Source organism: Rattus norvegicus, chromosome 17 (assembly GCF_036323735.1).
Source record: "Rattus norvegicus strain BN/NHsdMcwi chromosome 17, GRCr8, whole genome shotgun sequence".
Taxonomy (NCBI): Eukaryota; Metazoa; Chordata; class Mammalia; order Rodentia; family Muridae; genus Rattus; species Rattus norvegicus.
Genome location: NC_086035.1, coordinates 38,402,739 through 38,474,827, shown reverse-complemented (window position 1 = coordinate 38,474,827; position 72,089 = coordinate 38,402,739). Strand labels below are relative to the sequence as shown.

At 39.5% G+C, this 72,089-nt stretch overlaps 1 protein-coding gene across 1 annotated transcript; it reads left to right on the top strand.

Annotated features, from left to right (window-relative positions):
* Nucleotides 1-16,639: 16,639 nt before the first annotated feature.
* On the top strand, nucleotides 16,640-50,256 carry Rpl19-ps10 (ribosomal protein L19, pseudogene 10). Its single transcript, XM_063276834.1, has 2 exons — nucleotides 16,640-16,729; nucleotides 49,732-50,256. Exons 1-2 carry the CDS (start codon nucleotides 16,640-16,642, stop codon nucleotides 50,254-50,256), a joined length of 615 nt encoding a protein of 204 aa, XP_063132904.1.
* The last annotated feature ends 21,833 nt before the right edge of the window (nucleotides 50,257-72,089 follow it).

Here is a 72,089-nt window from a genome sequence, read left to right as displayed (position 1 = left end):
CGTGGGGGAGGGCCCAGGAGCGGCAGGACCCCTGCGCCTGAGACACCGCCGGAACCTGAAAGAAACAGACCGGATAAACAGTTCTCTGCACCCAAATCCCGTGGGAGGGAGAGCTAAACCTTCAGAGAGGCAGACAAGCCTGGGAAACCAGAAGAGACTGCTCCCTGCACACACATCTCGGACGCCAGAGGAAAAAGCCAAAGACCATCTGGAACCCTGGTGCACTGAAGCTCCCGGAAGGGGCGGCACAGGTCTTCCTGGTTGCTGCTGCTGCAGAGAGCCCCTGGGCAGCACCCCACGAGCGAACCTGAGCCTCGGGACCACAGGTAAGACCAAATTTTCTGCTGCAAGAAAGCTGCCTGGTGAACTCAAGACACAGGCCCACAGGAACAGCTGAAGACCTGTAGAGAGGAAAAACTACACGCCCGAAAGCAGAACACTCTGTCCCCATAACTGACTGAAAGAGAGGAAAACAGGTCTACAGCACTCCTGACACAAAGGCTTATAGGACAGTCTAGCCACTGTCAGAAATAGCAGAACAAAGTAACACTAGAGATAATCTGATGGCGAGAGGCAAGCACAGGAATCCAAGCAACAGAAACCAAGACTACATGCCATCATCGGAGCCCAATTCTCCCACCAAAGCAAACACGGAATATCCAAACACACCAGAAAAGCAAGATCTAGTTTCAAAATCATATTTGATCATGATGCTGGAGGACTTCAAGAAAGACATGAACACACTTAGGGAAGCACAGGAAAACATTAATAAACAAGTAAAAGCCTACAGAGAGGAATCGCAAAAATCCCTGAAAGAATTCCAGGAAAACACAAACAAACAGTTGAAGAAATTAAAAATGGAAATAGAAGCAATCAAGAAAGAACACATGGAAACAATCCTGGATATAGAAAACCAAAAGAAGAGACAAGGAGCTGTAGATACAAGCTTCACCAACCGAATACAAGAGATGGAAGAGAGAATCTCAGGAGCAGAAGATTCCATAGAAATCATTGACTCAACTGTCAAAGATAATGTAAAGCGGAAAAAGCTACTGGTCCAAAACATACAGGAAATCCAGGACTCAATGAGAAGATCAAACCTATGGATAATAGGTATAGAAGAGAGTGAAGACTCCCAGCTCAAAGGACCAGTAAATATCTTCAACAAAATCATAGAAGAAAACTTCCCTAACCTAAAAAAAGAGATACCCATAGACATACAAGAAGCCTACAGAACTCCAAATAGATTGGACCAGAAAAGAAACACCTCCCGTCACATAATTGTCAAAACACCAAACGCACAAAATAAAGAAAGAATATTAAAAGCAGTAAGGGAAAAAGGTCAAGTAACATATAAAGGGAGACCTATCAGAATCACACCAGACTTCTCGCCAGAAACTATGAAGGCCAGAAGATCCTGGACTGATGTTAAACAGACCCTAAGAGAACACAAATGCCAGCCCAGGTTACGGTATCCAGCAAAACTCTCAATTAACATTGATGGAGAAACCAAGATATTCCATGACAAAACCTAATTTACACAATATCTTTCCACAAATCCAGCACTACAAAGGATAATAAATGGTAAAGCCCAACATAAGGAGGCAAGCTATACCCTAGAAGAAGCAAGAAACTAATCGTCTTGGCAACAAAACAAAGAGAATGAAAGCACACAAACATAACCTCACATCCAAATATGAATATAAAGGGAAGCAATAATCACTATTCCTTAATATCTCTCAATATCAATGGCCTCAACTCCCCAATAAAAAGACATAGATTAACAAACTGGATACGCAACGAGGACCCTGCTTTCTGCTGCCTACAGGAAACACACCTCAGAGACAAAGACAGACACTACCTCAGAATGAAAGGCTGGAAAACAACTTTCCAAGCAAATGGTCAGAAGAAGCAAGCTGGAGTAGCCATTCTAATATCAAATAAAATCAATTTCCAACTAAAAGTCATCAAAAAAGATAAGGAAGGACACTTCATATTCATCAAAGGAAAAATCCACCAAGATGAACTCTCAATCCTAAATATCTATGCCCCAAATACAAGGGCACCTACATACGTAAAAAAAACCTTACTAAAGCTCAAAACACACATTGCACCTCACACAATAATAGTGGGAGATTTCAACACCCCACTCTCATCAATGGACAGATCATGGAAACAGAAATTAAACAGTGATGTCGACAGACTAAGAGAAGTCATGAGCCAAATGGACTTAACGGATATTTATAGAACATTCTATCCTAAAGCAAAAGAATATACCTTCTTCTCAGCTCCTCATGGTACTTTCTCCAAAATTGACCATATAATTGGTCAAAAAACGGGCCTCAACAGGTACAGAAAGATAGAAATAATCCCATGCGTGCTATCGGACCACCACGGCCTAAAACTGGTCTTCAATAACAATAAGGGAAGAATGCCCACATATACGTGGAAATTGAACAATGCTCTACTCAATGATAACCTGGTCAAGGAAGAAATAAAGAAAGAAATTAAAAACTTTTTAGAATTTAATGAAAATGAAGATACAACATACTCAAACTTATGGGACACAATGAAAGCTGTGCTAAGAGGAAAACTCATAGCGCTGAGTGCCTGCAGAAAGAAACAGGAAAGAGCATATGTCAGCAGCTTGACAGCACACCTAAAAGCTCTAGAACAAAAAGAAGCAAATACACCCAGGAGGAATAGAAGGCAGGAAATAATCAAACTCAGAGCTGAAATCAACCAAGTAGAAACAAAAAGGACCATAGAAAGAATCAACAGAACCAAAAGTTGGTTCTTTAAGAAAATCAACAAGATAGATAAACCCTTAGCCAGACTAACGAGAGGACACAGAGAGTGTGTCCAAATTAACAAAATCAGAAATGAAAAGGGAGACATAACTACAGATTCGGAGGATATTCAAAAAATCATCAGATCTTACTATAAAAACCTATATTCAACAAAATTTGAAAATCTTCAGGAAATGGACAATTTCCTAGACAGATACCAGGTATCGAAGTTAAATCAGGAACAGATAAACCAGTTAAACAACCCCATAATTCCTAAGGAAATAGAAGCAGTCATTAAAGGTCTCCCAACCAAAAAGAGCCCAGGTCCAGACGGGTTTAGTGCAGAATTCTATCAAACCTTCATAGAAGACCTCATACCAATATTATCCAAACTATTCCACAAAATTGAAACAGATGGAGCCCTACCGAATTCCTTCTACGAAGCCACAATTACTCTTATACCTAAACCACACAAAGACACAACAAAGAAAGAGAACTTCAGACCAATTTCCCTTATGAATATCGACGCAAAAATACTCAATAAAATTCTGGCAAACCGAATTCAAGAGCACATCAAAACAATCATCCACCATGATCAAGTAGGCTTCATCCCAGGCATGCAGGGATGGTTTAATATACGGAAAACCATCAACGTGATCCATTATATAAACAAACTGAAAGAACAGAACCACATGATCATTTCATTAGATGCTGAGAAAGCATTTGACAAAATTCAACACCCCTTCATGATAAAAGTCCTGGAAAGAATAGGAATTCAAGGCCCATACGTAAACATAGTAAAAGCCATATACAGCAAACCAGTTGCTAACATTAAACTAAATGGAGAGAAACTTGAAGCAATCCCACTAAAATCAGGGACTAGACAAGGCTGCCCACTCTCTCCCTACTTATTCAATATAGTTCTTGAAGTTCTAGCCAGAGCAATCAGACAACAAAAGGAGATCAAAGGGATACAGATCGGAAAAGAAGAGGTCAAAATATCACTATTTGCAGATGACATGATAGTATATTTAAGTGATCCCAAAAGTTCCACCAGAGAACTACTAAAGCTGATAAACAACTTCAGCAAAGTGGCTGGGTATAAAATTAACTCAAATAAATCAGTTGCCTTCCTCTATACAAAAGAGAAACAAGCCGAGAAAGAAATTAGGGAAACGACACCCTTCATAATAGACCCAAATAATATAAATACCTCGGTGTGACTTTAACCAAGCAAGTAAAAGATCTGTACAATAAGAACTTCAAGACACTGAGGAAAGAAATTGAAGAAGACCTCAGAAGATGGAAAGATCTCCCATGCTCATGGATTGGCAGGATTAATATAGTAAAAATGGCCATTTTACCAAAAGCAATCTACAGATTCAATGCAATCCCCATCAAAATACCAATCCAATTCTTCAAAGAGTTAGACAGAACAATTTGCAAATTCATCTGGAATAACAAAAAACCCAGGATAGCTAAAGCTATCCTCAACAATAAAAGGACTTCAGGGGGAATCACTATCCCTGAACTCAAGCAGTATTACAGAGCAATAGTGATAAAAACTGCATGGTATTGGTACAGAGACAGACAGATAGACCAATGGAATAGAATTGAAGACCCAGAAATGAACCCACACACCCTTGGTCACTTGATTTTTGACAAAGGAGCCAAAACCATCCAATGGAAAAAAGATAGCATTTTCAGCAAATGGTGCTGGTTCAACTGGAGGGCAACATGTAGAAGAATGCAGATCGATCCATGCTTATCACCCTGTGCAAAGCTTAAGTCCAAGTGGATCAAGGACCTCCACATCAAACCAGACACACTCAAACTAATAGAAGAAAAACTAGGGAAGCATCTGGAACACATGGGCACTGGAAAAAATTTCCTGAACAAAACACCAATGGCTTATGCTCTAAGATCAAGAATCGACAAATGGGATCCCATAAAACTGCAAAGCTTCTGTAAGGCAAAGGACACTGTGGTTAGGACAAAACGGCAACCAACAGATTGGGAAAAGATCTTTACCAATCCTACAACAGATAGAGGCCTTATATCCAAAATATACAAAGAACTCAAGAAGTTAGACCGCAGGGAAACAAATAACCCTATTAAAAAATGGGGTTCAGAGCTAAACAAAGAATTCACAGCTGAGGAATGCCGAATGGCCGAGAAACACCTAAAGAAATGTTCAACATCTTTAGTCATAAGGGAAATGCAAATCAAAACAACCCTGAGATTTCACCTCACACCAGTGAGAATGGCTAAGATCAAAAACTCAGGTGACAGCAGATGCTGGCGAGGATGTGGAGAAAGAGGAACACTCCTCCATTGTTGGTGGGATTGCAGACTGGTAAAACCATTCTGGAAATCAGTCTGGAGGTTCCTCAGAAAATTGGACATTGAACTGCCTGAGGATCCAGCTATACCTCTCTTGGGCATATACCCAAAAGATGCCTCAACATATAAAAGAGACACGTGCTCCACTATGTTCATCGCAGCCTTATTTATAATAGCCAGAAACTGGAAAGAACCCAGATGCCCCTCAACAGAGGAATGGATACAGAAAATGTGGTACATCTACACAATGGAATATTACTCAGCTATCAAAAACAACGAGTTTATGAAATTCGTAGGCAAATGGTTGGAACTGGAAAATATCATCCTGAGTGAGCTAACCCAATCACAGAAAGACATACATGGTATGCACTCATTGATAAGTGGCTATTAGCCCAAATGCTTTAATTACCCTAGATCCCTCGAACAAAGGAAACTCAAAACGGATGATCAAAATGTGAATGCTTCACTCCTTCTTTAAATGAGGAAAAAGAATACCCTTGGCAGGGAAGGGAGAGGCAAAGATTAAAACAGAGACTGAAGGAACACCCATTCAGAGCCTGCCCCACATGTGGCCCATACATATACAGCCACCCAATTAGACAAGATGGATGAAGCAAAGAAGTGCAGACCGACAGGAGCCGGATGTAGATCGCTCCTGAGAGACACAGCCAGAATACAGCAAATACAGAGGCGAATGCCAGCAGCAAACCACTGAACTGAGAATAGGTCCCCTATTGAAGGAATCAGAGAAAGAACTGGAAGAGCTTGAAGGGGCTCGAGACCCCAAAAGTACAACAATGCCAAGCAATCAGAGCTTCCAGAGACTAAGCCACTACCTAAAGACTATACATGGACTGACCCTGGACTCTGACCCCATAGGTAGCAATGAATATCCTAGTAAGAGCACCAGTGGAAGGGGAAGCCCTGGGTCCTGCTAAGACTGAACCCCCAGTGAACTAGTCTATGGGCGGAGGTCGGCAATGGGGGGAGGGTTGGGAGGGGAACACCCATGAGGAAGGGGAGGGGGGAGGGGGATGTTTGCCCGGAAACCGGGAAAGGGAATAACACTCGAAATGTATATAAGAAATACTCAAGTTAATAAAAAAAAAAAAAAAAAAGAACTTAGTACAATGTGATTTCCAGTAATCAATGTGGATGACTCTAGTTAAGACTTCTAGAATTGTGGGATTCTCAACTGACTATCTCCTTAATTAGGCCAAGAATTCCAATGGAGTAATTTGGACACCAAACCTGTCACATAACCTTTAACCAACAATTTTTCCTGCCTGCAAGATGTGCTGAAGTTAAGTTGGCACAGAAATTGAGCAAGTGATCAACCAATATCTGGTCCAGTCTGAGACCCATGCAAAAAGAGGAACATGCTTAATACTCCCTGGAGGGCCGGGACCCAGAGACTGGATTTAAAAAAAAATAAGAAAGAAAGAAAGTCAATGAAATCATGGAAAAATTCTGCTATATTCGTAGATTGGTGCCTGGCTCAATTTTCATCAGAGAGGCTTCATCCAGTAATGGGTGATCTTTATGATGTATTCTTTGATTAGGTTTGTGTTGAGGGTTTTATTGAGTATATTTTACATATGTGTTCATAAGGGAAATTGTCAATAATTCTCCTTTGTTCAGGTTTGAATATTGAAGTAATTGCAGTCTAATAAAGTGAATTGAGTAATGTGTCTTCTGTTTCTATTTTTACAATAATTTTAAGAGTATTAACATGAAATCTTTGAAATTATTCTAGAATTCTATAATAAACCATCAGGACCTGGACTTTCCTTTAATGGTCAGGAGTTTTTTAATGATTTCTTCTATTTCCTTAGGGGTTATAGGTTATAGTTGCTAGTATGTGAACTCCCTAATTTCCGTTTTCTATGTAGGGACTTGATGATGCTGTGAACTTAGTAAAACTTGCATCATGTTTTAATGGGGAATTGAGACCACCGATATTGAAAGATATCAATGATTGCTGATTTTCTGTCATTCTTTTGTTGTTGCTGGTGGTGGTGGTACTCTGTGTGTGTGTGTGTGTGTGTGTGTGTGTGTGTGTGTGTGTGTGTGTGTGTGCATTCCCTTTCCTTTGTTTGGTTTTGCAAGTTTGATATTATTTACTGCTTGTGTTTTCATCTTATAATTAACCTCCCTGAGTTGGCGTTTTCCTGCTAAAACTTCTATGAGCTATATTTGCAGATATTTATTGCCTAAATTAAAGTTTATCATGAAATATCTTTTATTTTTCAACTATGGTGACTGAAAATTTTGTGAATATCATAATCTTGGCTGGCATATGTGGTTTCTTAAAGTCTGCATTTCTTATCTAATCTATTTGATGTTCTCTATGCTTTTTGTACATAGAGGCTTCTCATTCTTTAAGTTAGGAGCATTTTTATCCTAGGATTTTTAAAAAACATTTTCTGGCCCTTGAGCTGATATTCTCCTTCCTATATTCTTACTATTCTTTGGCTTGTTCTTTTCATAGTGTCCCAGATTTCCTGGATGTGTTGTATCAGAATTTTTTGATTTAATACTTCCTTTGGCCAATGTAACCATGTCTTTTATCTTCTCTTCAGTGTCTGAGATTCTGTCTTCTATCTCTTGTATGTACTTGGTACAGCCTGCCTTTGTAGTTCCTATTAAAATTCCTAAATGTTTCATTTCCTGAGTTCTCTCACTTTATATTATCTTTATTGCCTCTATTTCCATTTTCAGGTCTTGAATGACTTTATTAATTTCTTTCAACTATTTTTCTTCTTATATCTTTAAGGGATTTATTAATTTCCTTCAATTGTTAGTTTATGTTTTTATGAATTTATGTAAGGGATTTATTCACTTTTTCTGTAAGAACCTCTGTCATCTTCAGATAGTTGGCTTTAAGGTCATGTTCTTGTGCAAATATTCCAGGCCTGATATGATAGTTAGCTGAGTGATTTTTTATTATGTTCTTGTATTTGCTCCTAAGCTTCTGTTTTTCGGATGATTACAGTTCTAGGTGCTGAATTCTGCGTTTGACATTGTTGGGTGGGTGCTTGTTCCTTGGTTTCTGTTTCCTCTCTGATTTTCAGAGAGTATGATTGCTGTGCGTTATCTGTTTTACTGCCTGCTCTGCGGTGTGTTCACAGGGAAAGCCATCTGGGGATGAAGGATAGGATGCAAGTGATGAGTAAAGAGAAGGATGTTAGGAGGGGATAGTATATGGGATCCAAGATGGGTGGAGAAGATTATTACTTATGTAAAGCTGTAGCTGCTCTCCTGTTGTAGTGCTAAGGACAAGCCTGAAGATAGGGCAGGCTAAGTGAAAAGAGAGAGTAGAGAAATCTGTGCACAGACCAGCTAGTATTCTACCTTTTTTTTTATTATTATTAACTTGAGTATTTCTTATATACATTTCGAGTGTTATTCCCTTTCCCGGTTTCCGGGCAAACATCCCCCTCCCCCCTCCCCTTCCTTATGGGTGTTCCCCTCCCAACCCTCCCCCCCATTGCCGCCCTCCCCCCAACAATCACGTTCACTGGGGGTTCAGTCTTAGCAGGACCCAGGGCTTCCCCTTCCACTGGTGCTCTTACTAGGATATTCATTGCTACCTATGGGGTCAGAGTCCAGGGTCACTCCATGTATAGTCTTTAGGTAGTGGCTTAGTCCCTGGAAGCTCTGGTGGCTTGGCATTGTTGTACTTTTGGGGTCTCGAGCCCCTTCAAGCTCTTCCAGTTCTTTCTCTGATTCCTTCAATAGGGGACCTATTCTCAGTTCAGTGGTTTGCTGCTGGCATTCGCCTCTGTATTTGCTGTATTCTGGCTGTGTCTCTCAGGAGCGATCTACATCCGGCTCCTGTCGGTCTGCACTTCTTTGCTTCATCCATCTTGTCTAATTGGGTGGCTGTATATGTATGGGCCACATGTGGGGCAGGCTCTGAATGGGTGTTCCTTCAGTCTCTGTTTTAATCTTTGCCTCTCCCTTCCCTGCCAAGGGTATTCTTTTTCCTCATTTAAAGAAGGAGTGAAGCATTCACATTTTGATCATCTGTCTTGAGTTTCGTTTGTTCTAGGGATCTAGGGTAATTCGAGCATTTGGGCTAATAGCCACTTATCAATGAGTGCATACCATGTATGTCTTTCTGTGATTGGGTTAGCTCACTCAGGATGATATTTTCCAGTTCCAACCATTTGCCTACGAATTTCATAAAGTCGTTGTTTTTGATAGCTGAGTAATATTCCATTGTGTAGATGTACCACATTTTCTGTATCCATTCCTCTGTTGAAGGGCATCTGGGTTCTTTCCATTTTCTGGCTATTATAAATAAGGCTGCGATGAACATAGTGGAGCACGTGTCTCTTTTATATGTTGAGGCATCTTTTGGGTATATGCCCAAGAGAGGTATAGCTGGATCCTCAGGCAGTTCAATGTCCAATTTTCTGAGGAACCTCCAGACTGATTTCCAGAATGGTTTTACCAGTCTGCAATCCCACCAACAATGGAGGAGTGTTCCTCTTTCTCCACATCCTCGCCAGCATCTGCTGTCACCTGAGTTTTTGATCTTAGCCAATCGCACTGGTGTGAGGTGAAATCTCAGGGTTGTTTTGATTTGCATTTCCCTTATGACTAAAGATGTTGAACATTTCTTTAGGTGTTTCTCGGCCATTCGGCATTCCTCAGCTGTGAATTCTTTGTTTAGCTCTGAACCCCATTTTTTAATAGGGTTATTTGTTTCCCTGCGGTCTAACTTCTTGAGTTCTTTGTATATTTTGGATATAAGGCCTCTATCTGTTGTAGGATTGGTAAAGATCTTTTCCCAATCTGTTGGTTGCCGTTTTGTCCTAACCACAGTGTCCTTTGCCTTACAGAAGCTTTGCAGTTTTATGAGATCCCATTTGTCGATTCTTGATCTTAGAGCATAAGCCATTGGTGTTTTGTTCAGGAAATTTTTTCCAGTGCCCATGTGTTCCAGATGCTTCCCTAGTTTTTCTTCTATTAGTTTGAGTGTGTCTGGTTTGATGTGGAGGTCCTTGATCCACTTGGACTTAAGCTTTGTACAGGGTGATAAGGATGGATCGATCTGCATTCTTCTACATGTTGCCCTCCAGTTGAACCAGCACCATTTGCTGAAAATGCTATCTTTTTTCCATTGGATGGTTTTGGCTCCTATGTCAAAAATCAAGTGACCAAGGGTGTGTGGGTTCATTTCTGGGTCTTCAATTCTATTCCATTGGTCTATCTGTCTGTCTCTGTACCAATACCATGCAGTTTTTATCACTATTGCTCTGTAATACTGCTTGAGTTCAGGGATAGTGATTCCCCCTGAAGTCCTTTTATTGTTGAGGATAGCTTTAGCTATCCTGGGTTTTTTGTTATTCCAGATGAATTTGCAAATTGTTCTGTGTAACTCTTTGAAGAATTGGATTGGTATTTTGATGGGGATTGCATTGAATCTGTAGATTGCTTTTGGTAAAATGGCCATTTTTACTATATTAATCCTGCCAATCCATGAGCATGGGAGATCTTTCCATCTTCTGAGGTCTTCTTCAATTTCTTTCCTCAGTGTCTTGAAGTTCTTATTGTACAGATCTTTTACTTGCTTGGTTAAAGTCACACCGAGGTATTTATATTATTTGGGTCTATTATGAAGGGTGTCGTTTCCCTAATTTCTTTCTCGGCTTGTTTCTCTTTTGTATAGAGGAAGGCAACTGATTTATTTGAGTTAATTTTATACCCAGCCACTTTGCTGAAGTTGTTTATCAGCTTTAGTAGTTCTCTGGTGGAACTTTTGGGATCACTTAAATATACTATCATGTCATCTGCAAATAGTGATATTTTGACCTCTTCTTTTCCGATCTGTATCCCTTTGATCTCCTTTTGTTGTCTGATTGCTCTGGCTAGAACTTCAAGAACTATATTGAATAAGTAGGGAGAGAGTGGGCAGCCTTGTCTAGTCCCTGATTTTAGTGGGATTGCTTCAAGTTTCTCTCCATTTAGTTTAATGTTAGCAACTGGTTTGCTGTATATGGCTTTTACTATGTTTACGTATGGGCCTTGAATTCCTATTCTTTCCAGGACTTTTATCATGAAGGGGTGTTGAATTTTGTCAAATGCTTTCTCAGCATCTAATGAAATGATCATGTGGTTCTGTTCTTTCAGTTTGTTTATATAATGGATCACGTTGATGGTTTTCCGTATATTAAACCATCCCTGCATGCCTGGGATGAAGCCTACTTGATCATGGTGGATGATTGTTTTGATGTGCTCTTGAATTCGGTTTGCCAGAATTTTATTGAGTATTTTTGCGTCGATATTCATAAGGGAAATTGGTCTGAAGTTCTCTTTCTTTGTTGTGTCTTTGTGTGGTTTAGGTATAAGAGTAATTGTGGCTTCGTAGAAGGAATTCGGTAGGGCTCCATCTGTTTCAATTTTGTGGAATAGTTTGGATAATATTGGTATGAGGTCTTCTATGAAGGTTTGATAAAATTCTGCACTAAACCCGTCTGGACCTGGGCTCTTTTTGGTTGGGAGACCTTTAATGACTGCTTCTATTTCCTTAGGAGTTATGGGGTTGTTTAACTGGTTTATCTGTTCCTGATTTAACTTCGATACCTGGTATCTGTCTAGGAAATTGTCCATTTCCTGAAGATTTTCAAATTTTGTTGAATATAGGTTTTTATAGTAAGATCTGATGATTTTTGAATTTCCTCTGAATCTGTAGTTATGTCTCCCTTTTCATTTCTGATTTTGTTAATTTGGATACACTCTCTGTGTCCTCTCGTTAGTCTGGATAAGGGTTTATCTATCTTGTTGATTTTCTCAAAGAACCAACTTTTGGTTCTGTTGATTCTTTCTATGGTCCTTTTTGTTTCTACTTGGTTGATTTCAGCTCTGAGTTTGATTATTTCCTGCCTTCTACTCCTCCTGGGTGTATTTGCTTCTTTTTGTTCTAGAGCTTTTAGGTGTGCTGTCAAGCTGCTGACATATGCTCTTTCCTGTTTCTTTCTGCAGGCACTCAGCGCTATGAGTTTTCCTCTTAGCACAGCTTTCATTGTGTCCCATAAGTTTGAGTATGTTGTATCTTCATTTTCATTAAATTCTAAAAAGTTTTTAATTTCTTTCTTTATTTCTTCCTTGACCAGGTTATCATTGAGTAGAGCATTGTTCAATTTCCACGTATATGTGGGCATTCTTCCCTTATTGTTATTGAAGACCAGTTTTAGGCCGTGGTGTTCCGATAGCACGCATGGGATTATTTCTATCTTTCTGTACCTGGTGAGGCCCGTTTTTTGACCAATTATATGGTCAATTTTGGAGAAAGTACCATGAGGAGCTGAGAAGAAGGTATATCCTTTTGCTTTAGGATAGAATGTTCTATAAATATCCGTTAAGTCCATTTGGCTCATGACTTCTCTTAGTCTGTCTACATCACTGTTTAATTTCTGTTTCCATGATCTGTCCATTGATGAGAGTGGGGTGTTGAAATCTCCCACTATTATTGTGTGAGGTGCAATGTGTGTTTTGAGCTTTAGTAAGGTTTCTTTTACGTATGTAGGTGCCCTTGTATTTGGGGCATAGATATTTAGGATTGAGAGTTCATCTTGGTGGATTTTTCCTTTGATGAATATCAAGTGTCCTTCCTTATCTTTTTTGATGACTTTTAGTTGGAAATTGATTTTATTTGATATTAGAATGGCTACTCCAGCTTGCTTCTTCTGACCATTTGCTTGGAAAGTTGTTTTCCAGCCTTTCATTCTGAGGTAGTGTCTGTCTTTGTCTCTGAGGTGTGTTTCCTGTAGGCAGCAGAATGCAGGGTCCTCGTTGCGTATCCAGTTTGTTAATCTATGTCTTTTTGTTGGCGAGTTGAGGCCATTGATATTGAGAGATATTAAGGAATAGTGATTATTGCTTCCCGTTATATTCATATTTGGATGTGAGGTTATGTTTGTGTGCTTTCATTCTCTTTGTTTTGTTGCCAAGACGATTAGTTTCTTGCTTCTTCTAGGGTATAGCTTGCCTCCTTATGTTGGGCTTTACCATTTATTATCCTTTGTAGTGCTGGATTTGTAGAAAGATATTGTGTAAATTTGGTTTTGTCATGGAATATCTTTGTTTCTCCATCAATGTTAATTGAGAGTTTTGCTGGATACAGTAATCTGGGCTGGCATTTGTGTTCTCTTAGGGTCTGTATAACATCAGTCCAGGACCTTCTGGCCTTCATAGTTTCTGGCGAGAAGTCTGGTGTGATTCTGATAGGTCTCCCTTTATATGTTACTTGACCTTTTTCCCTTACTGCTTTTAATATTCTTTCTTTATTTTGTGCGTTTGGTGTTTTGACAATTATGTGACGGGAGGTGTTTCTTTTCTGGTCCAATCTATTTGGAGTTCTGTAGGCTTCTTGTATGTCTATGGGTATCTCTTTTTTTAGGTTAGGGAAGTTTTCTTCTATGATTTTGTTGAAGATATTTACTGGTCCTTTGAGCTGGGAGTCTTCACTCTCTTCTATACCTATTATCCTTAGGTTTGATCTTCTCATTGAGTCCTGGATTTCCTGTATGTTTTGGACCAGTAGCTTTTTCTGCTTTACATTATCTTTGACAGTTGAGTCAATGATTTCTATGGAATCTTCTGCTCCTGAGATTCTCTCTTCCATCTCTTGTATTCTGTTGGTGAAGCTTGTATCTACAGCTCCTTGTCTCTTCTTTTGGTTTTCTATATCCAGGATTGTTTCCATGTGTTCTTTCTTGATTGCTTCTATTTCCATTTTTAATTCCTTCAACTGTTTGATTGTGTTTTCCTGGAATTATTTCAGGGATTTTTGCGATTCCTCTATGTAGGCATTTACTTGTTTATTAATGTTTTCCTGTGCTTCCCTAAGTGTGTTCAGGTCTTTCTTGAAGTCCTCCAGCATCATGATCAAATATGATTTTGAAACTAGATCTTGCTTTTCTGGTGTGTTTGGATATTCCATGTTTGTTTTGGTGGGAGAATTGGGCTCTGATGATGGCATGTAGTCTTGGTTTCTGTTGCTTGGGTTCCTGCGCTTGCCTCTCGCCATCAGATTATCTCTAGTGTTACTTTGTTCTGCTATTTCTGACAGTGGCTAGACTGTCCTATAAGCCTGTGTGTCAGGAGTGCTGTAGACCTGTTTTCCTCTCTTTCAGTCAGTTATGGGGACAGAGTGTTCTGCTTTCGGGCGTGTAGTTTTTCCTCTCTACAGGTCTTCAGCTGTTCCTGTGGGCCTGTGTCTTGAGTTCACCAGGCACCTTTCTTGCAGCAGAAAATTTGGTCTTACCTGTGGTCCCGAGGCTCAGGTTTGCTCGTGGGGTGCTGCCCAGGGGCTCTCTGCAGCAGCAGCAACCAGGAAGACCTGTGCCGCCCCTTCCGGGAGCTTCAGTGCACCAGGGTTCCAGATGGTCTTTGGCTTTTTCCTCTGGCATCCGAGATGTGTGTGCAGGGAGCAGTCTCTTCTGGTTTCCCAGGCTTGTCTGCCTCTCTGAAGGTTTAGCTCTCCCTCCCACGGGATTTGGGTGCAGAGAACTGTTTATCCTGTCTGTTTCCTTCAGGGTCCGGCGGTGTCTCTGACAGGGGTCCTGCCGCTCCTGGGCCCTCCCCCACGGGAGCCTAGAGGCCTTATACAGTTTCCTCTTGGGCCAGGGATGTGGGCAAGGGTGAGCAGTGTTGGTGGTGTCTTGCGCTCTGCAGCCTCAGGAGTGCCCACCTGACCAGGCGGTTGGGTCTCTCTCTCACCGGGTCTGGGAGCAGAGAGCTGCTGCGGGCCGGGATCTGCGGGTGTGGGACTTCCGGTAAACACAGAACGTGCCCGGTCCTAGAGAAATTCTGCTTCCGTGTGTCCCAAGCTCACCAGGCAGCTTTCTTGCAGCAGAAAATTTGGTCTTACCTGTGGTCCCGAGGCTCAAGGTCGCTCGTGGGGTGCTGCCCAGGGGTTCTCTGCAGCGGCAGAAACCAGGAAGACCTGTGCCGCCCCTTCAGGGAGCTTCAGTGCACCAGGGTTCCAGATGGTCTTTGGCTTTTTCCTCTGGCGTCCGAGATGTGTGTGCAGGGAGCAGTCTCTTCTGGTTTCCCAGGCTCGTCTGCCTCTCTGAAGGTTGAGCTCTCCCTCCCATGGGATTTGGGTGCAGAGAACTGTTTATCCGGTCTGTTTCCTTCAGGGTCCGGTGGTGTCTCTGGCAGGGGTCCTGCCGCTCCTGGGCCCTCCCCCACGGGAACCGAGAGGCCTTATACAGTTTCCTCTTGGGCCAGGGATATGGGCAGGGGTGAGCAGTGTTGGTGGTCTCTTCCGCTCTGCAGCCTCAGGAGTGCCCACCTGACCAGGCGGTTGGGTCTCTCTCTCACCGGGTCTGGGAGCAGAGAGCTGCTGCGGGCCGGGATGCGCGGGTGTGTATTCTACCTTTTAAGCAAGGGGTGTCCACCTAAACTGGGATGTGGCACACAGAGATGAATTCAAGGTAGAAAGGACATGGGGGTTGGTCTGTGAGATCCACAGGAGGTGTTGAGAAGGGGGGAAGGAGCCTGCATTAGAGCGTGAGGAATTGAGTCTACTTTAGAAATAGAGAGCTGGTGTTTAACTTTAATGATGTCAGTCAGTGATCACCTGTACATAGGATCTATACCTGAAGAGTGCAACAGAGCTCTGACTTATGATCGTCATCTTTATTTTTTATGGTACAGTTTAAGCCAAAGCTATTGCCAGGAGTATTTTTATATCTTGTAGGTATGCATAAAACCAAAATGATATACCGAATTCATAATTGTACTTCTAATTCCTAAATATTGCAGTATCTTCGGACGGCTCTAAGGAATCCCCAAGTTTTCTGAGTTTGGTCGGAGGAAGCTCACAGGAGAACCAGTTCAGGACTGTACCTGATTAAAGAAAAGGAAACAAGTCTACTCTTGTCACTGAAATCTTGTCATTCCTACTGTCCCTGGAGAGTACAAGGATGCCACAATTCTCTTCTTCATCATTTGTTACATCGACAGGAACATTCCTATACTTTTCCTGTTAAAGAAACTCTTTCTCAGACAAAAACCTCCTCAAATGGGTGAGAATCACTCTGTCCTCTTAAAGTGGTCACCCTGCTATAAAAACTGCCTATCAGGGGCTTCAGGGCTATCATGTCCCCCAGTGCAATTCCATACATGAATCTCTCCATGGACTCAACTTTCAAGTGAGCAAGCACAGTTTCTGAAGCTCAGTGCTCTTTGCAGAGTCTGTAAAATACCTTTATTTCTGTGACTTCTGATGATAAGAATGCCCCTGTTATATGTGCGGGGTTAGGATTGAACATAAAATTTTGCTCATGGCAAGAAGAAAGAGTAGATTTTACTAATTCATTCTAATTCCATACATTATTCTAACATGAAGAATACAAAAATACACAATGATCCCAGAACAGGTGATCTGAACAAGTATGATTCAACTCAGACTTCTTCCTTATTCTTTCAATATTGGTGAGTGAAATAAGGCTAATGTGACAGTGGTGTAAGACACATGTGTAAGGAACATGGCGATTGTAACTTCAGTTCAAAAGGATCTAATCTCTTTTCTGGCCTCCAACGACAGCTGCACACGTGTGATTCAAATATACATTCAGGTACACTTAAGCACACACATAAAAAGTAAGTCTTTTTGTAAAATCATTCCAACAAAAATAGAAAAAAATAGAATTCTTTGTAGAAATAAGTTTAATTTTCAATTAAATGAAATGAACAATATTATATTTTCAAAAAACAAGGCCGTGTAAAATTCAGAACAATTAATCAAATTCAATACCACTCTAATTTACAGAAAAGATAAAAATAAAAAAGAGTAAATGAAGATGTATGCCTAGTATTGATTACATGATTATCAGAAGCAAAACCTATTCTTGGGTTAACAGAAGTGCTCAGGTCCCCGGTGATTACAGCTCAGATGGGACTAGCTTTGGAGGTTTGACTTCTGATGGCCTGACCCAGAAAATGCCAGTGAATGCTGGATAAAGCAGGAACTAATGCAGTCATTACTCAGCAGACCTTAATAACCCAGGAGACCTTAAACTAAATTAATTATTTGTATAGTTGTCAAATTGTGAATTATTTTACAATGATATTATAGAGATTGCACAATTTACCTAATTGAAGAAAATTGTTTTGGAAGCATAATAGCTTCTTTTGCTTCTGAGTGATATTTTGCATAAAAATCTCTAGTCACTTGTAATTGATAATTTTTAAATTCAGCCACTGTTTCAGTCACTGTACATTGCTTTAGCACCTATTTGTGACAGATTATATTTCTGTTTATATTCCGGATGGATTTCAGAAGCACCACACTTCTGAAAGAGTTCAACTCATGTTATCAAAGGCTGGAGCCTGCTCTCTGCTCCCAGACCCTGTGGGAAAGAGACCTCACCGCCTGATCAGGTGGGCACTCCTGAGGCTGCAGAGCGGAAGAGACCACCAACACTGCCCAGCCCTGCCCAAATCCCTGGCCCAAGAGGAAATTGTATAAGGCCTCTGGGCTCCAGTGGGGGAGGGCCCAGGAGCGGCAGGACCCCTGCCTGAGACACCGCCGGAACCTGAAGGAAACAGACCAGATAAACAGTTCTCTGCACCCAAATCCCGTGGGAGGGAGAGCTAAACCTTCAGAGAGGCAGACAAGCCTGGGAAACCAGAAGAGACTGCTCTCTGTACATAAATCTCGGACGCCAGAGGAAAACACCAAAGGCCATCTGGAACCCTGGTACACATAAGCTCCCGGAAGGGGCAGCACAGGTCTTCCTGGTTGCTGCCGCTGCAGAGAGCCCGTGGGCAGCACCCCACGAGCGAACTTGAGCCTCGGGACCACAGGTAAGACCAACTTTTCTGCTGCAAGAAAGCTGCCTGGTGAACTCAAGACACAGGCCCACAGGAACAGCTGAAGACCTGTAGAGAGGAAAAACTACACGCCCGAAAGCAGAACACTCTGTCCCCATAACTGACTGAAAGAGAGGAAAACAGGTCTACAGCACTCCTGACACACAGGCTTATAAGACAGTCTAGCCACTGTCAGAAATAGCAGAACAAAGTAACACTAGAGATAATCTGATGGCGAGAGGCAAGCGCAGGAACCCAAGCAACAGAAACCAAGACTACATGGCATCATCAGAGCCCAATTCTCCCACCAAAACCAACATGGAATATCCAAACACACCGGAAAAGCAAGATCTAGTTTCAAAATCATATTTGATCATGATGCTGGAGGACTTCAATAAAGACGTGAAGAACTGCCTTAGGGAAACACAGGAAAACATTAATAAACAAGTAGAAGCCTTCAGAGAGGAATCGCAAAAATCCCTGAAAGAATCGCAGAAATCCCTGAAAGAATTCCAGGAAAACACAATCAAACAATTGAAGGAATTAAAAATGGAAATAGAAGCAATCAAGAAAGAACACATGGAAACAACCCTGGATATAGAAAACCAAAGAAGAGACAAGGAGCTGTAGATACAAGCCTCACCAACAGAATTCAAGAGATGGAAGAGAGAATCTCAGGAGCAGAAGATTCCATAGAAATCATTGACTCAACTGTCAAAGATAATGTAAAGCAGAAAAAGCTACTGGTCCAAAACATACAGGAAATCCAGGACTCAATGAGAAGATCAAACCTAAGGATAATAGGTATAGAAGAGAGTGAAGACTCCCAGCTCAAAGGACCAGTAAATATCTTCAACAAAATCATAGAAGAAAACTTCCCTAACCTAAAAAAAGAGATACCCATAGGCATACAAGATGCCTACAGAACTCCAAATAGATTGGACCAGAAAAGAAACAACTCCTGTCACATAATAGTCAAAACACCAAATGCACAAAATAAAGAAAGAATATTAAAAGCAGTAAGGGAAAAAGGTCAAGTAACATATAAAGGCAGACCTATCAGAATCACACAAGACTTCTCGCCAGAAACTATGAAGTCCAGAAGATCCTGGACTGATGTCATACAGACCCTAAGAGAACACAAATGCCAGCCCAGGTTACTGTATCCTGCAAAATTCTCAATTAACATAGATGGAGAAACCAAGATATTCCATGACAAAACCAAATTTACACAATATCTTTCTACAAATCCAGCACTACAAAGGATAATAAATGGTAAAGCCCAACGTAAGGAGGCAAGCTATACCCTAGAAGAAGCAAGAAACTAATCGTCTTGGCAACAAAACAAAGAGAAAGAAAGCACACAAACATAACCTCACATCCAAATATGAATAAAACGGGAAGCAATAATCACTATTCCTTAATATCTCTCAACATCAATGGCCTCAACTCCCCAATAAAAAGAAATAGATTAAAAAAGTGGATACGCAACGAGGACCCTGCATTCTGCTGCCTACAGGAAACACACCTCAGAGACAAAGACAGACACTACCTCAGAGTGAAAAGCTGGAAAACAACTTTCCAAGCAAATGGTCAGAAGAAGTAAGCTGGAGTAGCCATTCTAATATCAAATAAAATCAATTTTCAACTAAAAGTCATCAAAAAAGATAAGGAAGGACACTTCATATTCATCAAAGGAAAAATCCACCAAGATGAACTCTCAATCCTAAATATCTATGCCCCAAATACAAGGGCACCTACATATGTAAAAGAAACCTTACTAAAGCTCAAAACACACATTGGACCTCACACAATAATAGTGGGAGATTTCAGCACCCCACTCTCTTCAATGGACTGATCATGGAAACAGAAATTAAACAGAGATGTAGACAGACTAAGAGAAGTCATGAGCCAAATGGACCTAACAGATATTTATAGAACATTCTATCCTAAAGCAAAAGGATATACCTTCTTCTCAGCTCCTCATGGTACTTTCTCCAAAATTGACCATATAATTGGTCAAAAAACGGGCCTCAAGAGGTACAGAAAGATAGAAATAATCCCATGCGTGCTATTGGACCACCACGGCCTAAAACTGGTCTTCAATAACAATCAAGGAAGAATGTCCATATATACTTGGAAATTGAACAATGTTCTACTCAATGATAACCTGGTCAAGGAAGACATAAATAAAGAAATTAAAAACGTTTTAGAATTTAATGAAAATGAAGGTACAACATACCCAAACTTATGGGACACAATGAAAGCTGTGCTAAGAGGAAAACTCATAGCGCTGAGTGCCTGCAGAAAGAAACAGGAAAGAGCATATGTCAGCAGCTTGACAGCACACCTAAAAGCTCTAGAACAAAAAGAAGCAAATACACCCAGGAGGAGTAGAAGGCAGGAAATAATCAAACTCAGAGCTGAAATCAACCAAGTAGAAACAAAAAGGACCATAGAAAGAATCAACAGAACCAAAAGTTGGTTCTTTGAGAAAATCAACAAGATAGATAAACCCTTATCCAGACTAACGAGAGGACACAGAGAGTGCGTCCAAATTAACAAAATCAGAAATGAAAAGGGAGACATAACAACAGATTCAGAGGAAATTCAAAAAATCATCAGATCGTACTATAAAAACCTATATTCAACAAAACTTGAAAATCTTCAGGAAATGGACAATTTCCTAGACAGATACCAGGTACCGAAGTTAAATCAGGAATAGATAAACCAGTTAAACAACCCCATAACTCCTAAGGAAATAGAAGCAGTAATTAAAGGTCTCCCAACCAAAAAGAGCCCAGGTCCAGACGGGTTTAGTGCAGAATTCTATCAGACCTTCATAGAAGACCTCATACCAATATTATCCAAAGTATTCCACAAAATTGAAACAGATGGATCACTACCGAATACCTTCTATGAAGCCACAATTACTCTTATACCTAAACCACACAAAGACACAACAAAGAAAGAGAACTTCAGACCAATTTCCCTTATGAATATCGACGCAAAAATACTCAATAAAATTCTGGCAAACCGAATCCAAGAGCACTTCAAAACAATCATCCACCATGACCAAGTAGGCTTCATCCCAGGCATGCAGGGATGGTTTAATATACGGAAAACCATCAACGTGATCCATTATATAAACAAACTGAAAGAACAAAACCACATGATCATTTCATTAGACGCTGACAAAGCATTTGACAAAATTCAGCACCCCTTCATGATAAAAGTCCTGGAAAGAATAGGAATTCAAGGCCCATACCTGAACATAGTAAAAGCCATATACAGCAAACCAGTTGTTAACATTAAACTAAATGGAGAGAAACTTGAAGCAATCCCACTAAAATCAGGGACTAGACAAGGCTGCCCACTCTCTCCCTACTTATTCAATATAGTTCTTGAAATTCTAGCCAGAGCAATCAGACAACAAAAGGAGGTCAAGGGGATACAGATCAGAAAAGAAGAAGTCAAAATATCACTACTTGCAGATGATATGATAGTATATTTAAGTGATCCCAAAAGTTCCACCAGAGAACTACTAAAGCTGATAAACAACTTCAGCAAAGTGGCTGGGTATAAAATTAACTCAAATAAATCAGTTGCCTTCCTCTATACAAAAGAGAAACAAGCCGAGAAAGAAATTAGGGAAACGACACCCTTCATAATAGACCCAAATAATATAAAGTACCTCGGAGTGACTTTAACAAAGCAAGTAAAAGATCTGTACAATAAGAACTTCAAGACACTGAAGAAGGAAATTGAAGAAGACCTCAGAAGATGGAAAGATCTCCCATGCTCATGGATTGGCAGGATTAATATAGTAAAAATGGCCATTTTACCAAAAGCGATCTACAGATTCAATGCAATCCCCATCAAAATACCAATCCAATTCTTCAAAGAGTTAGACAGAACAATTTGCAAATTCATCTGGAATAACAAAAAACCCAGGATAGCTAAAGCTATCCTCAACAATAAAAGGACTTCAGGGGGAATCACTATCCCTGAACTCAAGCAGTATTACAGAGCAATAGTGATAAAAACTGCATGGTATTGGTACAGAGACAGATAGATAGACCGATGGAATAGAATTGAAGACCCAGAAATGAACCCACACACCTATGGTCACTTGATTTTTGACAAAGGAGCCAAAACCATCCAATGGAAAAAAGATAGCATTTTCAGCAAATGGTGCTGGTTCAACTGGAGGTCAACATGTAGAAGAATGCAGATCGATCCATGCTTATTACCCTGTACAAAGCTTAAGTCCAAGTGGATCAAGGACCTCCACATCAAACCAGACACACTCAAACTAATAGAAGAAAAACTAGGGAAGCATCTGGAACACATGGGCACTGGAAAAAATTTCCTGAACAAAACACCAATGGCTTACGCTCTAAGATCAAGAATCGACAAATGGGATCTCATAAAACTGCAAAGCTTCTGTAAGGCAAAGGACACTGTGGTTAGGACAAAACGGCAACCAACAGATTGGGAAAAGATCTTTACCAATCCTACAACAGATAGAGGCCTTATATCCAAAATATACAAAGAACTCAAGAAGTTAGACCGCAGGGAAACAAATAACCCTATTAAAAAATGGGGCTCAGAGCTAAACAAAGAATTCACAGCTGAGGAATGCCGAATGGCGGAGAAACACCTAAAGAAATGTTCAACATCTTTAGTCATAAGGGAAATGCAAATCAAAACAACCCTGAGATTTCACCTCACACCAGTGAGAATGGCTAAGATCAAAAACTCTGGGGACAACAGATGCTGGCGAGGATGTGGAGAAAGAGGAACACTCACTCCTCCATTGTTGGTGGGATTGCAAACTGGTACAACCATTCTGGAATCAGTCTGGAGGATCCTCAGAAAATTGGACATTGAACTGCCTCAGGATCCAGCTATACCTCTCTTGGGCATATACCCAAAAGATGCCCCAACATATAAAAAAGACACGTGCTCCACTATGTTCATTGCAGCCTTATTTATAATAGCCAGAAGCTGGAAAGAACCCAGATGCCCTTCAACATTGGAATGGATACAGAAAATGTGGTACATCTACACAATGGAATATTACTCAGCTATCAAAAACAACGACTTTATGAAATTCGTAGGCAAATGGTTGGAACTGGAAAATATCATACTGTGTGAGCTAACCCAAACACAGAAAGACATACATGGTATGCACTCACTGATAAGTGGCTATTAGCCCAAATGCTTGAATTACCATAGATGCCTAGAACAAATGAAACTCAAGACAGATGATCAAAATGTGAATGCTTCACTCCTTCTTTAAAAGGGGAACAAGAATACCCTTGGCAGGGAATAGAGAGGCAAAGATTAAAACAGACACAGAAGGAACACCATTCAGAGCCTGCCCCACATGTGGCCCATACATATACAGCCATCCAATTAGACAAGATGAATGCAGCAAAGAAGTGCAGGCCGACAGGAGCCGGATGTATATCGCTCCTGAGAGACACAGCCAGAATACAGCAAATACAGGGGCAAATGCCAGCAGCAAACCACTGAACTGAGAACGGGACCCTTGTTGAAGGAATCAGAGAAAGAACTCGAAGAGCTTGAAGGAGCTCGATACCCCTTATGAACAACAATGCCAATCACCAGAGCTTCCAGGGACTAAGCCACTACCTAAAGACTATACATGGACTGACCCTGGACTCTGACCTCATAGGTAGCAATGAATATTCTAGTAAGATCACCAGTGGAAGGGGAAGCCCTTGGTCCTGCTAAGACTGAACCCCCAGTGAACGTGATTGTTGGGGGGAGGGCAGTAATGGGGGGAGGGTGGGGAGGGGAACACCCATAAAGAAGGGGAGGGGGAGAGATTAGGGGGATGTTTGCCTGGAAACCGGGAAAGGGAATAACACTCGAAATGTAAATAAGAAACACTCAAGTTAATGAAAAAAAAAAAAAAAGAAGAGCACACAGACTGGAAGGAGATACTTGGGTGTGTGTGTGTGTGTGTGTGTGTGTGTGTGTGTGTGTGTGTGTGTGTGTCTCACAACTATTAAAATGCTTTCACAAATATTTTCAATCCTTAAAAAACATTGATTTTTTTCTTGGTTAAGTTCTACTGCTACACAGTAACATCTCTATTGTTTGCTAATGGAATTTAAATGTTTAAATTTTGAAGATGAGAGTTCCATGCACTCCCCTCTTTTCTTTTAATTGTGGCGAGGGATGAGTAATTTGAAATAAAGATAATTGATCAAATGAAAAAAAAAAGCTGGAGCCTGAGACGAACTTAAAGATGTAGAATCACATTTGATTGCTACAAGAATTAGGAACTGTGTAGAAATCTTAATATTTAAATTTGCAAATAAATGGATATGTGCTGTGAATGACTAATTCCATCTCTGGGTGTAATCTTTTATTGTGTCTTTAAATACCCAGCTCATTCTAGTGAATTCTAATTGTCCATTGTAGTATTTAATTTTCTTTGCTTTATTATTTAGTCACATAAATGCAGGGTCAGCATTTGTAATATTCATTTCTATTTTGTAAACCAGAGACAACCATATCTCATGCGAAGTTTATTGATGAAAAGAAAGAACATGTTTTTATACTGTGTGTTACATTTCTAATTTATTTAAATGAAAAGAGGCTGACCTATTCCCTTTAGGTAATCACAAATCATGGTAAAAGTATCTCCTCCTGGGCTCTTATGGTAAAACCCCCAGCCACCAGTTTTTTTTTACCTATTGAACTCTTAGAGTTACTTGGTGTTGTAACCCCAGTGTCCAAAACTGCTGCTTAAAGCTAGATTTTAGAGAAGAAGAATGTGTAGTGTGTCTGAGTGACTTGGAGTCTAAAAAGGCTTAGGGAGGGCAAACACGGAATCCAGAGGCAACACAATAGGCTGACCTTCTCATCAACCCCTCTCCCTCCCCCTTCCTTAACTAAGTCAAGTCAGGAAAAGCCAGAGCAGCACCAGAACAATGAGTGAAAAATGACCCTGCTAGCTGCAGATTTGTAATGCCTTATTACTTAGCCATCCCATCTTATGCATCAAAGAGCACAGAGTAAGGAGACTGTTGCAGAATTGAAGAAGAAAGAGAAGGAGGTGATTTATTGGCAGTTTGGGATCTGGTCACCAGCCTGGAAAACAAGAGCAGATGCATTTGTGTGATTACAAAATGAAATGCCTTTCAAATAACTTAATCTCCAGGAATATTCTAGTATATACATTTGCTTTTAATTCCTCAGGGATAGGCAGCAGAGCATGAGGTCCTTTGTTTACACACCGTGTAAGGATAGAAGACACGGGTCTGGGACTGCACATATGTAGGAGCCAAGAGGATTACGTATTATCCTACTATTGTTTTCTTCACTGCAACCACTTCAATCTACAGGAAAATGAAAACAGAAATGGGGCCCAGGAGATTATTTAAGCACAGGCTGATCACATTAAGGTCTGTATTTCTGATGTTGATAGAGCCCAGAAAGCAGGATTCTTTCTTTAGGATCCATCTCAAACCTTGTGTGGGTATGAAAAGATTTCTGTGGAGGAGAAATTTCCCAAAAGACAGTCATGACTTTTTCTCTCAGAAAACTAGAATTCAGCCAAGCAGACATAAAGTATAAAGTTTCCATTACACTTCAAGTGTTCAAAGCCAAGCATCTTTGGAAGTGTTTATGGTGAGTACTGGATAATAAAGGCTTTAAATGTAGCTGTTCAAACTAAATATGAATTTGGGGAAAGATAGGAAAACTGCTCATCCCTCCCTCAGACTGAGCTTCTCTGGGCCTGGGACAACAGAGATTTAATTTTCCATCTGGCATAAAAGAAACCTGGACCTGCCCCAACTGGATTAGTCAAAGTGCCTCAAACGTGTCATGTCTACAGGGCCCACTTTAGTGCTAGATGAAATAATCCTGGGCCAGTTGTCAAAAGGTTGAGTTTCATCAGGTAGCAGAGGCCATGAAGGTCAGATGTGAAAGCCAGAAGACTTATAGGGTTACAGTGAATCAGGTGAGGTCGGATTATTTTTTCCATTTCAAGAGCTGGGCAGTAAGAGTGAGACAGGATTATTAACAAGAGGGATGAGTATTGGAATTAGAGAAAGGTTTCAAAAGTCTTGCCCAAGAAAAGATAGCTATTAATATCCTCCCTAATGACAGATGAGGAGAGTCAGGCAGAGAGAAAAATGGTTAGGCTAAGAGCACAGGTGTAATGTGGAAAAAACTTGAGTTCCACCCTGTATTATGTTCTGGACCTTAGCATGTTATTCTAGACTTCTAATGGATTGCCCACTCTTTCCCAGATGCCTCAGGGATCAAGTGAGTATCATTATTTAATATATTATGGAAAAGTCCTCATATCTCCTGAACTTCCTGTTTATTTAAAATAAATGTGGACTTTACTATTTCTGTTTTATTCTTTGAGTGTGTTGAAAACTTGAATAAAAGCCAAAACAGATGAGTCAGAAAAATGCATAAAAATGACTACTCCTTCTCTGTACAAGAATATTCATTTAAAGTTAAATACCCACATTTAAAGTTAAACAACCAGGCAGCAGCTCTCTGCTCCCAGACCCCGTGAGAGAGAGACCCAACCGCCTGGTCAGGTGGGCACTCCTGAGGCTGCAGAGCACAAGACACCACCAACACTGCTCACCCTTGCCCACATCCCTGGCCCAAGAGGAAACTGTATAAGGCCTCTGGGCTCCCGTGGGGGAGGGCCCAGGAGCGGCAGGACACCTTCCTGAGACACCACCGGAACCTGAAAGAAACAGACCGGATAAACAGTTCTCTGCACCCAAATCCCGTGGGAGGGAGAGCTAAACCTTCAGAGAGGCAGACAAGCCTGGGAAACCAGAAGAGACTGCTCCCTGCACACACATCTCGGATGCCAGAGGAAAAAGCCAAAGACCATCTGGAACCCTGGTGCACTGAAGCTCCCGGAAGGGGCGGCACAGGTCTTCCTGGTGCTGCCGCTGCAGAGAGCCCCTGGGCAGCACCCCACGAGCGAACCTGAGCCTCGGGACCACAGGTAAGACCAAATTTTCTGCTGCAAGAAAGCTGCCTGGTGAGCTTGGGACACACGGAAGCAGAATTTCTCTAGGACCGGGCACGTTCTGTGTTTACCGGAAGTCCCACACCCGCGGATCCCGGCCCGCAGCAGCTCTCTGCTCCCAGACCCGGTGAGAGAGAGACCCAACCGCCTGGTCAGGTGGGCACTCTTGAGGCTGCAGAGCGGAAGAGACCACCAACACTGCTCACCCCTGCCCACATCCCTGGCCCAAGAGGAAACTGTATAAGGCCTCTGGGCTCCCGTGAGGGAGGGCCCAGGAGCGGCAGGACACCTGCCTGAGACACCACTGGAACCTGAAAGAAACAGACCAGATAAACAGTTCTCTGCACCCAAATCCCATGGGAGGGAGAGCTAAACCTTCAGAGAGGCAGACAAGCCTGGGAAACCAGAAGAGACTGCTCCCTGCACACACATCTCGGATGCCAGAGGAAAAAGCCAAAGACCATCTGGAACCCTGGTGCACTGAAGCTCCCAGAAGGGGCGGCACAGGTGTTCCTGGTGCTGCCGCTGAAGAGAGCCCCTGGGCAGCACCCCACGAGCGAATCTGAGCCTCGGGACCACAGGTAAGACCAAATTTTCTGCTGCAAGAAAGCTGCCTGGTGAACTCAAGACACAGGCCCAAAGGAACAGCTGAAGACCTGTAGAGAGGAAAAACTACACGCCCGAAAGCAGAACACTCTGTCCCCATAACTGACTGAAAGAGAGGAAAACAGGTCTACAGCACTCCTGACACACAGGCTTATAGGACAGTCTAGCCACTGTCAGAAATAGCAGAACAAAGTAACACTAGAGATAATCTGATGGCGAGAGGCAAGCGCAGGATCCCAAGCAACAGAAACCAAGACTACATGCCATCATCGGAGCCCAATTCTCCCACCAAAACAAACATGGAATATCCAAACACACCAGAAAAGCAAGATCTAGTTTCAAAATCATATTTGATCATGATGCTTGAGGACTTCAAGAAAGACATGAACACACTTAGGGAAACACAGGAAAACATTAATAAACAAGTAGAAGCCTACAGAGAGGAATCGCAAAAATCCCTGAAAGAATTCCAGGAAAACACAATCAAACAATTGAAGGAATTAAAAATTGAAATAGAAGCAATCAAGAAAGAACACATGGAAACAACCCTGGATATAGAAAACCAAAAGAAGAGACAAGGAGCTGTAGATACAAGCTTCACCAACAGAATACAAGAGATGGAAGAGAGAATCTCAGGAGCAGAAGATTCCATAGAAATCATTGACTCAACTGTCAAAGATAATGTAAAGCGGAAAAAGCTACTGGTCCAAAACATACAGGAAATCCAGGACTCAATGAGAAGATCAAACCTAAGGATAATAGGTATAGAAGAGAGTGAAGACTCCCAGCTCAAAGGACCAGTAAATATCTTCAACAAAATCATAGAAGAAAACTTCCCTAACCTAAAAAAAGAGATACCCATAGACATACAAGAAGCCTACAGAACTCCAAATAGATTGGACCAGAAAAGAAACACCTCCCGTCACATAATTGTCAAAACACCAAACGCACAAAATAAAGAAAGAATATTAAAAGCAGTAAGGGAAAAAGGTCAAGTAACATATAAAGGGAGACCTATCAGAATCACACCAGACTTCTCGCCAGAAACTATGAAGGCCAGAAGATCCTGGACTGATGTCATACAGACCCTAAGAGAACACAAAGGCCAGCCCAGGTTACTGTATCCAGCAAAACTCTCAATTAACATTGATGGAGAAACCAAGATATTCCATGACAAAACCAAATTTACACAATATCTTTCTACAAATCCAGCACTACAAAGGATAATAAATGGTAAAGTCCAACATAAGGAGGCAAGCTATACCCTAGAAGAAGCAAGAAACTAATCGTCTTGGCAACAAAACAAAGAGAATGAAAGCACACAAACATAACCTCACATCCAAATATGAATATAAAGGGAAACAATAATCACTATTCCTTAATATCTATCAATATCAATGGCCTCAACTCCCCAATAAAAAGACATAGATTAACAAACTGGATACGCAACGAGGACCCTGCATTTTGCTGCCTACAGGAAACACACCTCAGAGACAAAGACAGACACTACCTCAGAGTGAAAGGCTGGAAAACAACTTTCCAAGCAAATGGTCAGAAGAAGCAAGCTGGAGTAGCCATTCTAATATCAAATAAAATCAATTTCCAACTAAAAGTCATCAAAAAAGATAAGGAAGGACACTTCATATTCATCAAAGGAAAAATCAACCAAGATGAACTCTCAATCCTAAATATCTATGCCCCAAATACAAGGGCACCTACATACGTAAAAGAAACCTTACTAAAGCTCAAAACACACATTGCACCTCACACAATAATAGTGGGAGATTTCAACACCCCACTCTCATCAATGGACAGATCATGGAAACAGAAATTAAACAGTGATGTAGACAGACTAAGAGAAGTCATGAGCCAAATGGACTTAACGGATATTTATAGAACATTCTATCCTAAAGCAAAAGGATATACCTTCTTCTCAGCTCCTCATGGTACTTTCTCCAAAATTGACCATATAATTGGTCAAAAAACGGGCCTCAACAGGTACAGAAAGATAGAAATAATCCCATGCGTGCTATCGGACCACCACGGCCTAAAACTGGTCTTCAAAAACAATAAGGGAAGAATGCCCACATATACGTGGAAATTGAACAATGCTCTACTCAATGATAACCTGGTCAAGGAAGAAATAAAGAAAGAAATTAAAAACTTTTTAGAATTTAATGAAAATGAAGATACAACATACTCAAACTTATGGGACACAATGAAAGCTGTGCTAAGAGGAAAACTCATAGCGCTGAGTGCCTGCAGAAAGAAACAGGAAAGAGCATATGTCAGCAGCTTGACAGCACACCTAAAAGCTCTAGAACAAAAAGAAGCAAATACACCCAGGAGGAGTAGAAGGCAGGAAATAATCAAACTCAGAGCTGAAATCAACCAAGTAGAAACAAAAAGGACCATAGAAAGAATCAACAGAACCAAAAGTTGGTTCTTTGAGAAAATCAACAAGATAGATAAACCCTTAGCCAGACTAACGAGAGGACACAGAGAGTGCATCCAAATTAACAAAATCAGAAATGAAAAGGGAGACATAACTACAGATTCAGAGGAAATTCAATAAATCATCAGATCTTTCTATAAAAACCTATATTCAACAAAACTTGAAAATCTTCAGGAAATGGACAATTTCCTAGACAGATACCAGGTACCGAAGTTAAATCAGGAATAGATAAACCAGTTAAACAACCCCATAACTCCTAAGGAAATAGAAGCAGTCATTAAAGGTCTCCCAACCAAAAAGAGCCCAGGTCCAGACGGGTTTAGTGCAGAATTCTATCAAACCTTCATAGAAGACCTCATACCAATATTATCCAAACTATTCCACAAAATTGAAACAGATGGAGCCCTACCGAATTCCTTCTACGAAGCCACAATTACTCTTATACCTAAACCACACAAAGACACAACAAAGAAAGAGAACTTCAGACCAATTTCCCTTATGAATATCGACGCAAAAATACTCAATAAAATTCTGGCAAACCGAATTCAAGAGCACATCAAAACAATCATCCACCATGATCAAGTAGGCTTCATCCCAGGCATGCAGGGATGGTTTAATATACGGAAAACTATCAACGTGATCCATTATAAAAACAAACTGAAAGAACAAAACCACATGATCATTTCATTAGACGCTGAGAAAGCATTTGACAAAATTCAACACCCCTTCATGATAAAAGTCCTGGAAAGAATAGGAATTCAAGCCCCATACCTAAACATAGTAAAAGCCATATACAGCAAACCAGTTGCTAACATTAAACTAAATGGAGAGAAACTTGAAGCAATCCCACTAAAATCAGGGACTAGACAAGGCTGCCCACTCTCTCCCTACTCATTCAATATAGTTCTTCAAGTTCTAGCCAGAGCAATCAGACAACAAAAGGAGATCAAAGGGATACAGATCGGAAAAGAAGAGGTCAAAATATCACTATTTGCAGATGACATGATAGTATATTTAAGTGATCCCAAAAGTTCCACCAGAGAACTACTAAAGCTGATAAACAACTTCAGCAAAGTGGCTGGGTATAAAATTAACTCAAATAAATCAGTTGCCTTCCTCTATACAAAAGAGAAACAAGCCAAGAAAGAAATTAGGGAAACGACACACTTCATAATAGACCCAAATAATATAAAGTACCTCGGTGTGACTTTAACCAAGCAAGTAAAAGATCTGTACAATAAGAACTTCAAGACACTGAGGAAAGAAATTGAAGAAGACCTCAGAAGATGGAAAGATCTCCCATGCTCATGGATTGGCAGGATTAATATAGTAAAAATGGCCATTTTACCAAAAGCAATCTACAGATTCAATGCAATCCCCATCAAAATACCAATCCAATTCTTCAAAGAGTTAGACAGAACAATTTGCAAATTCATCTGGAATAACAAAAAACCCAGGATAGCTAAAGCTATCCTCAACAATAAAAGGACTTCAGGGGGAATCACTATCCCTGAACTCAAGCAGTATTACAGAGCAATAGTGATAAAAACAGCATGGTATTGGTACAGAGACAGACAGATAGACCAATGGAATAGAATTGAAGACCCAGAAATGAACCCACACACCTATGGTCACTTGATTTTTGACAAAGGAGCCAAAACCATCCACTGGAAAAAAGATAGCATTTTCAGCAAATGGTGCTGGTTCAACTGGAGGGCAACATGTAGAAGAATGCAGATCGGTCCATGCTTATTACCCTGTACAAAGCTTAAGTCCAAGTGGATCAAGGACCTCCACATCAAACCAGACACACTCAAACTAATAGAAGAAAAACTAGGGAAGCATCTGGAACACATGGGCACTGGAAAAAATTTCCTGAACAAAACACCAATGGCTTATGCTCTAAGATCAGGAATCGACAAATGGGATCTCATAAAACTGCAAAGCTTCTGTAAGGCAAAGGACACTGTGGTTAGGACAAAACGGCAACCAACAGATTGGGAAAAGATCTTTACCAATCCTACAACAGATAGAGGCCTTATTTCCAAAATATACAAAGAACTCAAGAAGTTAGACCGCAGGGAAACAAATAACCCTATTAAAAAATGGGGTTCAGAGCTAAACAAAGAATTCACAGCTGAGGAATACCGAATGGCTGAGAAACACCTAAAGAAATGTTCAACATCTTTAGTCATAAGGGAAATGCAAATCAAAACAACCCTGAGATTCCACCTCACACCAGTGATATTGGCTAAGATCAAAAACTCAGGTGACAGCAGATGCTGGCGAGGATGTGGAGAAAGAGGAACACTCCTCCATTGTTGGTGGGATTGCAGACTGGTACAACCATTCTGGGAATCAGTCTGGAGGTTCCTCAGAAAATTGGACATTGAACTGCCTGAGGATCCAGCTATACCTCTCTTGGGCATATACCCAAAAGATGCCTCAACATATAAAAGAGACACGTGCTCCACTATGTTCATCGCAGCCTTATTTATAATAGCCAGAAAATGGAAAGAACCCAGATGCCCTCAACAGAGGAATGGATACAGAAAATGTGGTACATCTACACAATGGAATATTACTCAGCTATCAAAAACAACGAGTTTATGAAATTCGTAGGCAAATGGTTGGAACTGGAAAATATCATCCTGCGTGAGCTAACCCAATCACAGAAAGACATACATGGTATGCACTCATTGATAAATGGCTGTTAGCCCAAATGCTTGAATTACCCTAGATCCCTAGAACAAACGAAACTCAAGACAGATGATCAAAATGTGAATGCTTCACTCCTTCTTTAAATGAGGAAAAAGAATACCCTTGGCAGGGAAGGGAGAGGCAAAGATTAAAACAGAGACTGAAGGAACACCCATTCAGAGCCTGCCCCACATTTGGCCCATACATATACAGCCACCCAATTAGACAAGATGGATGAAGCAAAGAAGTGCAGACCGACAGGAGCCGGATGTAGATCGCTCCTGAGAGACACAGCCAGAATACAGCAAATACAGAGGAGAATGCCAGCAGCAAACCACTGAACTGAGAATAGGTCCCCTATTGAAGGAATCAGAGAAAGAACTGGAAGAGCTTGAAGGGGCTCGAGACCCCAAAAGTACAACAATGCCAAGCAACCAGAGCTTCCAGGGACTAAGCCACTACCTAAAGACTATACATGGACTGACCCTGGACTCTGACCCCATAGGTAGCAATGAATATCCTAGTAAGAGCACCAGTGGAAGGGGAAGCCCTGGGTCCTGCTAAGACTGAACCCCCAGTGAACTAGTCTATGGGGGGAGGGCGGTAATGGGGGGAGGGTTTGGAGGGGAACACCCATAAGGAAGGGGAGGGGGGAGGGGGATGTTTGCCCGGAAACCGGGAAAGGGAATAACACTCGAAATGTATATAAGAAATACTCAAGTTAATAAAAAAAAAAGAGGTAAAGAAGATAAATTTGTTTGCTGATCATTTTTCGGTTTAATAATTTATAATTCACATTATGCTACTATTTATTTCTAACAGTCATGTCTTTAACCTATTAATTTCTTAAGATTCTCAAGAAAATTATAGTGGTTCTAACCAGATTAAATTTATATGTATATTCCTTACCTTAAAACTGTCTTTTTGAGTAATTAAATATATAAAATTTGGAAATAAAAAAAAAAGTTAAACAACCAGAAATTAGGTAGTTAGGAAACACTTTCTTGATATCTATAAAATTATCATAAAAATAAGAATGCATGTTTCTTGTGTTGTGTCTGTCAGCCATACTCTTTCTTCCATAACACATCCATTGAAGTCCAGTTATTATTTGTTAGATGTACAAATAATTAAATGAGTGTATAAGTGGGTGTGGTGTGGGGAAGGGGAATCTACTGTTGGCAGCTCCCTGATGAAAAATGATTCCCTGAGCTAATGTAACTACTACTTTTGTTTAATTAAGAATGAGGGTATTTCATTGGTTTTTTTTTTTTTGTTAAATTTTATTTTATTCTCCATCTTTATTAAATTGGGTATTTCTTATTTACATTTCAAATGTTATTCCATTTCCCGGTTTCCAGGGCAACATCTCACTAACCCCTCTCCCTCCCCTTCTAGGTAGGTGTTCTCCTCCCCAACCTCCCCCCATTACTGAGCTCCCCCCAACAATCCCATTCACTGGGGATGCACCCTTGTTAGGTCCAAGGGCTTCCCTTTCCATTGGTGCCCCTACTAGACTATTCATTGCTACCTATGCAGTTGGAGCCCAGGGTCAGTCCTTGTATAGTCTTTGGGTACTGGCTTAGCCCCTGGAAGCTCTGGTTGGTTGGCATTGTTCTTCATATGGGGTCTCAAGCCCCTTCAGCTCTTTCAGTCCTTTCTCTGATTCCTTCAACTGGGGTCCCGTTCTCAGTACAATGGTATGTTGCTGGCATTCGCCTATGTATTTGCCATATTCTGGCCGTGTCTCTCAGGAGAAATCTACATCCAGTTCCTGTCAGCCTGAACATTTTTGCTTCATCCATCTTATCTAGTTTGGTAGCTGTATATGTATGAGCCACATGTGGGACATGCTCTGAATGAGTGTTCCTTCAGCCTCTGTTCTAAACTTTGCTTCCCTATCCCCTCCTAAGGGTATTCTTGTTCCCCTTTTAAAGAAGAAGTGAAGCATCCGCATTTTGATCAACCTTCTTGAGTTTCATGTGTTCTAGGCATCTAGGGTAATTCAAGCATTTGGGCTAATAGCCACTTATCAATGAGTGCATAACATGTGTGTTTTTCTCTGATTGGGTCACAGATATTGGGTCACTCAGGATATTTTCCAGTTCCATTCATTTGTTTATGAATTTCATAAAGTCATTGTTTTTGATAGCTGAATAGTATTACATTGTGTAGATGTACCACATTTTCTGTATCCATTCCTCCATTGAAGGGCATCTGGGTTATTTCCAGCTTCTGGCTATTATAAATAAGGCTGGTATGAACATAGTGGAGCATGTGTCTTTGTTATATGTTGGGGCATCTTTTTGGTATATGCCCAAGAGAGGTATAGCTGTGTCCTCAGGTAGTTCAATGTCCAATTTTCTGAGGAGCCTCCAGAATGATTTCCAGAATGGTTGTACCAGTCTACAATCCCACCAACAATGGAGGAGTGTTCCTCTTTCTCCACATCCTCGCCAGCATCTGCTGTCACTGGAGTTTTTGATCTTAGCCATTCTCACTGGTGTCAGGTGAAATTTCAGGGTTGTTTTGATTTGCATTTACCTTATGACTAAAGATGTTGAACATTTCTTTAGGTGTTTCTCAGCCATTCGGCATTCCTCAGCTGAGAATTCTTTGTTTAGCTCTGAACCCCATTTTTAATAGGGTTATTTGTCTCCCTGCTGTCCAGCTTTGTGAGTTCTTTGTGTATTTTGGATATAAGCCCTCTATCAGTTGTAGGATTTGTAAAGATCTTTTCCCAAGAAGTTTGTTGCCGTTTTGTCCTAACAACAGTTTCCTTTGCCTTACAGAAGCTTTGTAACTTCATGAGATCCCATTTGTCGATTCTTGATCTTAGAGCATAAGCCATTGGTATTTTGTTCAGGAAATTTTCTCCAGTGACCATGTGTTCGAGATTCTTCCCCACTTTTTCTTCTATTAGTTTGAGTGTATCTGGTTTGATGTGGAGGTTCTTGATCCACTTGGACTTAAGATTTGTACAGGGTGATAAGAATGGATCGATCTGCAATCTTCTACATGCTGACCTCCAGTTGAACCAGCAGCATTTGCTGAAAATGCTATCTTTTTTCCACTGGATGGTTTTGGCTCCTTTGTCAAAAATCAAATGACCATAGGTGTGTGGGTTCATTTCTGGGTCTTCGATTCTATTCCACTGGTATATCTGCCTGTCTCTGTACAAATACCATATAGTTTTTTATCACTATTGCTCTGTAATACTGTTTGAGGTCAGGGATAATGAGGGTATTTCTTTCTTTTTTTTTTAAATGAGGGTATTTCTTAAAGGAAAGGTTTTTTTTTTTTGGCTTTTCAACTAGGACTTTTAACCTATTAAATATTTGCTTCATTAATTCAAGACAATTTAATTAATATGTTAATTTTTAATTTATAAATTCTTACATAATCATTTCCTTTTAATTTAGCACATCTAACATGTGTGGAAAATGTATAGAGAACATAAAATGGATACTATATGGAGCTATAGTACTTAATAATAAGAAATGCTTAAATGATAGTTATTTTTAAAGAAATAATAAATATCTAAATATAGAGGTAAGCAACATAAATAATGACAAATAATATAAACAATTAAAAACATAAAACATATGATAACCATATGTTCATTACATGCAGATAACTGACCTGGTAGATTTCCTTCTGGTTGTTTTCATAGGAAATGAAAAGCACGCATTATATTTATGAGTATGTGACTAAGGCCTTTTTATTCTAAATTGTAAAACAATGTTGACAAGGGGAAGACAATTTTAAGAATGGACCTTTGGCAGGTTTCTAATCTAATGGGTAGCAAAAGGGATGATGAAACACCAGCAGGCATTTTCCTGTCATTTTACAGCTCTTCCATAAGCCTTGGGCCTTTAATCATACTCCTTATGTAGGCTTGGGAAATTGGGAATCCCCATGCTTCTGGGCATAGCTTATGATGAAAAGTCTTCATGCCTCCAAAGCAGCCAGTGTTTAGACTTCTAGGCCTATGGCATCAGATGCTTTTGGTCCTAAAGATCTCACAGACCTCTGAAAGTCTCACATGGACAATGGTCTACAGTTACTCTTTCTTGGTCTTTATAGACTTCTATCTTTTCTGAGCCTCAGTTCTCTATCCATTGTTCCTGCCCTTTGCCAATCTCCAATTGTCCCACTGCATCTTCTACAGATGTCAGATGGCTGCTCTGTCATGACAACAGCTTGGCCTGCTGTCTGTGGAGCTGTCATTAGCACTAATGCTCTCTTGCTTCAAGCACTGTCACCACTTGGCTATCACTTGTACTTCATTCTCTTGTTACCAGCTCAGCTTAAGCTGTGAAAGTCAGCAGGAAAAAGGCACCTGAGAGAAATACTTCACTGTGCTCTACACTGCAATACTAATGGAAGCAGGACAAGAGGACACTTCCCTTTTGTTAATGAAGAAAGCCTGAATAACCTATTATATATAGGGAGAAAGGGGTATTTACACCAATCTCAGGAATGCATGCACTCAGTTGACGGTTCATATTTGTAGCAATCATGGAAAATTTTGCGTGCCAAAGAAGGTTTGTATTTCTACAATCCACAGCAAACCTCAGGGAATTGAAGGTTTGTTTGCAACAGTCTCAACAATGTCCCTTTAGCACTAATCAAAACAGTCCCTAGGCTTCTGGAGGAAGTGCTCCTTCTGTCCTTTATGGAAATGGTTGCAGAGTCATTTAGAGTTCATTGAGTCTTGTGATAGTCAGAAGTTTGCTATGAACTGTCTGAGTAGTCTCATTTATGACAACACTTTTGGAGTCAGAATAATCAGTTGTGATTTTTGTGAGTTTTCTCAAAGCATCTCTGTAGGGTGTTCCAAATGATCTGTGTATAGGAGAGTCTGCTCTTCTGTTTGCTCAAAAGAGTCAAAGAAGAAAAAAGAAGTCTAGTCAGGTAATCCAATTCCCCTTTATCCACCTTCTTTGCCCATTAACTGGAGAATAAACATGAAAGGCATGCTTCCAGAATGACTACCTCCCATCACATGCCACCTAACATGATAATACAGACAGGAAGCCAAAAGCTGTCATATGAGTGCTGACGTGTAAGTTGGGGAGGGCTCAGTTTTCTTTATGGGGACTGGCAACTGGGAGATTGCTCATGTTCCATTGAGTATGTAGGGAACAAAAATTGGACTTGTGATTTGTTTGGGAGGAAATGTCACAAGGGTAAGGAAGGCAGACTTGTTGAAGACTGAAAAGTGAATATGACTGGGGTTCATTAAGTGAAATTCCAAAATAATTAATAAAAGTATTAGGTTGGAAAAAATGAGCAGCTTGAAGAGCAGTATGTTTAACAGTAGTAGTCTTTATTAAATGTACAGATGTTTAAGTATGCTTAACATCTGCCCTGTTCCCTAGGGTGTTCCCTAGAGAAAGATGACTTTCCTTTATTTAGTTCCCATACACACATGTGAAATTTTGTGTTGGCCCTTTTTATTCATACAATAAAAAAATTCAGCATTGCTTCAAGTGTGTGTTTTATCATGTGAATATTTTCTGTGAAACAAACACTTTGAAATTTTATAAACATAGAAAGTGAGTTATTGACTAACCAAATATTTTTCCCTCTTTGCACAGCGATAGTGAGGCTGGGAAACTAGTTCCTTTGTACGATCACGTGCTATAATCTGCATAGCTTGCACTATGTGACAAAGATGTTCTAAAACAGACTGTAGAGCAGCCATGTTCTTCTCCATACTCTATCTCCTATCCTGTCCCTCTTCTTTCCTTTCCTAGAAAGGTGACAGACATTTCCTGGCAAGGCAATTGCTCTTCCTTCTGGAATTTTTGGCAAAGAGAAGGGCATGTACCTGTGAATAACCATGAGTAAGAATCTAAATTAGAACTGAAGTTGTCTTAATAACCTCATGGCTTTCCTCAAAATAAACTACTTAAAGATACCATAAATACACACACAAACCAGCTCTGCTTCTTGCCTCACTCATCCATTTGCTTTGAATGTCACTTTCTTCCACAGACATACATGTTCTGTGTTAAAGTCACCAGAATCACCTTTCCATGTTTAAGAGTGTGCCACTGAGATCTATGTATGGACACATCCCATCCTCTGTAATATTGTTTCAAAACAGACTGTACTTAACAGGCTTTGAGAGCCAACAGTGGTGAGAGACCATTCTCCTCCATTCCTAGCAAAGATTTTAATTATTTTTTTAAAAAATCTCTGAAAGAAAACGAACTTCCCTGTAGGCTTTTTGTGGTTTTCAGGTGGTCCTGCTTGGAATGACTCTTACTGGAATGAACTCAAAGATTCAAATCTAGAATGGTATGTCCTTTTCTCAGGCAGAATTCTTCCTGTTATACAGTCATTCTGTGACGGCTAGAATCCTTGAGATCCTTATCCTTCGTCGCAGATGTCACATCTCTTTCCTGAGTCACAGGATATGACTCAGATCCCACTCTTCTGCCCAGAAGCTGAATTCCAGGTGTTCCAGGCATTTGGTCTGCTGGCTGCAGACTTTGAAGAGAATTCTATTATCAGTATCTCTAAGCCTAGTAATATTTAACTAACTACCTTACAAAAGCACATGCACTTTAGATACTAGGAATATGAAAAACTATCTGTTCTGATAACAAGACTCATATGAATTTATATGCAATGAAATTGAAACTAGCATAGATTCATGTACCTCTCATTAAAAAAACTTTCAAAAAACTCTAGCATTTTCATTTATAGAACAGAGTAATATAGTGACACAAATTTCTTCATATGTAAAGAAAAATATTGTGAACAATTGACTACTGTTTTATACTTGTGGAAACAAATGGAGGCTTTCCTCAAAATTTCAGTGCCCCACTGTAGTATACTTCATTTCATGGACTACAATGTCTCCTGAAAATTTCCTCATAGTCAAACATCTGTTCCACAATTTTCATTCTTATTTCCACTAAAAAAATCAAGTTTTGAGTTCGAAAGAAACACTAAGATTACATGGGAATTTTTACCCTTTTAATCATTTCTTTAATTGCTATAATGCTATATGACAAATCACCCTAAAGTTTGTGGTTTTAAAGAGTAAGAGTGGGTTTGACCATGTCTCTAGATCAATGATTTTGATGGGCTCAGGTGGGCTTGGCTATACAGTTCTGGTTTTAGCTGGGCTCACTTACCTTCCAGAGATTTACACAACAGTCCCTAAGGAAGACAGCATCAGCCAGGACAACTGAGGCCTTTTGACTCCTTGGCATTTGGCTTTCCTCAGCAGGCTAGGTTGTCTTTGCTATCTTGGGTTTTTCCGTGAAGCAAGAGACAATCAGAAACAACTGAGGTTGTGTTTGATTGATTGACAGATTGTTGTCTAGTTTGCAGGCTGTGTTTGTGCTCAACTGCTAACATATATTTGTTAGAGCAATTTTGAGGGAAGCTCAGATTGTTAGAGACAGGAGGCAAACTGTGAAGTCTTGGGGGCTGGTTGGCTTCAAGGAAGAGAGGAGAGTGCCACAGTTCGTAATATGCTTATTTTAACAGAGCATCAGATTTCCATGTGACAATATAAGCAGCAATAATCCAGATGAACAAGGCAATTCCCGTTTTGAGGTGTAATTGAGTTTAGTTCTCTAAAGTACTACAAAAAATAAAACAATTATTTTTTTCTTGACTCGTTACAAAATTCCTGGCTGGGCTACTATCACACAAGGCAGATAAAAATTGGTTAAGCATGCAAATGCATTAATATAAATTATACATAACTTAGGAATACTTGTAAGGAAATTAAAAGCCAATGAAAAAGGAGAACGTGTATATGCTTCATGCTAGGGATGATATCCTTGAGGACAATTTGGTCAAGTGTTCTAAGCTATGGAACTATGATTCTGCCCTGTGGGGAGGGAGGTAGTCAAATAGAGAGACTTAGAGATTAGTGCCCCTTTCATTGGCTAAACATTGAAAGAGAGAGCCTGAGATTATAGATCTTAAACCGGGAGGTGATACACAGCTTTTGGGAGGCACAAGTGGCAAGGGTATTATCAAATGAGTGAGTCGAGTCCAACCCATAAAACAAGTTCCAGGTCAGAAACAAAAAGAGGTGAGGGATTCCTAAGAACACTCAACTGGAGGAAGGGAAAGACTGAACAGACCCAGCCAAAGGAAGAAGGTCTTGCCTCCCAGGAAGAGACTTCATAGTCCCGAAAGCTTATCTCCTTGTTAATTTAATATGCCTATCCCCTGGCTTTGTTTCATTATTTTCTATAAAAGGGTAACAGCTGTGGGGGTAGGGGGTCAGGGAGAGAGGTTGGGACATTTTTTCCCATGTAGCTAAATTGTAAATAAATCCACCTTCTTTCATTAAATCTGAACCTTAATTTTCTTTAAATAGGAAAACAAGGCAGCAGATTTCTGGATCTAACTGCCTGTTTTGACTGGATAAAGGAATATGAGCCAATGGTAGTAAACCAGGGGGAAAAGACCTCAAGCTGATGTTAATTTCTTATATGCACAAGTCTTCTGTCTTTGAGCACAAAGTGGACATCACAGAATGAGGAGCTTATGAACCCTGATGAGCAAGCAGGGACAAAAGTGCTCTGTAAGTCTGGCTGTTTTCTCTAATGCCAAGCTGCTGTCTTTAAGGCAATCATGACCCAAATCCATCAATACCATGGAAAAGAACTATATCAAAAGCACATTAATAGAGTGGGTTCATGTGAAAAAATTAAGAGGCTTTCCTTAATAGCCTGAAGCAGGATGACATCTTCATCTGTAGGCCCCCCTTTCCAGTTCTCTCCTTCCTCTCCAGTGTGTATTTAGGTGTGCTTGTGTGTGTGCATGTGTGTGTGCGCATGGACGCATGTGTGTGTGCACACACATGTGTGTATGTGTGTGCTATGTTTATTGGATATTGAGCAGGAGCCCCTTGTCTTTGAAGTAAATACTCAACTGCTGAGATATATGCCCAACAATTTCGGTAACTTGTTTTGACTCACTCTGTTCCTGGATGCTTGTATATTTGTTTGCTTGTCTTGTTGTTGTTTTTGTCATTGTCATTGTTGTTTTTTCTCACTAACTTACTTGGGCTGGCCTTGAACTTACTCTGTTGTTCAGATTAATCTTAAATCTGTGTTCTACCTGCCTCAGTCTCCTGTGTAGCTGTAACTGTATGCCCAGCTTTCTGTCCAGGTTCCTATTAGCTAAGGGTAAAAATTTATACTTGGAAAGATGAAGTTAGAAAAGAATTCAAAGGAGTCAGTCAGATGGTGCTATCAGCTTACTTTAGCCAAAAAGTAAAACCCAGTGAGACTTGATAACCAGGGCAAGTAAAACTATTTCCAAAGGCCACTTGGACCAGTATGTTGCAATTAAAATTAAAATTAAGAATTTGAAACCAAATGTTCCTTTTATTTTAGAAAATACTTCTGGAGTAGAGTTAGGTCTCAGAAATTAGTGATTGTCATAAAACTTTAAGCTTGAGTCCCAAGTATGCATGTGAAGTAGGCACAATGCTTTGTGTCTGAAATCCCAGCACTTCTTTGGTAAGACGAAAAGGGTAGACAGTGGAACCACTGAAGACTCACAGGCGCTCAGTGGGGCTTACATAGTAGAGAAAGTGACAAAGTGGACATGTGTCACACAAGGCAGAAGATGAGGGCCTTGCACCCAAAGTTGTTTTCTTACTTCCACACATGTGCTGTAGGCTATAATCACATATATGAACGTGCATACACACTCACACACACAACACACACATGAGCACAGGCATGTGTGCATGTGTATACATATACACACATACTCATATGTGCAAACACACACACACACACACACACTTACACTTATACCTTTTTGTATCTGTTCAACTCAAAGTTACTATTTAAGGCCACCTCATAGAGTTACTAACTTCTTACACACGTCTCTATCACTCAGTCCTTCCAGCAAAAGTTCTCACTGGTCTCTTCCTTTGTGAGGTGTACTTACCACTTCCTCTGTATTGTCAGATGCTTGAGAAGAGAGTCCAACTTCAATTTTCTTCTGTGTTTACACCCTGTTGAGTTTCTGGCTCTCAATAAATATATAAGAAATGAAAGGAAATTTGTAGGCAAACACTTTAGTGGAAAGATACGTGTTAGCATCATAGATAAAAAGAAAACATCAATGGGAGGACAGCCTGTGAAGACTCCATGCCTCAGAGAAGGGAAACATCAGGGCAGGGAGTGGGGAGTGGGAGGGTGGGTAGGGGAGCACTCTCATAGAAGCAGGGGGACAGGAGATGGAATAGGGGATTTCCAGAAGGGAAACTGGGAAAGGGGATAACATTTGAAATGTAAACAAATAAAATATCCCAAAATTACAAGACATTTCAAACTCAAAAACTTCTTCATTGAGAAGTTTTAGAAAACTCTATCTTTAAACAAAACAGAAAATATAAACTATATGTTTTTATGTGCTCGTGCTGGGTATTCAATGCTCGAGTGTTTCAGGACACAGATACAAACACATTTCATGTTTTTATTAGTAAGCACCAGAGAAAATCAATGTCAGAGACTTATCAAACAAATGCAGGTCCTCCCCCAGGATAAGCTGCTTTCCCCAGAATTTTCATTAGAAAGAAGAATGAAAGGGAAGATATATGTTACATATCCAATCCATGTCAGCTGACCCAAAATCAAAGCTTCACTAGGATTGCTGCAAGTGCTTAATATTTTCTGGAGCCAATTTAGACTTGCATACATTCCCTCCTAACTGCCTACATGCTGGTGTTATGGTACCTTATGGAATGCACAAAATGAACCCACTGTCATCTTGCTTGCTAATGAATTTTTTCTGTTTTAGTTATAATTCCAGAACATAAAAGGGTCTTCGTTCACTTCTGTTAATTGGATGTATATGTAATAGGGGACTTATCTTCTTAAATTCATAATAGAATTGAAAATTGCTTGAGGAAAGAAACTGTGATGATTTCTTGTCAAGACTATGCACAGAAGGACCTATACTATAGCCCCAGATGAAGGGTTTAATTATGGGGCTGTGTGACACACACTAACTATATTCAGCCCAGTGGGGCAGGGCTGTCAATACCTAATGTATAATTCTCCAAGTATCAAATATGCTAAATGCTTTAATTGTCAAGGAAGCCCACTCCTCTGGGAATGGAAAACCTTTCTCATGGTAGGATCAGAAATATCATAGTGCCATCAGGAATACCATCAACAGAGAAATCAGGGTTTGGTTGAGATGTGCAGGATATGTGGCATTTATCTCAATTTACTTGGAATGCAATGTTATTGCAATTAATATGAAAAAGCTGAAAATGGGCCCAAAGAGGAAATTAATGTGACCTGAAAGAAGGCAATGAGAAGAAGACTGAAGGATGATTGGCAGACTGAGGGGGTGAAGTAAGGACATCATATATACAACTTAGTTACCAGATGAGCATGAATGATTCAGAATTAGTGGGAACATATGACTTCATGATTATATCCAGTTTTTGGATGTGTAAACAACATAAAAAACAAGGGCATATGTGTGTGTCAGGGGGAATCAGTACTAATTTTTCAGTGCATTAGATTTTTCATGTTTAGGATTTTGCTAGTAGAGAAATAGTAGAAAGAAAGAAATTCTCTGAAAGCTAAGGAAATTATTGTGCAATGAAGATAGTGGATTGGCCTCTAGGGACTGAAGGTGTGTTAAGTACTGAAAATGTTGCCAGAGTAGTGCGTCGGATTGGAGAGAGCGTAGCTAAGTCTAAATCCATCGAAGTACCAACCTCTAGTGGGTAGATGAAGGAAGAAGGGTTATGAGATAATGGAGAAAGTGTGGCTAAGATTAAAAAAATGTGACCAGGAAAGAATTATGTCATGGAAGTTTGCACAGGATAGATTTTTATAGGAAGTGCTTCTCACCAATGATGCCGTGGAATTTCAGAGCGTGTGTATAGAATTCAGAGTGTCAGACATTTTTGTGCATTTGCCCTTGAATTGTTTTTTGTAAAGTGATTTTAACTGCCTTAGGTCCTTGATTTTCTCCCATAGAAAAGTTTAGTCCACTGGCCATTTCCTTTTATGATACTTCAAATTAAACATTTTCAACATAAGGACATTTTCTTGTTTTTCTATATTTAATAGCATTTAACACATAACAAAATTTTAGAAACCATGTAACATTTAACCATGACAATTCCTGTAGAAGTAAATTTAGAGAGCTTCAGGTATCAGAAACCTTGTATTTTCATTAGATGACAAGGTACTTTTAAGTTATATAAAATTATAGTACTTGCCAAGTACTTGAGATATGACTATGGGTGTGTATACATGCACACATATATGCATACTCATGTGCTTATGTACATGAAGAACAGAAAAGTTTTCCAGATTAATTTATCTGTTCATTCTACATTAATGGTAGTCTATCCTCTCTAGCAGGAAAAAGTACATCTGGCAGGTCTGGACAAGCTGAAATTGTCTAGCTTCTACTTCGCTAACAGCTTACTCCAAATAATCTATATTTTTGCCACTCCAAGTCTTGTGGGTCCGAGTTCTGCCCTGCAGCTTGAGTAACAAAAGTGTAGCTGGGGAGGCAAAAAGCAGAGAACACTAGAATGCTTTTACCTTGCAGTCAGGTGCTGGGCTTTAGGGAAGTGCTGATAACAACAGTTTAGGTGGTGGGGAAAACCTCAGCCAAGGCTGAACCAGGGGTTCCCAAGCTTGGAGGCATCTAGTCTCTAATGGGTTACCACACAGGGGAGTCCAGAATGAAGGAAGTGGGGGGGAGTGGGTTGACAGGGGTTGGGCAGGGGATGAGGTTGAGACTAGGCTGGAGGAATGGGAGCTCTAGTTTAGCTCATCAGCAAATGTCCTTAGCTTGGCTGTGGTTGTCATGGAGCACAGAGGGCATGCTGCAGGAGACTTAGGCTGTGGCTCAGTAGTTGAAGCTTGGCATGCTGTTCCATGCTCCCCATGGCAGTTCTTGATGAAAGAGAAAGTCCATACCGTTTATTGAATGTTTCATGTCGAAAATGGATGCATACCACCTTGTCAGAGTGGATTAGAAATTAAATACCCTTTTCAGGGAGGAATGCCTGGGAAGGGAAGCTTATTGACTAAACCCACAGGGCCTCTAGATACCTCATTAACATGGAGAACCCTGTTTTGTGCTATGTGACCACAGGTCATGTTTTCTATGTGGGAAGTGAGACAGGTCTTCTGGTCAGGAATCTGGCAGGGAGCAGAAGGCTGCCTACAGGCTCAGGTTGGTGCTAGGGACTCTGGACCAGCTCAATCTTACCAAGTTTCCCACAAAGTCTGCCTCCATCCTTTATTGGTTTTAGATGTATTTCCTGTCTCTAATGGGCTACTTTGGCAGAGTAGAAGAGATTCCAAACTATGTGTTTACATATTTTTTAAAATCACCTTCAATCATAAGTAGTCATTATGTTTTTCATTCACATTTCCATTATTTAGTCTCTGTGAATAAGATGGAGAAATCTTTGAGTTTTACTAGGTAGGGTAAAAATTTGTTTCTTTGTTTACCTGTCCCATCAAACTTCTGACTGGTTTGAAACTACTAAGGGTACCGAAGACTTAGGCTAGATTACTATTCATAGAAAAATTAAAACACAGTGGTATTTTATATCTGGCCTCAATGGGAGGGAAGACCTTGGTCCAGTGAAGGCCTGAGGCCTGAGTGTAGGGGAATGCTAGGGCAGTGAGGCAAGAGTGGGTGAGTGGGTAGGGGAGCTCCTCTAGAAGCAGGGAGTAGGAGGATTGGGATAGGAGTTTTTTTGAAGGGAAACCTGGAAGGGGGATGACATTTGAAATGTAAATAAATAAAATAATCGATTAAAAAAGATTCCTTACTGGTAAGACAACAGTAACTTCCTAAACAAACACAAATGGCTTTGTGGTTTGATTTCATTTTCTTTTTAATTTATGTGGACCCAACTTGAATATTAGTATTGAGAGGTGTGGCCTTAAAGGATCAATTAGTCTCCTCAGGTTCATTCATCAAGAAGGAAATCTTATGCAGTCCTTGGAGAACATGCTCAGGTGCCCTCCTGCTTTCCACTGTGTAGAGATCCTTCCCAGATCAATTATGAGACCTTTGGTCTTGACCTTCACAGGACAAGTATAAATTTCTATACATTGTAAACTATTCAATCTTAGATATTCTGTGAAGGTATCATGATGTTTGAAAATTACATATCATATAGGAAACAAGAAACATAAAAGTATACTGATGAGCTTATAAGTAGTAATAAAATGTCACTCAAAGTTTACCTCCCAAATAGCACCTCGTATAGATCACAGATGCCATGCAATAGCCTATACATTAAAGATGATAATATTAGTACTTGAAATCTATAAGATGTGGACTCTTCAGTTTTGCAGGGATTTCCTAGAAGGGAGTTGTGAGACCCAGGGTCTTTATTTTTTGTGTCAGGGTCATTAGGTGAATGATTATATACCACTCACTCCACACTCTTCGCCATTGCTATTTATCATCTGCACCAATGATCTAGAATAAATGGATGAATGAAACATCCAAATCCATTAATCAAAACAACCCGGTTCTCTTTACAGACTTACCTTGATACCATAAACACAGCTCAAATAAGAAAATAGGACTAAGGGAAGACAAGACCAAGACTATACCCACCACTGGAAGTTGGCAAGTTAAGGTGCCAAAGAGAGAAAGCAGGAAAAAAACAGTTATATGACAGCCAATATTTGAGAACATAATGAAGCATTTGGGATAAGACGTCAAGTAGGTCTCTATAGAGATGTAGATAGATGTCACTGAGTTTAAGAATATGAAAATTCTTAAATAATTACCTTTAAATTTTTATAAAATATTTAGTTAGGACTGGACAGATGGTTCAGTGGAGGCTCATGCCTGAGTGGCCTGAGCTATACTCCAGTTCCCAGTTGGGAGAAGAAGAGAGCCATCTTCTATAGATTGTCAAATGGACTTCACAAGCTTTCCATGAAATGCTCTGTAAGAAACTAATTTTCTTAAAAAGCAGTCAGTTCTCAGAATCAGCAAGCTAGCAGTACATGTATTTTATACAAAAAAACAATTTCTTAGAAATAGCTCTAAATTTTGTTTTTATGCAATAGGTGAAAGTTGTAAAGAGCCATAAAATGGCGTAAAACAGGCATTCATGAAAATTACATTAAGTGGACAACTGTTGGGTTTGGAGTTTCACTTGAGGTGAGATGCCAGCTAGCGGGTCATTTTGGGGGCAGGTGGTTGTAACTTTCACATCTTACTTGTAACTTGAGAATGTGTATGAAACACTCAGAAATGGACAGATGAAAGCTTATTTAATTTTCATTAGAGGTTGGTCTATTTTTTGATGGATCTTCTCTAGATTACCTTTCATGTTACAGTACCTTATTCTTGATGTCATTAAATATATAAAGACTAAGATACAATAATCATCATATTACATTTTCCTGAAACGTCTCCATTAACTGGACTAGAGGTATCACTTGACCATATTTGGCATGGGAGCCACAGAGAACAAGCATTGGAAGAGCAAAGACAACCCTTGGTTATTTCACAAGTGTAATGGCTTTTCTCCTCAAATTAAAATTGCTATAAGTGGAGTTGGAATGACATTTAAATGGCATCTTCCATTTTGCAGACTTAGTCATACAGACAAATTACTGAAATTTTCTAAGTCCCACCTCCAAGGAAGAAGAATGGTAGCTACTTTTCCTTATAGGTGTTGCACCAAGGAAGGGAAAGAAGGCAACAATGTGATTTCAATATTCTCCATTATAGCATAAAAAAGAAGAGGGAATTCTGAAAACTCAGAAGCATGGATGGATCAGGAAATATGTTGACTTGCATTGTGTAAATGTCAGTCCTGGTTTGCTGGTTTATTTGGTCTGTGACATTTTGTTAGTTACTTAACCATCCAAAGAGCCATTGATTTGTTCAAAAAGGGAAGGAAATAACACCTCTTTCATTATCCTGTGAAGATTTCAAATGAAACACTGTATTAAAGTATCCACTTTTACTGGAGCCGTGGATTTCAGTGCTGGCTCATCACGTTGCTCAGCTTTAGAGCTGCATAACGTTTTTCCAGTTGAGCAGCGTAACTCCCCATATGCCCTTTTATATGTACTTCATTGTTCTTTATAGTTCTAGTTATAACAGTGGATAGGTTATAACACCATTAGAGTACATTCTTTCCAGAATCATGGTTCCCAGGACAAACAATTTCAATGAATATTTGCTGGATTGAATTGGTCCCAGCTTGGCAGACTGATGAAGAATTTTTTGAAGCACAAATCAAATTTCTTCACAATACTTAATGATGTCCTCACATCAAACGTGTGGGATGACACATATTTCAATTGATGTAAAGCTATCTTTTAGGTTGATATGAAAGTACCGTTAAATATTTGAATAATGTTTGCTTTATATGCACCTATACAATAACGTCAGAAATAAAAGACTAGATACAACTACTTCCTAAGGATTGCCTTTCTGGTTCTATAGATGTTTCTCTATTTCACTATGTGCAATGGGTGCTAGTAGAATGATATTCATGCTATACAAATGATTTATGTTACATAGTCAAAGCATAGCTATAATTAAGCAATGTAAGATGAGGTTTTAAGTAATCTATAATTTAGCAATATTAGATGAGTTTTTGTATACTGTAAATTTCTTTGAAGGTCCTAGAAGAAGTTTGTAAAAAATAAGCTAATATTTGGCCAGCTGAAAGAATACATGCATTGTTAAAAGAGATTTAAAGTGATATATGTGTTAATTGATCTTTAACAAAGAATATGACTAAAATATACTACATTCAGAGGATCATCTGTTCTCCTCTAATGGGGCTATCTGAAAGAATATTCCTTAACAACATAAATATTTCTTAAATATTTTCACATATACAATATGTAGTAGGTAATTTTCTGTGGGGTGTTGTTTCAGAAGTTTAGAGAGGCCTTTCTCTGCTGTGTCCACAGCTTTTACAGGGGAGGTTTGCCTCTAGTTTCCTCTGCTGTGGTAAGATCTGGTTGGACCCCAAAGAGACCAATGAAATCGCCAATGCCAACTCCTATCTGCAGATCAGGAGGCTGATCAAAGATGGGCTGATCATTCGGAAGTCTGTGACTGTTCATTCCGGGGCTAGCTGCCCGAAAAACACCTTGGCCCAATGGAAGGGCAGGCATATGGGCATAGGGAAGAAGTGTAACGCCAGCTCTCGGATGCCCGAGAAGGTGACTTGGATGAGAAGACTGAGAAACCTGCGCCAGCTTCTCAGGAGATACCGGGAATCTAAGAAGATTGACCACCATTTGTATCACAGCCTGTCTCTGAAGGTCAAAGGGAATGCATTAAAAAACAAGCAGATTCTCATAGAGAATATCCACAAACTGAAGGCAGACAAGGGTCTCAGAAGCTCCTGGCTGAGGCTCGCAGGTCTAAGACCAGGGAAGCACAAAAATGCTGGGAGGGGCGGTCCAGGCCAAGAAGGAAGAGATCATTAAGACTGTCTAAGGAGGAAGAGAACCAGAAATAAAGCTTCCTTCATGTCTGTACACAGTGGCCTGGCAGTGGCCCCGCATGGATTAGTCATTAAAATAAAGCAAGCCTAACTTTAGAGAGGCCAAGATACCACAACACATCATTGCTAGTAGTCATAAAAAAAATAAAAAAAGATGCTAACACTCTATGCTTTTTACAAATATAAACTCTTTTAATCAAAACATGATTATGTTATGAAATAGCTTTTGTATTGGTTAGTCAACGTACCAAAAGGAAGAATGAACCCCAAAGTAGAAAATGTCTCCTCTCTATGACAGGCCTGTAGGCACTTTTCTAGGACATTTCCTTGATTGATGTGGGAGGGCACAGAACACTGTAAGCATCCTGAATAGATGCTTACAGTATCTGTGTAGATGCCCTGAGAAGTAAAATAAATAAATATAGCTGAATGTGAGTCTGGAGAGAAAGTCAGTAAGTCCCATTCATCCATGGTCTCTGCTTCAGTTCCAATTTTCAGGTTCCTGCTTTGAGCTCTTGCTCTGGTTTCTGCTAAAAATGGACTATGTTCAGGACAGGTAAGCTTACTAAACCCTTTCCATTCCAAAATATTAGTCATGGAGCTTTATAGCAGAAATAGAAAACAAACTCGGAGAGCTGTAAATTTGGTTCTGCTTTAAATTTAAATAACCTTGAGCAAAGGCATGTGAAGTAACTTGTTTTGGGCTACACAGATTGTTAGTAGCCAAGCCAGGTTTACTGGTCCTACATAGAATGTCTTGTTCATTGGATTTTACTTTGCTCTCAATATAGAAATGCGACCGACTATGCTGAGAAAGGAGAGCCACTAAGATTAAATCTATACTTCATCTAAAATGAGCTACATGAAAACTTCATTGTGTCTTAAATTTTTCTTTAGAAATATAGTATGCTTACTATGCTGTAAAGAATATTACATAAATCTATCCAAATTTACTCTGGAATCTGATAGTTTTTAGATACTATATAAATCCTAGCCCATAATAGTCATTTAATGAATATTATTTGTGAGCAAATTTAATTACTTTTAACTTTCTGTATATTTCTTGATAGAATTCATGTCAGCCATTTGGATACGTGATATTTTTAGCTACAATCACTCTGGAGGATACGTATAATTTACCTTAACAGATTCATTATGCTAAAAACAGAGTCTTGAGAAAAGAAAACAAACAAGCAAACAAAAAAGAGACAATCTTACTTGAATGGACTGTGTGATACGTAGGAAGTCGTTTTGAAGGCACAGGGCACTGATGTGGAGGGAAAGTGTAGGCTGGGAAGGACAGAGTTATTTAAGAATGGGCAGCTTCAGATCATTGTGAATGAAACAGAAAGCAATATGAGAGAAATGAGAAAGGAGGAATTGCCAATTCTTATCACCTTACTGCCTCCAAAAGCTTTTTCTTCAATGTCAAAAGCTGACTTCTTCAAAGTCAGCTGACTTCTACAATGGGTCCATACTACCTTTGAGCTGAGAGAAGACAAGATCATGCCAGTACAGACTACAGAGTCTCTTTTTCTCCTAACATCATTCACGGTGATGGTATATTGAAAATATTTTAGTGTTTTCCCCAATTTTCCATATCAGCATATCAAAAGCAAGTTGAACATGGTTTTTCAAACTCATATTTCTGTCTGAGTTCTGTGGGGCTCAGCCACTATTGTTAAGAAAGTGTTTCACCAATGCAGGGGAAGTAATCATGGATAACTGAGCGTAAGATGAAGATACTCATCATTGCCCAATGGGATTAAAAACTGAGGATATATTTTGAGAAATGAGTACAGATTTGATGATGGGATAATTAATGCAAGTCTTGAAAGAACTTCAGTATTGAAAAAGATGTAGGAATATTTGGGAGTTCTGGCAAAAAAAATTAAAATGATTACACTGGCAGTTGAGGGAAATTTTATTAGAAACTTCATGCAGCCTATGTCCAAAACTTAGTCATTAAACATGGACTAAGAGAAAGGCAAGACAAGACTGCAGGAACAAAAGCAGAGTGTAGAGATAGAGAAGAAAGAAACCAGACCCAGGCAACTTTAGTAGAACTTAAAGTTATTAGATATCATGTAGCAATACATAAAAGATGGACTTAAGCCAACAGTAGGTTTAAATCTGGTTGAGTGCCAATACTTGGTTTGGAATTAGAAATTTGGGTGGGAGGTTTTTAAAGAAAGAAACATTATGATTTAAAAAAAATAGTTTGAAACCCAAGGAAACCAAGACACCCATCTAGATATCCGGATATGGGGATTTCACATCTATAACACACATTAGCCCTAACTTGATTATATTTGAGGAAAATGCACTGATATTGAACATTTACAGACTTTCTGTTCAGAATTCTCTTAGCGACATTATATTCCAGGTATTCATACAGGGTTATGTGGCAGGATGTGAACTGTTTCCCACAGGCTTGGTGTTTGAACATTTATTCCCCAGCTGGTGGTTTTGCTATAGGAGGTTTTGGAACCATTGGTTAAGGAAGTAGCTCTCTGAGCAAAGAGCTATCTGGTTTATTACCTGGGTTCAACTTCCTGTCACAGTCTTTGCTACCTGTGCCCCATGAGTGTGAAAAAGTGTGTTCACATGCTTGTCTTCACAGCAACTGTGGTCAACTCTCTTCATTACCTTCTTCACAATTGTGGACTCCAATGATGAGTTCAAACAAACTCCCCCCTCCGCTAAAGTATGTCATGGTAAGAACTCAGTCCTAGGAAAAAACAATGTAAGACTTATTTTTCTAGTTTTCCTTCCATTCTCATCATAGGTCCCCGGAGTAGTCACACAGTCTGTGGCTTTCTGCAGCTGACAGGTCCCTGACACATTGCCTTCCTAATAAGAAGACCAAGAGGAAGTATGGATCAACCCATGGATCCTTGAAAAAAATAGCAGAAAGACTGCCAGGCCAATCTGCTCCTGCAAACATAAAGACATTTAAGAATATTTACCCCATAAGATGGCAGAATGAAGAATGATTAGAATCAAGCTTCTAATAATAAAAATATAGCACGTCTAATTGATGTCACTTATGCCTCCTTTAATGAGCAATTTAGGGAACTACAAGTTTTGTAGAAAGTTGGTGATTTCAGGCAGGAAGGTAGCTTATTTCTTAAAAGATTTGCTGTGTAAACACATAAACAGTGAGAACACACCTAAAACCTGACTATGCTGATGTGCATTTAAAGTCTTAGGAGGCAGAAGGAGAGGAGTCCCTGGGTTTTTCTGAACAGCCAGACTTAGAATAACCATGGACCCTTTGGTATCACAGAGAGAGAGAGAGAGAGAGAGAGAGAGAGAGAGAGAGAGAGAGAAGGTGGACAGTTCCTGGATAGCAACATTTGAGGTTGACTTCTTGCCTTTACACACATGCACACATACACACACACACACACACACACACACATATGTGAAGAATTACATTTTATTTTATTTAAAATATATTAAATAATACATTAAAATATGTATCTGGACGTTTTATTTGCATGTATGCCTGTGTATCATGTGTAAATCTGGTGCCTGTGGAGGCTAGAATTGAGTATAGGATCCTATGGAACTATAGATTCCATGAAGATACAGATAATTATGAACCACTTTGTGATGCTAGGAATCAAACCAAGGACCTCTGGAAGGGTAGCCAAGGCTCTTAGCTACTGAGTCTTCTCTTTCAGACCCTTAGCCCACTTTTAAATGCAAGTAACTTTCATTCACTTGTGGCTTCTTTGCTACAGAAGGACAATATTGATGCAGGCGATTATGACCTTCCAAAGCTTCAGCTTAACACCTAATATGTGGAGGACTATTTTGATTTTCTATAACACAATGCATACCAAATAACTCATCTAAGGCCATCGTATATTTAACATTCTTGAGTATTTTAAGTCACATCTTTGCCCAATGTTTCTTACCATAATTACTTCTTAGAAAAAAGTTCATTATTGCCCTGTCAGAATTGTTTGTGTTCTGTAGTCTTTGGTGTGGTAGTGTAGTTTCCATAAGAATGTTGATATTGTGTCATAAAAGATTGAAAATTTTTATTTTATATCTTTGTAGCTTGTACAAATATTGAGATGTTTTGTATACTAAGCCTTAACACAACCAATACATTCTTAATCATTAATATAAAATTTAGTGCATATGTTTGTTCAAGTAATAGAAAAAAATTGGAGACATACGTACATATAAACATACATAGATATCTCTCTATATATATTCATATATGGTTACATAGGATCAAATAGGAGAATATATATATCTGAATATCGGGAAAATTTTGCTTGTAGTGGACAAAGATCAAGGGGAGAAAAAGGCATAATAGCCTGCTTGTGATATTCAACTGAATGAGGAGTTAAAAGATCCACAGCTAACAATCATCCTTCATATAGAGAGACACAAACCAGCAACCTATGATGCATAACAAAGAGTGCTGCACATTGTCTGGCTAGTTCAAACCAGTCAGCAAAGACAAATACTTTCAGTCTCACTTTGATATACATGTGGAATTAACATAAACCCCCGAAGCAGAATACATGTTGGTGGATTGTCTTTATTCCATCAATTAAAACCAGATCTTCAGGATCAGAATCTTAAAAAGCAAAAAGTTACTGGTTTCTATCAAGGTAATATAAATGAACTTTTTTTGTCAAGGACTAAACTTTATTTTTAAGAGACCAATATATCCTCCATCCTGACTGTGCCCTGAAATTCCTTTATATGGAAGACTTGGTTGACATTTGTATAATTTGTTTTTCTTTCCTCTTATAATCAACCACTAGTCATCTTTTCTAGAGGTGGGTTCATAAAAGTAATTGAAACAATGCCAGGCATATGGGAATCAGCATGTAAGCCTTTTTGATATATTCATCTTCCACTGAGAGCCTAATTACTGTTCGTGCACAGCCAACTCAGTAGAGGGCGCATCACTGTGCCTAGTAAAAAGAAACTGATTTTATATTTCCCCCAGCAATTCCAGAGCACTGCTTGTCTGTAACATTCTGTCCTTATGATTTAAGAAATGTACAGTCAGATTTTAAGGTAGAGTTACCTCAGAAAAAGTGGGCCCTGGGCGAAACGACCACTATTAGCCACAAAGAGGTAGGGATTTTTTGTTTTGTTTGTTTTTGTTTTGTTGTTCTGAAATTTGTCATTCCAGTAAGTATATATTTACAAACTTTAATATAATTTTTCCCAATTTTGCTGAAATAATTTCCTACTCTCTAATTACATTTATGCCTGGTCCAATGGCATCTTCTTACAAATAAAAATGCTATACTGATTTGTGAACCACATCTACCTTGTGTCCAGGGATTCAAAGTTCTTGCTGTTGTATACGAGTAAACTAACTGCGTGGAATCAATTAAGTTAGCCACAGAATGCACAGGCCTTCTCCACTGATGAAAGTTGCCATATCACCCAAGCTAAAATATCTTGGAAGAACCTACCTGATGTCAATTGTATTGACAGAAATGATGGCATCCAACATTTGCCAAGTGCTTATGAGTCAGGAGCAATATTAAGGATCTTTAATATTGTCTCATGTGATCCCTCAAATAGGGAGTGTTTTATAATTGAAGAAAATACAGTACTCTGGATTCAACCTGGATTCTCTCTAGTTTAATAAAGAGCTCCCAGGGTCTAAATTACGAACCAAAGAGTATACATGGATGGGTCCATGGTTTCAACTACATATGTAGCAAAGAATGGCCTTATCCAGTGTCAATGGGAGGGGAGGCCCTTGGTTCTTTGGAGACTTGTTACCCCAGCATATGAGGATGCTAGAGCTGAAGGTGGGAAGCAGATGGGGGTGTAGGGGCAGCACCATCTTAGAAGCAAAGAGATGGCATGGGGGATTTGTAGAGAGGCGACCAGAAAGGGAGACAACATTTAAAATGTAAATAAATAAAATAACCAATTGTTAAAAAAAGAAAGAAAGAGATCATATAGCTCACAGATTTTACAGTAGGGATTAAAGTGCTTTGTGAAAGAATAAGGAGGGTCAAACAAAGTCTAGATGGAGCCCCTGAGCAGGGGCTGGCTGTAACTGCAATATTCACCCAAAAATTTTCAGGTCCACCCAATGACAAAATAGCTTGGCATTGAGCTTCATATCATTTCTTTGTGAGTATCTGAGTCCTGACCAAGAGTCATGTCTGTGCTGTGTGTGTTTTTATGGTAGTTGGCTAGGGACTGGGAAAGGATAAACATATTTCTCTACTATCTAATTTTGGCTTCTTCTATGGGGAACAAAATGTTTCCCATTGTCTGTGGAGAAACATTTCAGACTTGAATCACAGATAAAGTAAAACGCTGTATGTACTTCACTGTTTTATGTCCAAGTAGGTGAGTGATAAATTCTAATTGATAAAATAAGCATAAGAAATTATTAACAGTATCATACAATGCAATAGAACAATGCACACTATTTGGTGCTATTTAGAAGTTATGTATTGTTTATTTCTGGAGTTTTTATTTAATAGCTTTTAGAACATGGTTGGCTGTAAGTAATCGAAACTCTGATAGCAGTGCATGGACACACATGCCTACCATTACACCATTTGGGAAATGAGGCATTAGGAGCAGAAACACAAGGACATACTTGTCCACTTAGAAAGTTTTACATCTGGTCTGGGATAGTGGATCTCTGCCTCACAAAAGAGTAAACAAAAAAGCAAAATAGAAAAGAAAAATATATAAAGTAAGATCACCCAGAAAAGGTAGGCTACTTTCATAGAAATAATCACTGAATTTCCACTAAAGAAGCAGTTTGAGCTGTCAAAATGCTACCTACATCACCTATAGATGTTTGTAGGCAGAGTTATTTTTGTACTGTACTTTCTTGATCCTAAAAACACAAATAGCTGGCTAGTGAAGAGGATATGTGGGAAAAAGCACTTAACAGACAAATCTAATGACCTCAGTTCAGATCCTTGGAACCTGTGGAAAACTTGGATATTTTGGTACAGCCTTTTCTTCTAATATGAATATAAGTAAAGATTCAACTCAAAATAAAAAAAACACTTGTAAATATACAAGTCTGAGCATACACTAGTGATTTGATGCGATGGGGATAGGATCTGTAGGTCATAAATAGCTCAGTACACAGCTAAGTACACAGCTCATTCACAACTCAGTAGACTTCTGCCTATTCTATAGAAAACATAGAAAAGGATGATCTGCAGACAGAACATGAAAGGTATAATATTAATTACCATAGCAAGCAGTTAGCAACACTGATAGAAAATGTAATACTAAATCTCATCAGGACATAGCTACTAGCTCATCATAACACACTGCAAAAAATGAATTCACACAGAAATTTAGGCCTGAGAAAGAAACTGCCCCATGGGAACAAGGCAGAAAAACACCAAAGTTTCTTTGTGACAAGTGCTGTGAAATAAAGAATATTATGAAGTCACCCTTTCTAGGTAGGTAGTGAAAAGGTGTTCATGTTTGTAGAAAAGTGAACGTTTGCTACAGTTAAAATCTTGTAGGTTGTTTGCAGGCCCTTATGTTTAAAGTTTTGCTCAAGGGACAGTGGGAAATAGTAGTAATACATTAAAATTAGCAAGCAAAAGATTCTTTTGGACACGGATCTAGTGGGGCATCTTCTGGTCATGTGGGTAGGCTCTTGGTCCTTTAGTTCTGGGCCAAGATATGGAAGCCTTTGTTCTGAGATACACATCCACCATGATAATGTATCTCGCCATAGGTGGAGTGCAACCTGCAATAGAGCTATTGATTTTGGGAATGCATGTAGCATGTATTTTTATTGCCAGCCAGACACCTCCTCCTTACCCATCAATTAGCTTCTTGCTGTCTTTATTATCCAATCAATTAATTAGGTGAAAATTCCTCTACAGCTTTGTCCCTAAAGTTATGAGCCAAAACAACACTTTTCTTTTTATTTTTGAATTTCTCTTCGATGTTTATAAAGCTTTCTAAGATGGTCTGGTCCCATCCATCAGCTATTTTCCTGATCCAATCAGGATGAAGCCCATGTTCAGTTTTAGTTTTTGCTCCATTTTACTTGTTTGCAACTTTTGATTAAGAGATCCAGTATCCAATTAAAATCAGCAAGCAAAAGATTATTTCCCTTTCCCAGGAAGCAGTAAACAGTTAGGGAACACATGTATCTGAAATGTCTCATGTAAACTAAGAGAGACAATGTGTATGCAATCATAGTGTTCACCTCTGATTAGAGGAACTCTAATATGTGAACAAGAATATGCACAGTAAAGAGACAACAGACACATTAAGATTCAGGTAAAGTCCTAAGGAAGCTTAGAGAAAGCAAGATCTTAATTCCAAACAGGGTTTCCATTTCAATTTTTAAATTAAAGTCAAACTCCATACTGTCTTGTGAATTGATATTTGCTCTCCTATGGCAGCCATTCTAGGTCTGGGTTATGCATTAGCTTGTGGCAATAAAGCACCAGAAATGATGGATCTGGGGAGATGGAAAAAAATCACATAAATTCTAAGGGTCTTAAAAACAATTCTCAAGGGCGATATCTTGTCCTACAAACCTGATATTATAACTTTACACTACCATTTTATGGCATGTAAATCTTAGGAACTCTAAGAGAAGGTTATAAATTGCTTGATCCTATAAGATAATCATGTGTCCTTGGGCAGACCTTCCCATGTCTCAGTTTCTCAACTGTAACATGAGGGGGTTAGAGCTCAGAACATCTGACCATTTCAAGGTCTAATATCCTGAGACTCTAAGACTTTGCACTTGGGCCATTTTTCATATGACCAATTTTCATTCCATGAATAAATGTTGCCAGGTATTCTGTTCCACATAAGGAGACTCTACAGAAGTAATTAGATCCCCACGGAACAGTAATGCCCTATATATGTCCCACACCTCATAAATAGTCTACAGCGAGCATTTGTGCATCCTTTGCAAAGTAATAAAAAATTAACATCTAGTTTGCTCAAAACAATCTTTTTCTTATTAGAGATTCAGAGATTATGCTCGTTTGCAAGTTGTTGACACAGAATATAAAACCTAGTCCTAAAAACACACCAGTTATTGGTGAAAATAGCACTTCTATGCTGAGACTGGATGGGTACCTACACAGCAGGCTAGTCAAATAAATTTTAATAAGAGCAGATGTAATAGGAAATACAAGGCTTTTATGTGTATATGTGACATAATCTGCTCACAAACTTCAATAAATCCTCAAGCTAACTGAAAGTCCTGTGTGCTTTCCTAGTTTGTTGACTTGCTGGTATAGAAAGCATAAGAGTCAAATCATAAACTAATTTGAAGATACATATATGGATATGGACAAAGCAATAAGACCACGCAGTGTGGCTATGTTTTACCAGTAACTCTGACTAGCATACATGCATTATACTTTCCATGTTAGATACTGTCTTATCCTCTTACACGGTAGCACTAGAAGAAAGAATCCATGCCTGATAGTCTCAATCTATCAGGATGTCTCTAACTCTGAAAGTCTTCAGGCAGTAGGTGTTTGGTGATTATTTTCTGAGTGGCTTATTGGTGACAGATGTGCCTAGGTGAAAGAGAAACCATGAATACCCAGGTAAAAGTACAGTTTAAGTACTCAATTCTCCTTAGTCTAATCTTAGAAGTTTTTATCATTGTGGAGGCCTTTGAGTTATGTGGTGCTTCTGAAAGTATTCTGTGTAGACCTTGTTATTTTTTTTTTTTTTACCAACTTTGTCTGTGAGAAATGGCAGCCTCTGAGACTTGGATGTTTGTTATATTTAACTTCCAGTAGGAGACTGACAAATAGCAGAAAAGTTTTGGGTCTGGACACAATGTCAGTGATTTTCATGCTAATCCTGCCACTCCTTTGATCAATTGATATAATGTCATTCTCTATCCTCTCTTGTCTTTCTAATGATACAGAAAACATACTTTTCACTAGAAAAATTTGAAAGTGAAACAAATTAATTTTAATTTATAAAAGTTTAATTAAACATTTTCAAACCAGTAAATACATAGCGAAAGCATTCCTTGGTGGTTTGATAAGACAGCTAAGAAATTCTGAACCATGTTTCAAACTATTCTGCTCTCCACATTGATAGTAATTTATGATGAAAGAAAAGGAAGAAAACACAAGAAGAGCACATGTTCCTCCTACTTTATATTACACATCTCAGAAACACATCTGAAAATCTCATCATGCTTTCTCAGGAGACAGAAACCAAGCATCATATACTCACTCTGTTTCCTCTACACCATAATGAAGTTACTCTTCTTCTTCTAAATTAGTCAGTTTACCCATGCTCCCCAGGGTCTCCAGGCAAGCATTTCATGGAGAACTGCTTTTTATTTCTCTCAGGTCTCAAGATGATCGGATCACTGGTTGAGAACATTATTGGCAGTGAAGTTAGAGAGTCTGGCTTCATAATCAACTGAGTAATGACTCTCTCTTGCTTTATCTGTGTAATGAGAAAAGAGGCAGAAATGCCACTGGGAGCATTTGAGCAGTGTAAGAACAATAAGATAATAAATGCTCTCTTTTCCACAAGTATAGGACAATTAGCTAATATGGGAGATGGAGGCCTGCCTGAGAACTTAATTTAGAGAAGGTTTATAAGGGTCATGCTGCAAAGTTCGAACCAATTCCATGTGGATTGGAGTAGAGATCTCAGTATGACTTTTCTTTAGGAAAATGTCTTGATAAGAGTTTCTATAGGGGTTTGGGGGCTTGGAGAGAATGGGTTTATTTCTGTGAAAGAAATGGTTGTCTTCCAACTTTCTGGTGACAGCTTCCTTTCTAAAGTTACTGATTCTGTAACCTCACTAATTTTGATATTGAATACATATTACAAGGTCTCTATCTATGGAGTGAGTATAAAAATATCAGGAAGAAAGTGCACCAATGAGGCTGGCTAAAAATGTATAGGAGAAACAAAAGACAGCTTGCTTAGTTGCTGTAGTCTGCACTGACCCAAGAAATCATGCGACCACTCAAACAGTAAAAAGGCAAGGTCACACAGAAGGATCTATAATCAGCATGACAGACTGAAATCACTATGCTAGCCTTTGATGTTCGAACTACAAATTCTTTGCATCTTTATTTTTTTGGTTTTTGAGATTTATTTTTATTATTTTAAAGTGAGTGAGTGTGTGTGTGAGTGTGTGTGTGTGTGTGTGTGTGTGTGTGTGTGTGTGTGTGTGTGTGTGTGATTGTCAAGACTTTGGACAGTAGGGGTATTAGATTGCTAGGTAGTAGTTATAGGCAGTTGTAAGTGACCTGACATACATGAAAGGAACCTAACTTGGATCTTCTGCAAGAGCTCAATGTATGCAAACTTAACCAACAAGTCATCTCTTCAGATCCTTCACTTGTTTATCATGGTAGCTTCTTGTTATTAGCCTTGCAACAATTTTGCCTGTACTCACCATGGGCCTTACACAAACGTACATCTGAAAACCCCACATAAAGGCAGAATAGTGGAATAAACACAATTTTGTCTTCATAGAAAAATCCCAAATTGCAGTGATACGACTTTCATGATGTCTTAGGAAATCCTTACTTGATCTTGAGTGTGAGCTTTTACATATATAAGTCTCCTCTCTATTCCATATTTTATCTCATTTTGAATGCTTCTTTGATGGTATCAGGGACCTAGAAACAAGGACCAAATGTCTCCACATACTCTGTCTGTAAAACCTTCCTATCCAAATAGATGGAACTGGAAAATACCATCCTTAGTGAGGTAACCCAATCACAGAAAAAAAAAAAAAACATGGTATGCACTCATTGATAAGTGGCTATTAGCCCAAATGCTTGAATTACCCTAGATGCACAGAGCACATTAAACTCAAGAAGGATGACCAAAATGCGAATGCTTCACTCCTTTAAAAGAGGAATATGAATACCCTTGGCAGGGAATAGGGAGGCAAAGTTTAGAACAGAGGCAGAAGAAACACCCATTCACAGCCTGCCCCACATATGGCCCATACATATACAGCCGCCAAAGTAGATAAGATGGATGAAGCAAAGAAGTGCAGGCTGACAGGAACTGGATGTAGATCTCTCCTGAGAGACACACCCAGAATACAGCAAATACATAGGTGAATGGCAGCAGCATACCACTGAACTGAGAATGGGACCACTGTTGAAGGAATCAGAGAAAGGACTGGAAAAGTTGGAAGGGGCTTGAGACCCCATATGAACAACAATGTCAACCAACCAGAGCTTCCAGGGACTAAGCCACTACCCAAAGACTATGCATGGACTGACCCTGGGCTCCAACCTCATAGGTAGCAATGAATAGCCTAGTAAGAGCACCAGTGGAAGGGGAAGCCCTTGGTCTTGCTAAGACTGAACCCCCAGTGAAGGTGATTGTTGGGAGGAGGGTGGTAATGGGGAGGGGAAGCCCCTAAAGAAGGGGAGGGGGAGGGGTTAGGGGGATGTTGGCCTGGAAACCGGGAAAGAGAGTAACAATCGAAATATAAATAAGAAATACTCAAGTTAATAAAGATAAAACAACAACAACCAAAACAAAACAAAACAAAACAAAACAAAAAACCTTCCTATCCTTCACCACAGTAACATTCAGAGCTATAATCCCAAATGTAGCAAACAGGGCACATGTCCCTTCAGATACGTAATAGGTTGTGTATAGCTAAAGCATTCCTCAACTAAAAGTCCCCATAGAATGCCACTAAATAAACAAATAAAAAAAATCCATGTATCTTATAGAATCTTAAGAAAATATAGTCAAAAAGAGAAATCTGGGGCCTTCCCTAGATTGAGAGGAGGCAGTCGCCAATGCAGGACTATATTAAGAACAAGATAACACATAAGGAGAAACTAATATATGCAAAGTGCTCAAGGTTATAAAAGATAAAGTTCAGAATTATAAAAATATGTTAAATAAAATTTCAACCATAGCAAACCCACGGATCCCTGCACGCAGCAGCTCTCTGCTCCCAGACCACGTGGGAGAGAGACCTCACTGCCTGGTCAGTTGGGCACTCCTGAAGCTGCAGAGCAGAAGAGACCACCAACACTGCCCACCCCTGCCCACATCCCTGGCCCAAGAGGAAACTGTGTACGGCCTCAGGGTTCCCGTGGGGGAGGGACCAGGAGCAGGAGGACCCCTGAGCCTGAGACACCGCCCGAACCTGAACGGACAAACCGGATAAACAGTTCTCTGCACCCAAATCCCATGGGAGGGAGAGCTAAACCTACAGAGAGGCAGACACGCCTGGGAAACCAGAAGAGACTGCACTCTGCACACATCTCTGACGCCAGAGGAAAACACCAAGCGCCATCTGGAACCCTGGTGCACAGAGGCTCCCGGAAAGAGCGGCACAGAACTTCCTGGTTGTTGCCGCTGCAGAGAGCTTGTAGGCAGCACCTCATGAGCAAACTTGAACCTTGGGACCACAGTTAAGACCAACTTTTCTGCTGCAAGTGACCTGCCTGGTGAACTCAAGACACAGGCCCACAGGAACAGCTGAAGACCTGTAGATAGGAAAAACTACACACCCGAAAGCAGAACACTCTGTCCCCATAACTGGCTGAAAGAAAACAGGAAAACAGGTATACAGCGCTCCTGACACACAGGCTTATAGGACAGTCTAGCCACTGTCAGAAATAGCAGAACAAAGTAACACTAGAGAAAATCTGATGGCGAGAGGCAAGCACAGGAACCCAAGCAAAAGAAACCAAGACTACATGGCATCATCGAAGCCCAATTCTCCCACCAGTGCAAACACGGAATATCCAAACACACCAGAAAAGCAAGATCTAGTATCAAAATCATATTTGATCATGATTCAGGAGGACTTCAAGAAAGACGTGAAGAACTCCCTTAGAGAACAAGTAGAAGCCTACAGAGAGGAATCGCAAAAATCCGTGAAAGAATTCCAGGAAATCATAAACAAGTAGAAGCCCATAAGAGGAGTCACAAAAATCCCTGAAAGAATTCCAGGAAATCATAGATAAACAAGTAGAAGCCCATAGAGAGGAGTCACAAAAATCCCTGAACAAATTCCAGGAAATCATAGATAAACAAGTAGAAGCCTATAGAGAGGAGTCACAAAAATCCCTGAAAGAATTCCAGGAAAACACAATCAAACAGTTGAAGGAATTAAAAATGGAAATAGAAGCAATCAAGAAAGAACACATGGAAACAACCCTGGATATAGAAAACCAAAAGAAGAGACAAGGAGCTGTAGAAAAGAATACAAGAGATGGAAGAGAGAATCTCAGGAGCAGAAGATTCCGTAGAAAGCATTGACTCAACTGTCAAAGATAATGTAAAGCAGAAAAAGCTACTGGTCCAAAACATACAGGAAATCCAGGACTCAATGAGGAGATCAAACCTAAGGATAATAGGTATAGAAGAGAGTGAAGACTCCCAGCTCAAAGACCAGTAAATATCTTCAACAAAATCATAGAAGAAAACTTCCCTAACCTAAAAAAGAGATACCCATAGGCATACAAGAAGCCTACAGAACTCGAAATACACTGGACCAGAAAAGAAACACCTCCCGTCACATAATAGTCAAAACACCAAACGCACAAAATAAAGAAAGAATATTAAAAGCAGTAAGGGAAAAAGGTCAAGTAACATATAAAGGCAGACCTATCAGAATTACAACAGACTTTTCGCCAGAAACTATGAAAACCAGAAGATCCTGGACAGATGTCATACAGACCCTAAGAGAACACAAATGCCAGCCCAGGCTACTGTATCCTGTAAAACTCTCAATTAACATAGATGGAGAAACCAAGATATTCCATGACAAAGCCAAATTTACACAATATCTTTCTACAAATCCAGCACTACAAAGGATAATAAATGGTAAAGCCCAACATAAGGAGGCAAGCTATTCCCTAGAGGAAACAAGAAACCAATGGTCTTGGCAACAAAACAAAGAGAAGAAAAGCACACAAACATAACCTCACATCCAAATATGAATATAACAGGAAGCAATAATCACTATTCCTTAATATCTCTCAACATCAATGGCCTCAACTCCCCAATAAAAAAAGAAGATTAAGAAATTGGATACGCAACGAGGACCCTGCATTCTGCTGCCTACAAGAAACACACCTCAGAGACAAAGACAGACACTACCTCAGAGTGAAAGGCTGGAAAACAACTTTCCAAGCAAATGGTCAGAAGAAGCAAGCTGGAGTAGCCATTCTAATATCAAATAAAATCAATCTTCAACTAAAATTCATCAAAAAAGATAAGGAAGGACACTTCATATTCATCAAAGGGAAAATCCACCAAGATGAACTCTCAATCCTAAATATTTACGCCCCAAATACAAGGGCACCTACATACGTAAAAGAAACCTTACTAAAGCTCAAAACACACATTGCACCTCACACAATAATAGTAAGAAATTTCAACACCCCACTCTCATCAATGGACAGATCATGGAAACAGAACTTAAACAGAACCGTAGACAGACTAAGAGAAGTCATGAGCCAAATGGACTTAACAGATATTTATAGAACATTCTACCCTAAAGCAAAAGGTTATACCTTCTTCTCAGCTCCTCATGGTACTTTCTCCAAAATTGACCATATAATTGGTCAAAAAACGGGCCTCAACAGGTACAGAAAGATAGAAATAATCCCATGTGTGCTATCGGACCACCACGGCCTACAACTGGTATTCAATAACAATAAGGGAAGAATGCCCACATATACGTGGAAATTGAACCATGCTCTACTCAATGATAACCTGATCAAGGAAGAAATAAAGAAATTAAAGACTTTTTAGAATTTAATGAAAATGAAGGTACAACATGCCCAAACTTATGGGACACAATGAAAGCTGTGCTAAGAGGAAAGCTCATAGTGCTGAGTGCCTGCAGAAAGAAACAGGAAAGAGCATATGTCAGCAGCTTGACAGCACACCTAAAAGCTCTAGAACAAAAAGAAGCAAATACACCCAGGAGCAGTAGAAGGCAGGAAAAAATCAAACTCAGAGGTGAAATCAACCAAGTAGAAACAAAAAGGAACATAGAAAGAATCAACAGAACCAAAAGTTGGTTCTTTAGAGAAAATCAACAAGATAGATAAACCCTTAGCCAGACAAATGAGAGGACACAGAGAGTGTATCCAAATTAACAAAATCAGAAATGAAAAGGGAGACATAAATACAGATTCAGAAAAAATTCAAAAAATCATCAGATCTTACTATAAAATCCCATATTCAACAAAACTTGAAAATCTGCAGGAAATGGAAAATTTCCTAGACAGATACCAGATACCGAAGTTAAATCAGGAACAGATAAACCAGTTAAACAACCCCATAACTCCTAAGGAAATAGAAGCAGTCATTAAAGGTCTCCAACCAAAAAGAGCCCAGATCCAGACGGGTTTAGTACAGAATTCTATCAGACCTTCATAGAAGACCTCGTACCAATATTATCCAACCTATTCCACAAAATTGAAAAAGATGGAGCACTACCGAACTCCTTCTATGAAGCCACAATTACTCTTATACATACACCACACAAAGACACAACAAAGAAAGAGAACTTCAGACCCATTTCCCTTATGAATATCGACGCAAAAATACTCAATAAAATTCTGGCAAACCGAATCCAAGAGCACATCAAAACAATCATCCACCATGATCAAGTAGGCTTCATCCCAGGCATGCAGGGATGGTTTAATATACGGAAAACTATCAACGTGATCCATTATATAAACAAAGTGAAAGAACAAAACCACATGATCATTTCATTAGATGCTGAGAAAGCATTTGACAAGATTCAACACCCCTTCATGATAAAAGTCCTGGAAAGAATTGGAATTCAAGGCCCATACCTAAACATAGTAAAAGCTATATACAGCAAACCAGTTGCTAACGTTAAACTAAATGGAGAGAAACTTGAAGCAATCCCACTAAAATCAGGGACGAGACAAGGCTGCCCACTCTCTCCCTACTTATTCAATATAGTTCTTGAAGTTCTAGCCAGAGCAATCAGACAACAAAAGGAGGTCAAGGGGATACAGACTGGAAAAGAAGAAGTCAAAATATCACTATTTGCAGATGATATGATAGTATATTTAAGTGATCCCAAAAGTTCCACCAGAGAACTACTAAAGCTGATAAACAACTTCAGCAAAGTGGCTGGGTATAAAATTAACTCAAATAAATCAGTAGCCTTCCTCTACACAAAACAGAAACAAGCCGAGAAAGAAATTAGGGAAACGACACCCTTCATAATAGACCCAAATAATATAAAGTACCTTGGTGTGACATTAACCAAGCAAGTAAAAAATTTGTACAATAAGAACTTCAAGACTCTGAACAAAGAAATTGAAGAAGTCCTCAGAAGATGGAAAGATCTCCCATGCTCAAGGATTGGCAGGATTAATATTGTAAAAATGGCCATTTTACCAAAAGCGATCTACAGATTCAATGCAATCTCCATCAAAATACCAATCCAATTCTTCAAAGAGTTAGACAGAACAATTTGCAAATTCATCTGCAATAACAAAAAACCCAGGAGAGCTCAAACTATCTTCAACAATAAAAGGACTTCAGGGGTAATCACTATCCCTGAACTCAAGCAGTATTACAGAGCAATAGTGATAAAAACTGCATGGTATTGGTACAGAGACAGACAGATAGACCAATTGAACAGAATTGAAGACCCAGAAATGAACCCACACACCTATGGGCACTTGAGATTTGACAAAGGAACCAAAACCGTCAAATGGAAAAAAGATAGCATTTTCAGCAAATGGTGATGTTTCAACTGGAGGTCAGCATGTAGAAGAATGCAGATCGATCCATGCTTTTCACCCTGTACAAAGCTTAAGTCCAAGTGGATCAAGGACCTCCGCATCAAACCAGATACACTCAAACTAATAGAAGAAAAACTAGGGAAGCATCTGGAACACATGGGCCCTGGAAAAATTTCCTGAACCAAACACCAATGGCTTATGCTTTAAGTTCATGAATCGAGAAATGGGATCTCATAAAACTGCAAAGCTTCTGTAAGGCAAAGGACACTGTGGTTAGGACAAAACGGCAACCAACAGATTGGGAAAAGGTCTTTACCAATCCTACAACATATAGAGGCCTTATATCCAAAATATACAAAGAACTCAAGAAGTTAGACCGCAGGGAGACAAATAACCCTATTAAAAGATGGGGTTCAGAGCGAAACAAAGAATTCACAGCTGAGGAATGCCGAATGGCTGAGAAACACCTAAAGAAATGTTCAACATCTTTAGTCATAAGGGAAATGCAAATCAAAACAACCCTGACATTTCACCTCACACCAGTGAGAATGGCTAAGATCAAAAACTCAGGTGACAGCAGATGCTGGTGAGGATGTGGAGAAAGAGGAACACCCCTCCATTGTTGGTGGGATTGCAGACTGGTAAAACCATTCTGGAAATCAGTCTGGCAGTTCCTCAGAAAATTGGACATTGAACTGCCTAAGGATCCAGCTATACCTCTCTTGGGCATATACCCAAAAGATGCCCCAACATATAAAAAAGACACGTGCTCCACTATGTTCATCGCAGCCTTATTTATAATAGCCAGAAAATGGAAAGAACCCAGATGGCCTTCAACAGAGGAATGGATACAGAAAATGTGGTACATCTACACAATGGAATATTACTCAGCTATCAAAAACAACGACTTTATGAAATTCGTAGTCAAATGGTCGGAACTGGAAAATACCATCCTGAGTGAGGTAACCCAATCACAGAAAAACACACATGGTATGCACTCATGGATAAGTGGCTATTAGCCCAAATGCTTGAATTACCCTAGATGCCTAGAACAAATGAAACTCAAGACGGATGATCAAAATGTGAATGCTTCACTCCTCCTTTAAAAGGAGAACAAGAATACCCTTGGCAGGGAATAGAGAGGCAAAGATTAAAACAGACACAGAAGGATCATCCATTCAGAGCCTGCCCCACATGTCGTCCATGCATATACAGCCATCCAATTAGAGAAGATGGATGAAGCAAAGAAGTGCAGACCGACAGGAGCCGGATGTAGATCTCTCCCGAGAGACACAGTCAGAATACAGCAAACACAGAGGCGTATGCCAGCAGCAAACCACTGAATTGAGAATAGGACCTCCGTTGAAGGAATCAAAGAAAGAACTGGAAGAGCTTGAAGTGGCTCGAGACCCCATATGTACAACAATGCCAAGCAACCAGAGCTTCCAGGGACTAAGCCACTACCTAAAGACTATACATGGACTGACCCTGGACTCTGACCTCATAGGTAGCAATGAATATCCTAGTAAGAGCACCAGTGGAAGGGGAAGCCCTGGGTCCTGCTAAGACTGAACCCCCAGTGAACTAGATTATTGAGGGGAGGGCGACAAGGGGGGAAGGATGGGGAGGGGAACACCCCTAAGGAAGGGGAGGGTGGAGGGGGATGTTTGCCCGGAAACCGGGAAAGGGTTTAACACTCTAAATGTATATAAGAAATACTCAAGTTAATAAAAAAAAAATTTCAACCATAGGATTAAACAAAAATACCAGGACTCAGAAAGAATATTATAGTTCTGAAAACTGTAATGTTACATATATCACAAATGTATCATTAATATACATAGATGTGTATTTAATTGCATTATATATTCACATATATTTTAATAGATTACATACATATATTTATTATATTAAAATATATAATATGCACAATATATGTATTTTAACATATATGTGTATTCACATACAAGTTCTAGACTAGTAAGTTGGCTTCATGGGCAAAATGCTTGCTGCAAAATCCTGTAAACGTCACCTGGATTGCTAGAATAAAGGCAGGAAGGAGAGAAAAAATACTATCAAATTAATCTCTAAACTCTGCAACTGTACCCTTCACAATCAAGAATTCACACACAAAGATGGCTTGAATGACAAATGTCCCCCTTAGGCTTGTAAATTTCAACTTCTGATTCCCACTAGGTAATGCTCTCTCACTAGGGTTAGGACGCTATTCGTTCAGATCTAAAAGTCTTGTTCTGTACCTGTTTTCATCTCTCTGTTTCCTGAATCCAGCTTTCTGCTCCTGCAGCTGTGCCTGTAGCTTGTTGCCGTGTCTTCCCAACATGATAAAGTCTTATCTTCTTAGAACTGCAGGCTCAAATACATTCTTTCTTCTATAAATTACCTTGGTGATGGTATTTTGTCACAGCAACAGAACAGTAAAATAATAATGAATAAAAATCTAAAATAATATTAAATTACTTATTGATCACTTGGTAAACTTCTACTAGAAAGTATCTATTTAAGTCCTTCAAACATTTCAAATTTCTTTGTTATGTATTTGTAATGAATTCCATACATATTTATATATTATATATGATTTAATCACTTATACTTTTATAATATTATAAATATGCATATATGAATTATATATCTATATATACACATATGTGCATGAAGCATACATTCTTACACAACTGTACATACATCATGTATAATTCATATATGCGTCCATAATATGGTTACATAATTTATTTACATATATGTATTTTGTTTTAAGTTTTCTGATAACTTCTAAAATTACTTTTTTGTTTAAGATAGAAATAAATTATATTTTTGGATCTATATCATTATACATTTTTCATTCTCTTTCCATTCCTGTCTCTGCTCTGTTCTCTGTCCTTCTTGATAGTCCTCTTCTTCTCCCTAAGTAGCCTTCCTTTCTGCTTTCATGCCAGGTGCTTTATTGCCTTCTCCTTTTTCTACTTTCCTGTATACGTCATCCTCTCCATACCAAGTGCCCTCCTTTGAGGTTTCTATATCCATCATACTACACAAGAAGGAAAAATAGCAGGAGGTATTAAGCAGCTGACAGTAACCCCCAAGCAAAGGAAACAATCAATCTGTTTTTTGTTATATTTGAAATGGGGGATAGAAGTGTTTATAACAGAGGCTTACTATTTATTTTTCTTATGATTCATATTATTTTCAATTATATAGCCATGAAAAACACAGAACTTTAAAAGGCCAAAGTGAAAAGTTACAACAGACTTGTGAATTGCAATTGAATTTCAAGACACAAAACAATCAGGTGAGGCTACTTAGATAAAATTATGAATTCAAATTCCCTAAAAACCTGTAGAATGCCTTAATCTATGAGATATTTGCTTGCTAACCTGAAGACCTCAGTGTTCCCTTCTATATGTAGAGAGGGTTCTCTGCATTGTTCCACTCAATCAGAAGCACTGGGAGAGAAGAGAATTCTGTACATCAAGATAGAACAGTCTGAGCAATGGAGTGACCTTACATAGATCACAGGGTTTTCAAATGCCTGGGTGGGAACAGCCTGTGGAATTTTTGTTGGACATTACTGTGGCCACTGACAACTCTGTTTCTCTTTATAAATAAAGACTTTTAGGCTTCTTTAATGGTGACTATAACTTAAACACTGAATCCTTAAAAGCTGTGAAATCTTTTTCCTGAGTGATTTGTTGAAATAATGCTGAACTAAATAATTTTATGGCCCTTCTCAAGATATCAGTATTAAACTCAGCAATTACCAAGATCTGTCTGTTCTGAATGTGATATTTGTTACCAACTTCTTTGGAAGTCATTATTTATTAATGAAGTTATTATCACCTATTCTCAAAAACTATATATATCACGAGTAACAGCAATTCCAGGGAAAATAATCATTGTTGTTCTATATCAGGTTTCATGGAGAGATGATTCATTATTGATGGCCATTTTATCAGAGTGCATAAAGTGTCAATTTTCAGCATGAAAACACTAACACCCAGGTATTAGTCTTCAGCTCTTCAGGTTGACTGACATCTCTGTAGGACAGGTGGCAGACTGC

What these genes read in the sequence shown, in the direction of transcription:
- Rpl19-ps10 (XM_063276834.1), top strand. Translation starts at nt 16,640, where the DNA reads ATGGCGATTGTAACTTCAGTTCAAAAGGATCTAATCTCTTTTCTGGCC. An exon ending in TGATTCAAATATACATTCAG is followed by an intron (nt 16,730 to 49,731) that starts GTACACTTAAGC and finishes CTGTGTCCACAG; the next exon opens with CTTTTACAGGGGAGGTTTGC.